General features: G+C 36.2%; 2 protein-coding genes and 1 non-coding gene across 3 annotated transcripts; 2 read left to right on the top strand and 1 right to left on the bottom strand.

Moving 5' to 3' along the window:
• The first annotated feature begins 17,663 nt into the window (after nucleotides 1-17,663).
• On the top strand, nucleotides 17,664-17,771 carry LOC148576809 (small nucleolar RNA R71). The gene has a single exon (XR_015903099.1). It is a non-coding gene; the product is annotated as a small nucleolar RNA R71 (small nucleolar RNA).
• A 9,585-nt stretch (nucleotides 17,772-27,356) lies between these two features.
• On the top strand, nucleotides 27,357-34,955 carry LOC107630725 (uncharacterized). Its single transcript, XM_016333945.3, has 4 exons — nucleotides 27,357-27,420; nucleotides 33,487-33,717; nucleotides 33,891-34,006; nucleotides 34,189-34,955. Exons 2-4 carry the CDS (start codon nucleotides 33,580-33,582, stop codon nucleotides 34,673-34,675), a joined length of 741 nt encoding a protein of 246 aa, XP_016189431.1. The 5' UTR covers nucleotides 27,357-27,420; nucleotides 33,487-33,579; the 3' UTR covers nucleotides 34,676-34,955.
• Nucleotides 34,956-35,468: 513 nt separating this feature from the next.
• Nucleotides 35,469-37,839, bottom strand: LOC107618157 (subtilisin-like protease 4). Its single transcript, XM_088501448.1, has one exon. The coding sequence runs from the start codon at nucleotides 37,746-37,748 to the stop codon at nucleotides 35,469-35,471; it is 2,280 nt and encodes a 759-aa protein (XP_088357574.1). The 5' UTR covers nucleotides 37,749-37,839.
• Nucleotides 37,840-72,089: the final 34,250 nt, after the last annotated feature.

Below are 72,089 nucleotides of genomic sequence, written 5' to 3'. Positions count from 1 at the left end.
TGAATTTTTAAAAGCTAATGTAAAATAAGTTCTTACACAGTGCTAGCTTGTTGAGTTTTAACTAAACTATGCACAACGAATAGCTGCAACTTTAATAAATGGGATATACCAAAATATTATGCAGTCCAAATTATGCAGCTCACAGTTCACAATTATGCAGTCCAAATTATGCAGTTCACAGTTCACAAACATTACCACTTTTCTTTCTTCTTCTTAAATCCAACAAAAATACCCAAGTCCCAACAGCTAATCAAGCCCTAACTAAGCTACAATAGAAACTATATATATGGCTATACTATTCTAACTAACTTTGTACAGCTCAACAAAACTAATGATAACAGACTTCAACAAATTGCCTAACTAAAGCTAGGGAGTACTAAGGGAGTACTACTTCTAACTTCCTATTAAATAATTAATCAGCAACCATTATAATCAAGTAACATATCATACATGTGTATAAGACAAATTTAGAATATTCCAAAGGGAATGGGAGATTGATAGTTTCGTTGAATTAACTTATTAACTTATTTGAATTATTATGAAAATCATCAAGTGCGATAAAAAAATAGGTCTGTTATTTGGGTACCCTTTTTTAAATGAGTGTTATCCCCATACCAGCATATGAATTTTTAAAAGCTAATGTAAAATAAGTGCTTACACAGTGCTAGCTTGTTGAGTTTTAACTAAACTATGCACAAGGAATAGCTGCAACTTTAATAAATGGGATATACCAGAACATTATGCAGTCCAAATTATGTAGTTCACAGTTCACAATTATGCAGTCCAAATTATGCAGTTCACAGTTCACAAACATTACCACTTTCCTTTCTTCCTCTTAAATCCAACAAAAGTACCCAAGTCCCAACAGCCAATCAAGCCCTAACTAAACTACAGCAAATCAGATAAGAAAAACACTTACCACAGATGACAACCCGTAACCACCAATGCAGTGAAGCAGCAGCAGCAAAGAAGAAGTGGCGAAGCACAACCCAGTGAAGCAGAAGCAGCGAAGCAGAACAGGGGAGAGGTAGCGAAGCAGAAGACGCAAGGACGCTACGAAGAACGGAAAAGCACTGAAGCCGCGGAGAGGAGAGACTCAGTGATGCCAGGAAGGAGGAGGTCGCGACGATTTGGGGAAGACACAGCGACGATGATGTGCGAGGATGGTGAGTTGCGATTTAGGGCTTCCTGCTCCTGCTGACTTGCGATTTCGAGCTTCCTGGTGAGCTGCGATTTGATCTCGGAATCTGAAGACGTGGGTTAGGGTTGATGGTAAGGTGGAGGGAGGAAGAGCGCTGCTCTTTGTGGTTTCGAAGAAAAGAATGAAAGCGCGTGTCTCTACTGATTCTATTGAAGGCCCTTCTTAGTTCCTAGTGACAAATTGTTTTAATATATTTATTTATTTATTTTAAAATTGTTTTAATTTTATTTTTTTATATTAATATTTGTTATATATTTATAATAAAAATAAATAATATTTATTATAAATTTATTATAACTTTATGTTTTCAAAATATAATATTTTTTATATATTTATAATAATAATATATAATATTTATTATAAATTTATTTTAATTTTATTTTTTAAAAATAATATTTGTTATTTGTTTATAACAATAGGTTTTGAGTATTTTATAAATTTAGTATTTATAGAAAAATAGTTTAAATTTATATAATTATCTGAAATTATTTTTATTGGTATTATTTAATTTGTTATAATTATTTAAATAATATTAGATAATGGTTGTTTCATAAACAACTGTTGTAATGGTTGTAAAACCGTTCTTTAAAATAGTCAAAGAGAACGGTTTTATTTTGTTACTATAGCGTAATGAAAAAATGAACTTCAACAGCAACACTGTAAAAACCGTTGTCTGAGACCATCTAATGAAACAGTTTTAAAGTGTAGCATTTCAACAACGGTTTTAATGCGTTTCTTTTGTACAATACTTTAAACAACGAAAAAGTTGGCTAAAAATAAATCATTCTAACGGTTATAAAATCGTTCTTTAAAATAGTCAAAGAGAACGGTTTTAATTTGTTGCTATAAAATAATGAAAAATTGAATTCAACAGTAACACTACAAAAAACCGTTGTCTAAAACTATCTAAGAGAACGGTTTTAAGGCATTGCAAAATTTGGCGTTGCTAAATGCCATATTTGTTGTAGTGGCGGTTTTGACCTTTTAGCTGTTTCCACACACCATTTTTTGGTAACCTTGATCTAAAAATATGTATCATTCTTTTCTTACTCCTTGGTAACCTTTTAGCAAATGGAATGCGGGTTGAGACCGGTAAACAAAAAGTGAGAAGATGCGAAAAGGAAGATACATACGTTAATATTGATGACATTGATGAAATACAAGCAAACAATGAGGTGCATTTGGAGAATTTTAATCCCTTTGATTATGAAAGTATGCCAGCAAGTCTAACCTCACAAGCTCCACCATCATCTATTCCATCGGTGTCTAATACCTCATCTGCTAAAGGTAAAAAAAGAAAAGTGGCAATAATAGACGAGTATTCCCGAGATATGAAAGACATGACTATGGCAATAAAAGATATTGCAAATGCTATCATAAGTTCGCATCCTGAAGTTTGGAAGACATCTGATATGAGGGAAGCTTTAACTAAATTAGGTTTGTAGGGCCGCTCATTTTGTGAAGCTCTTGAATGGCTTGTTACTCATTCTACTCTTGGAGTATTTTTCTGCTTACCGGAAGAGCTTTGATAAACCACTATTTTATGGTTTATATTGTGCTTAATTGTGCGGTTTTATCAAATCTTCACCCAAAATTCATATGATTAGCATGCATTTATAATTCCTTCCTAAAAATACATCATGGTTGAAAACTTGCTTCCTGGAGACTTTTAATTATGTATTTTAATTCTCCTTTATCCCATTCGATTCCGTGATCTGTGTGTCAAGTGTTTCAGGCTTTATAGGGCATGAATGACTTGGAGATTGGAAAGGAAGCTAGCAAAAATGGAAGGAACACAAGAAATTGAGGAGATGACCAGCGAGAAGTGACGCGGACGCATGGCTCACGCGACCGCGCGACATAGAGGAAATTGCAGTGACGCGGACGCATGGCTCACGCGACCGCACGGATTGGAAACTACACAAGTGACGCGAAGGCGTGGACGATGCGCACGCGTGGCAAGGCAAAACTCTGGATGACGCGAACGCCTGGATGACGCGATCGCGTGGCATGCGCGATCTGTAGAATCTGCAGAATTCGCTGGGGGCGATTTTGGGCCCTATTTTGACCCAGTTTTCGGCCCAGAAAAGCAGATTAGAGCCAGAAAACATGCAGAGACCGGAGGACAACATTCATTCCGCATAATTTTAGTTTTAGATCTGATTTTACCTCTCCTCTAGGTTTTCTCTCTACATATTGATAGTTCTTAGGAATTCGTTTTTATTGCTTTTTTGGATTGGGATATTGAGAAGAGTTATTACCTCCGCCAAGACTTCATTATTCTAGTTTGTTTTCCTTACTTGTCTCTTACTCTTCCATGTCCTCAATTTATTCAGAATTACTATTGGATTATTTTTAGAATTTATTAATACAAGAACTATTTTTATTTTTAATTGATCTTTTGATTATTATTTATCATGTCTTTCTTTATTTCCCTTTCTTATGTTGTGAAGTTTACATTCATAATGAGCGAGTAGTTCCATAACTTGATTGGGAGTTGATTGAAAGGAGAACCTTGAGTTGGAACACTCAAGAGAAAAATTGTAATTGGGTTTATTGTTGGATTGCCCTCTAGTCACTGACACCAATCCCTTTCAAGGGAGAGGATTGGAACTTGTGAATAGAAATAGCTTTCCAACTAGCTTGACATTCCTTTACATAGTAAAGGCTAACTAAGCAGACAACCTTCAATTATCAATTAATCTTGAGAGTGCTCCAACAAGAATAGGGCTTCCAACTAATCTACTCCCGATCAAGGTTTTTATTTAAATTACATAAATTCTCTGATTTAATTTCCTGTTTATCAACTCAAACCATTTTTAGAAAATATCTGATTAATAAAATAGCACATCTTTCTGCAACTCGTTGGGAGACGACCTGGGATTCATACTCCCAGTATTTTAATTCTAATTTTGTGACAATCCTTTTAAATTGATAAGCGGAATTTTGGTTGGTTGAGAACTATACTTGCAACGCATCTCTTATAATAATTTCTTAACTCGCCAATTTTCGCCACGTCAATTTTTGGCGCCGTTGCCGAGGAGTTGCAATAGAGTGCTAAGTTATTGATTGGAATTTATTTATTTGCATTTTATTTTATTTTTGTTACTATGAGCTGCATGTTTCTTTCGTTAAATGACGCGTTCACTTCCTGATCCAAGCTTGCCAGTATTTGATCCTGAGATTGAAAGAACTATTTCACGTATAAGGCAAGCTCGGCGTCGTTTAGTCCTCTCTGAGGGCGGATCTAAAACGTCACTTGAGGAAGAAACAAGCCCCCGTTCTACTGATTCAGTTGATTCACGTGCAGGTGACATGGTAGCACCTAGAAGAATTACTATCCAGGAGGCTGGAGCTCCTGATTTCACAATGCAACCATTTCAAGTGCATCACCCAACAGTAGCTACAGACTTTGAAATAAAGACTGCACTGCTCAATTTGATGCCTAAGTTTCATGGCTTACCTGCTCAAGAGCCTATCAAGCACCTGAGGGATTTCCAAGCAGCCTGTTCTATTGTCAGGCGCGATGGTGCAGATGAAACTTCTATTCTGTTGAAAGCTTTCCCGTTCTCTCTTGAGGGAAAGGCGAGAGAGTGGTACTACACTCAACCCGCAGCAACTATTTCTGACTGGGATACGCTTAGAAGAGAATTTTTAGAAAAATTCTTCCCAGCTGAAGTTACTGATAAACTGAGAAAAGACATTTCCATGATTGTTCAGGACAAATCCGAGACTCTTTACGAATACTGGGAGCACTTCAACAACCTTCTGGAAGCATGTCCCCACCATATGATTGATAAGATAGTGTTGCTCGGCTACGTCACACAGGGCATGAGGCCCCAAGATAAGACCACATTGGAAAGTGCTAGCAATGAGTCTATGAAAAAGTACAAGACCACTGATGAGGCATGGCAATTGATCAGCGACTTAGCTGAATCTACTCGGAATCATAGGAAGAAACAAGGCTGTTCAAAAGCTGTTGCAGAGGTATCTTCTAGCAAAGAGACTACTGCTCTGACTCAGAGTATATGTGAGATGACCAACTTACTGAAGCAGATGCAGTTGAGTCAATAACAAGCACAGCAAAGCCAACAGTTAGTCCCACAGAGAGTGTGTGGGATCTGTGCTGATTACAGCCATTATACTGATGAATGTCCGCAGCTTCAGCAGGAAGACAACACTATGGCAGCCACTCATAACTTCTATGACAGCCCCAACCAAGGGTACAATCAAGGTGGCAGTTACAACCATGGATGGCAGGACAGTTCTAACCAAGGTTGGAGAGATAACTCTAACCAGAATCGGAGGGACAACAATAACAGAGGAGGCAGAGACAATCAAGGATATCAGAGGTGGAATAATAACAACAACAGGTAGCAGAACCAGAACCAGCCTTACAGAGCACCTCACCTGAGGCAACCCCAAGGACCACAGCACAACCAACAACAAGTCCCGCAGATCACTCAATCAAATTCCTCTCCGAGTGACGAGGCTCTTCAATCCATTGCACAAGGACAAAGGAACATGGAAAGTTCACTTAATGGCCTAGCATCTGCTATACAAGCTCTCATCTCTCAGCTAGCACCACCCAATATTTCAAACACTCAACAGGCAAGCTCCAGTGGAATTCCTTCTCAACCCTTACCCAATCCAAAGGGTGGCATCAATGCCATCATCCTAAGGTCCGAAACCACACTGCAAGAGAGGAATCAGGAGGAGCCAATCCCATTAGAACACGCCTCAGCTAAAGAGGTGGTAGAAGTAGAGGATGCTGAAGAGGAAGAGGACATACAAGACATGGTTAAAGAAGTAGAAGATCAACCACAGAAGGAAGCACCTAAGGAGGCAGACCCTGCAGTAAACGCCCTCCCTATTCCATTTCCACAAATTACAAGGAAGCCCAGGAAGTAGATGGAACTTGATCCCAAAATGGTAGAGATATTCAAAAAGGTTGAGGTAACTGTTCCCCTTTTTGATGTTATTCAGCAGGTACCTAAATACGCAAAGTTTCTAAAAGATTTATGTATACATAAAGACAAAATTAATGAATTAGAAACTATTCCTTTAGGTAGTTCTATATCTGCTTTAAAGGGAGGTATACCTGAAAAGTGTAGTGATCCAGGTCCATGTATGGTTAATTGTACTATTGGTGGTGTGATATTTTCTGACTGCATGTGTGATCTAGGAGCATGTGTTAGTATAATGCCTTTGTCTATATATGATACTTTGAGGCTCCCTCCCTTAAAAAGGTCGGCAGCTCGTTTTGTGTTAGTAGATAAAAGCATTATTACAGTGGTTGGAGTTGCTGAAGATGTATTAATGAGCATAAAGGGACTCACATTTCCCATTGACTTCTACATTCTAGAAATGCCCCCTAATGACTCGGGAAGGCCATCATCAATCTTGCTTGGAAGACCATTCCTGAAGACTTCAAAGATCAAGCTGGACGCATTTTCCGGAACCTATTCCTTTGAAATAGATGGCAGAATCGTGAAATTCAGTTTAAATGGAGCTTTGAGGCACCCTCCAGATGACCTTTCTATCTCCCAATATGACATCATAGATGAAATCGTGGCTGAAGTTCATCAGGAGGAGTTAGAAGAGAAATACACAGGGCAAGGTCCAAGTGTGGGGACACTCTTGGAGGACAATGAGGGCACTTTGCCATTATCACCAGCCCCAAGTAATCCAGAGCCTGATCATGAGCAGAAATTGGCATTAAAGCCCCTCCCTCCACACCTCTAGTATGCTTACCTTGAGGACAAGCAGAAGTTTCCAGTTATCATTGCAAGGGAACTCACTGCCCAATAAGAAGAATAGTTACTCAATGTGCTGAGGAAACACAAGAAAGTAACTGGATAGAGCCTGGCGGATATAGTAGGCATCATCCCTCAAGTTTGTGAGCATAGAATATTCCTAGAAGAGGGAGAAAAGCCTGTCCGTCAACCTCAGAGAAGACTGAATCCCACCATCTTAGAAGTTGTCAAGAAAGAAGTGACCAGGCTACTTGAAGCAGATATTATTTACCCCATCTCAGATAGCGAATGGGTCAGCCCAGTACAAGTGGTGCCCAAAAAGTTTGGAATCACAACAATAAGAAATGAGCATGGAGAGCTTCTGACAACTAGAGTGCAGAATTCATGGATAGTTTGCATTGACTATAGGCGTCTTAACCAAGCCACTTGCAAGGATCATTACCCCTTGCCATTCATTGATCAGATGCTTGATCGCCTATCAGGTAAATCCCATTATTGTTTCTTAGATGGTTATACAGGCTATTTTCAAATCCATATAGCTCCTGAAGATCAAGAAAAGACTACTTTTACCTGTCTTTTTGGCACTTATGCTTATAAGAGAATGCCCTTTGGCTTGTGCAATGCACCAGCTACTTTCCAAAGGTGCATGATGAGTCTTTTCTCTGATCCCATTGAGGACTGTATGGAGGTTTTTATGGATGATTTTAGCGTTTATGGTGATTCTTTTAGCCTTTGCTTGGATAGTTTATCTAGAGTATTAGATAGATGTGTCCATACAAACCTTGTATTGAATTTTGAAAAATGTCACTTTATGGTTAGACAAGGGATTGTACTAGGACATGTTGTGTCTAATACTGGCATTTCTGTAGATCCAGCAAAAGTGGATGTTATTTCTAGTTTGCCTTACCCCTCCTCTGTGAGGAAAGTCCATTCGTTCCTTGGCCATGCAAGTTTTTACCGAAGATTCATTAAGGACTTTAGTAAGGTAGCACTTTCCTTATCCAGATTACTACAGAAAGATATTGAGTTCGAGTTCAGTGAGGATTGCAAACAAGCGTTTGATAAGCTGAAGACTGCCCTGACTCAAGCTCCAATTGTGAGAGGACCTGACTGGAGCCAGCAATTTAAAATCATGTGCGATGCTTCTAACCATGCAGTAGGAGCAACACTGGCTCAGCGTGAAGGTAAGGACCCCTTTGTAATTGCTTATGCGTCTAAGACTTTAGACGCCGCTCAGTCTAATTACACTACTACTGAGAAAGAGCTTCTTGCTATTGTTTTCGCTCTGTATAAATTCTGAGCCTATTTACTTGGTACGAAGGTAGTAGTGTACTCAGACCACGCAGCTCTAAAGTATTTATTAGCTAAAAAGGAATCCAAGCCAAGGCTTATACGTTGGATACTGCTTCTACAAGAATTTGATTTAGAAATTAAGGATAGGAGTGGTAACTAGAATTTAGTGGCGGACCACTTGAGTCGCCTTGAGCACATTAAAGATGACACCACTCCTATAGCTGATAATTTCCCATTTGATAACCTGCAAGCAGTATCTGAGGTAGTCCCTTGGTATGCACCTGTAGCTAATTATCTAGTTAGCCGCACTTTTCCTCCAAACTTTACTAAGCATCAAAGAGACAAGTTAAAAAGTGAGTCTAAATATTATATATGGGATGACCCGTATTTATGGAGATGTGGCGCTGACCAGGTAATTAGACGGTGTGTGCCTCAATCAGAATTCCAGTCCATTTTAGAGGCCTGTCACTCATCTGAGAGTGGAGGACATTTTGGCCTTCAAAGAACAGCTAGAAAAATCTTAGACTGTGGATTCTGGTGGCCCACTCTTTTTAGAGACGCTGCTGAATTTTGTAAATCTTGTTTCCCATGCCAAAAATTTGGTAATATATCTAAGAGGGATGAGATGCCTCAACAGATTATACTTTTCTGTAAAATTTTTTATGTTTGGGGCATTGACTTCATGGGTCCATTCCCAAATTATAATGGTTATTTTTTTATTTTGTTAGCCGTGGATTATGTTTCCAAATGGGTGGAAGCAATTTCTACCCGCACTGATGATGCTAACACTGTTGTTTCCTTTGTTAGAAACCATATTATTTGTCGCTTTGGATCACCACGAGCAATCGTGAGCGATCAAGGCACCCATTTCTGTAACAGGAGACTAACAGGATTACTGAAGAAGCATGGGATAATTCATAAAGTAGCAACAGCCTACCACCCTCAGACTAATGGGCAAGTCGAGGTATCAAACAGAGAGATAAAGCGTATATTGCAGAAGATAGTCAAACCTCATAGAAGAGACTGGAGCACCAGGCTACAAGATGCACTTTGGGCATACAGAACAGCATACAAGACACCCATTGGGATGAGTCCCTTCCGCTTAGTTTATAGAAAAGCCTGTCATCTCCCAGTTGAAGTAGAGCATAAAGCCTTTTGGGTAGTAAAGGAAAGCAACATGGGATTTGAGAAAGCCGGAGCTGAAAAGAAGTTGCAATTGCAAGAATTGGAAAGCCTTCGCCTAGAAGCTTATGAGAACTCAAGGCTGTACAAGGAAAAGATGAAGGTTGTACATGATAAGCACATCAAGAGGAGAGAGTTCCAACCTGGGGACTTAGTCCTCCTTTACAAATCTAGACTAAGGCTCATGCCAGGCAAATTGAGATCAAGGTGGGAAGGTCCATATAGAGTAGAGAAGGCTGAGCCGTACAAAGTTTTTCACTTAAGTCATCCTTCAAGCTCTGAATTCATCAAAGTTAATGGACATCGTTTAAAGCTATATCATGGCGAGAAGATGAAGAAAAACAAGGAGCTAGAGATCTTCCTCTTGGAAGATCCACCCACAGCAGAAGATTGAGCTAGTGGAGCGTCCAACTTAAGGACGTTAAAGCAAAGTGCTGGGTGGGAGACAACCCACCATGGTATGATCGTTCCTTTCTTTATTCTTAGTTTTCTTTTTCAATAACTCTTCTCATTATTAGTACATTTAGTTTGCATCTGCATTTGCATTTTTTTATTTAAAAAAAAGGAGAGCACGCGACATGGACGCGTCGGCGATGCGTCTGCGTCGCAGGAGGCTCAGAGAGAATAAGAAATCAAACAGAAAGTCACGCGAGAGTGTGGCTGGAGGCGTGCCTTTGGCACAAATCGCCCCACGTGACCGCGTTGCCGACGCGTCCGCGTCACCCACGCAGATGCGTGACCTGAAAATCGACGTCAAAAAGGGTGTATGGCCGAAAGTCGTGCTAGAGTGGTGCTGGACTGGCGCTGCACGCACAGTCCCTACCACGCGAACGCGTGCCCCACGCGTCCGCGTCATCTCCCAAAATTGGCCATCCAAGCGATCGCGTCCACCACGCGACCGCGTCACCCAAATACTTGGCAATAATAAGTTTTGAACAGAGAGTTGTGCGAGTATGAGGCTGCCCTCGCACCACTCGCACCGATCATGTCACGCGACCGCGTGACCGACGCGACCGCGTCGATTCGTTTAAGCGCAATTCGCGCGAACGCGTATCCCACGCGTCCGCGTCGCTTGCGCCGCACAGCTCACCCTAATCTGCCAAAGTATCTTATCTTTCTCTTCCCCAATTCCTATTTTTTCTTTTCCCTCCTTATTTCTTCCTTCCTCCTTCTTCCTCATTTCTCACTCTCTAATTTTTCTCTCTCTCACCACCATTAACAAGGTTTTTCTTTTCTTCTTTCCTCCTTACTTTTCTATTCTTGTTTTTATGTTATCTTTTTCTTCTCCTTTTACCTTCATTATTCATGTTTTCTTTTTCTTTCTTTCTCTTTTATTTGGTGTTGGAAATTTATTTGGATCACTATTCTTTCCTATGATTTTCTTGTGAATTATTCAGGAATTGTTTGACAATTATATATTACTTTTTAAAAGGGTTGCTTGCATGTTCAATTTAATACTTTCAATAGCTTATTTACCATGCATGCTATGTGTTTGTGAAAATGTCCGTATGCCATTATGCACTGTTTGCGATATCTTTTATCCTACTTGGTGTGCGAAATCGTGATCATTCCTTCCTTGGTAACGGCGCTAAAAACTCAATACGCACGTTCATGTTCTTAATTCTGTTTCACAACTTCGTACAACTAACTAGCAAGTGCACTGGGTCGTCCAAGTAATAAACCTTACGTGAGTAAGGGTAGATCCCACGGAGATTATCGGCTTGAAGCAAGCTATGGTCACCTTGTAAATCTCAGTCAGGCGGATTCAACTGATTTTATGAATTGATAAGTAAAAGAGAAATAAAATATAAATAAAATATAAACTAGGATAGAGATACTTATGTAATTCATTGGTGAGAATTTCAGATAAGCGTGTAGAGATGCTTTTGTCCCTCTGAACCTCTGCTTTCCTGCTGTCTTCATCCAATCCTTCCTACTCCTTTCCATGGCAAGCTGTATGTTAGGCATCACCATTGTCAATGGCCACCTGTCCTCTCAGTGAAAATGGTCCAATGCGCTGTCACTGCATGGCTAATCATCTGTCGGTTCTCGATCATATTGGAATAGGATTTACTATCCTTTTGCATCCGTCACTACGCCCAGCACTCGCGAGTTTGAAGCTCGTCACAGTCATTCAATTCCTGAATCCTACTCGGAATACCACAGATAAGGTTTAGACTTCCGGATTCTCAAGAATGGCCGTCCATGGGTTCTAACTTATACCACGAAGACACTAATAACTCGGACTCGGTCCCCTGTATTAGATATCCAAGAGATATCCATTCAATCTAAGGTAGAACGGAAGTGGTTGTCAGGCACGCGTTCATAAGTTGAGAATGATGATGACTGTCACGATCATTACATCCATCATATTGAAGTACGAATGAATATCTTAGAAGCGGAATAAGTTGAATTGAATAGAAAAACAGTAGTACTTTGCATTAATCTTTGAGGAACAGTAGAGCTCCACACCTTAAGCTATGGTGTGTAGAAACTCTACCGTTGAAAATACATAAGTGATAAATGTTCAAGTATGGCCGAATGGCCAGCCCTCACAAAAGTCTAAGATATCATAAAACTAATCAAAGATCCCCTGGCTGTAAATACAATAGTAAAACGTCCTATTTATACTAAACTAGTTACTAGGGTTTACAGAATTGAGTAAATAATGCAGAAATCCACTTCTGGGGCTCACTTGGTGTGTGCTTGGGCTGAGCATTGAGCTTTACACGTGTAGAGGCTTCTCTTGGAGTTGAACGCCAGTTTGTAACCTGTTTCTGGCGTTTAACTCCACTTTGCAACCTGTTTCTGGCGTTTGACTCCATAATGCAGCATGGAACTGGCGTTCAACACCAGTTTACGTCGTCTATCCTTAATCAAAGTATAGACTATTATATATTGCTGGAAAGCCCTGGATGTCTACTTTCCAACGCAATTGAGAGCGCGCCATTTGGAGCTCTGTAGATCTAGAAAATCTACTTTGAGTGTAGGGAGGTTAGAATCCAACAACATCTGCAGTCCTTCTTCAACCTCTGAATATAATTTTTGCTCAAGTCCCTCAATTTCATCCAGAAATTACCTGAAATCACAGAAAAATACAAAAACTCATAGTAAAGTCTAGAAATGTAAATTTTAATTAAAAATTAATAAAAATATACTAAAAACTAACTAAATCATACTGAAAACTATGTAAAAACAATGCCAAAAAGCGTATAAATTATCCGCTCATCACAACACCAAACTTAAATTGTTGCTTGTCCCCAAGCAACTGAAAATCAAATAGGATAAAAAGAAGAGAATATACTATAAATTCCAAAATATCAATGAAACTTAGCTCCAATCAGATGGGCGGGACTTGTAGCTTTTTGCCTCTTGAATAGTTTTGGCATCTCACTTTATCCATTGAAGTTCAGAATGATTGGCATCTATAGGAACTTAGAATTCAGATAGTGTTATTGATTCTCCTAGTTCAGTATGTTGATTCTTAAACACAGCTACTTTATGAGTCTTGGCCGTGGCCCTAAGCACTTTGTTTTCCAGTATTACCACCGGATACATAAATGCCACAGACACATAATTGGGTGAACCTTTTCAGATTGTGACTCAGCTTTGCTAAAGTCCTCAATTAGAGGTGTCTAGGGTTCTTAAGCACACTCTATTTTTGCTTTGGACCTCGACTTTAACCGCTCAGTCTCAAGTTTTCACTTGACACCTTCACGCCACAAGCACATGGTTAGGGACAGCTTGGTTTAGTCGCTTAGGCCAAGATTTTATTCCTTTAGGCCCTCCTATCCACTGATGCTCAAAGCCTTGGATCTTTTTTATTACCCTTGCCTTTTGGTTTTAAGGGCTATTGGCTTTTTGCTCTTGCCTTTTGGTTTAAAGAGCTTTTGGCTTTTTCTGCTTGCTTTTTCTTTTTCTTTCTTTTTTCGCTATTTTTTTTCTTTTCTCTCTTTTTTTTTCTGCAAGCTTTTGTATTCACTGCTTTTTCTTGCTTTAAGAATCATTTTTATGATTTTTCAAATTATCAAATAACATTTCTCCTTTTTCCTTATTCTTCAAGAGCCAACATATTTAACATTCATAAACATCAACTTCAAAAGACATATGCACTGTTCAAGCATTCATTCAGAAAATAAAAAGTATTGTCACCACATCAAAATAATTAAACTAGTTTCAAGGATGAATTCGAAACCATGTACTTCTTGTTCTTTTGTTTTTAGAACAGTTTTCATTTAAGAGAGGTGATGGATTCATATTCATAACTTTAAGGCATAGACACTTAGACACTAATGATCATGTAATAAGACACAAATATAAATAATCATAAAGCTTAAAAATAAAAAAAACAGGAAAATAAATAAACAAGGAGATTAAAGAATGAGTCCACCTTAGTGAGGGTGGCGTCTTCCTCTTCTTGAAGAACCAATAGTGCTCTTGAGCTCCTCTATGTCTCTTCCTTGTCTTTCTTGCTCCTCTCTCATAGCTCTTTGATCTTCTCTAATTTCATGGAGGATGATGGAGTGCTCTTGATGCTCCACCCTTAGTTGTCCCATGTTGGAACTTAATTCTCCTAGGAAAGTGTTGACTTGCTCCCAATAATTCTGTGGAGGAAAGTGCATCCCCTGAGGCATCTCAGGGATTTCATGGTGAGGAATCTCCTCATGCTCATGTTGAGGTCCATGATCTCTTGTTTGCTCCATCTTTTTCTTAGTAATGGGCTTATCCTCTTCAATGATGATGTCTCCCTCTATGTCAATTCCAGCCTAATTGCAGAGGTGGCAAATGAGGTGAGGAAAGGCTAACCTTGCCAAATTAGAGGACTTGTCAACCACCTTGTAGATTTCTTGAGGTATGATCTCATAAACTTTCACTTCCTCCCCAATCATGATACTATGGATCCTGATGGCCCGGTCTACAGTAACTTCAGACCGGTTGCTAGTAGGAATGATTGAGCGTTGAATGAACTCCAACCATCCTCTAGCTACTGGTTTGAGGTCAAGCCTTCTTAGTTGAACCGGCTTGCCTTTTGAGTCAATTTTCTATTGAGCTCCTTCCACACATATGTCCATGAGGACTTGGTCCAACCTTTGATCAAAGTTGACTCTTCTAGTGTAGGGGCGTGCGTTTTCTTCCATCATTGGCAAGTTGAACGCCAACCTTACATTTTCCAGACTGAAATCTAAGTAATTCCCCCGAACCATGGTGAGCCAATTCTTTGGATTTGGGTTCACACTTTGATCATGGTTCCTAGTGATCCATGCATTTGCATAGAACTCTTGAACCATTAAGATCCCGACTTGTTGAATGGGGTTAGTGAGAACTTCCCAACCTCTTCTTTGAATCTCAAGTCGGATCTCCGGATACTCATTCTTTTTGAGTTTGAAAGGAACCTCAGGGATCACTTTCTTCTTGGCCACAACTTCATAGAAGTGGTCTTGATGGACCTTAGAGATGAATCTCTCCATCTCCCATGACTCAGAGGTGGAGGCAATTGCCTTCCCTTTCCTCTTTCTAGAGGTTTCTCGGCCTTAGGTACCATGAGTGGTTATGAAAAAACAAAAAGCTATACTTTTACCACACCTAACTTAAAATGGTTGCTCGTCCCCGAGCAAAAGAAGAAAGAAAGAAGTAGAAGAAGAAGAAAAATGGAGAAGAGAGAGAGAGAGAGAGAGAGAGAGAGATGGTTTCGGCCAAGGGGAAGAAGAGAGGGTTTTGTTGTGTGAAAATGAAGAGGGAATGAGGGGTTTATATAGGAGTGGGGAGGGGTTTAGGGTTCGGCCATTTAGGGTTGGGTTTGGGAGGGAAATTATTTTGAATTTAAAGGTAGGTGGGGTTTTTGGGGAAGAGAGGATGGATGTGATTGGTGAAGAGGTGATGGGGAAGAGTGATTGAGTTGATTGGTGAGGGGTATTTGGGGAAGAGAGTTATGGGAAGGTGTGAAGAGGAGAGAAGAAGTAGGTGAAGATCCTGTGGGGTCCACAGATCTTGAAGTGTTTGAGAATTTCTCATCCCTGCACCTTTTAGACATGTAAAACGCCCTATATATGCAATCCTGGCGTTTAACACCAGATTGCAGCATGTTTCTGGTGTTAAACGCCACTTCCTTGCTTGTTTTGGGCATTCAACGCCAGTCTATAGCATGTTTCTGGCGTTGAACGCCAGTATGGTGCATGTTTCTGGCGTTAAACGCCAGTCTGATGCTTGTTTCTGGCGTTTAATGCCAGCTTTCCTCTGGGTGCAATCCTGGCGTTTAAACGCCAGACTGCTGCTTGTTTCTGGCGTTTAACGCCATTTTCATGCTCTGTTCTGGCGTTAAACGCCAGTAAGCCCTTCCTCCAGGGTGTGCTATTTTCAATGCTGTTTTTTATTTTGTTTTCGATTTTTCAGTAGTTTTTGTGACTCCACATGATCATCAACCTAATAAACATGAAATAACAAAGAGAAAATAAAATAAAAAATGATTAAATAACATTGGGTTGCCTCCCAACAAGCGCTTCTTTAATGTCAATAGCTTGACAGTGAGCTCTCATGGAGCCTCACAGATGTTCAGAGCAAGGTTGGAACCTCCCAACACCAAACTTAGAGTTTGGTTGTGGGGGTTCAACACCAAACTTAGAGTTTGGTTGTGGCCTCCCAACACAAAACTTAGAGTTTGACCGTGGGGGCTTTGGTTGACTCTGCAGTGAGAGAAGTTTTTCATGCTTCCTCTCCATGGTTACAGAAGGAGATCCTTGAGTTTTAAACACAAGGTAGTCCTCATTCAGTTGAAGGACCAACTCTCCTCTGTCCACAACAATCACAGCTCTTGCTGTGGCTAGGAAGGGTCTTTCAAGGATGATGGATTCATCCTCATCCTTCCCAGTGTCTAGGATTATGAAATCAGCAAGGATGTAAACGCCTTCAACCTTTACTAACACGTCCTCTACTTGTCCATAAGCCTGTTTTCTTGAGTTGTCTGCCATCTCTAATGAGATTCTGGCAGCTTGCACCTCAAAGATTCCCAGTTTCTTCGTTACAGAGAGTGGCATGAGGTTTATCCCTGACCTAAGGTCACATAGAGCCTTCTCAAAGGTCATGGTGCCTATGGTACAAGGTATTAAGAACTTTCCAGGATCCTATTTCTTCTGAGACAATGTCAGTTGATCCAGATCACTCAGTTCATTGATGAGCAAGGGAGGTTCATCTTCTCAAGTCTCATTACCAAATAATTTGGCATTCAGCTTCATGATTGCACCAAGGTACTTGGCAACTTGCTCTTCAATAACATCTTCATTCTCTTCAGAAGAAGAATATTCATCAGAGCTCATGAATGGCATAAGGAGGTTCAATGGAATCTCTATGGTCTCTAGATGAGCCTCAGATTCCTTCAGGTCCTCAGAGGGAAACTCCTTATTGATCTCTGGACGTCCCAGGAGGTCTTCCTCACTGAGGTTCATGTCCTCTCCCTCCCTTGTAGGTTCGGCCATGATGATCAATTCAATGGCCTTGCACTCTCCTTTTGGATTTTCTTCTGTATTGCTTGGGAGAGTACTAGGAGGGGTTTCAGTGATTCTTTTACTCAGCTGGCCCACTTGTGCTTCTAAATTTCTAATGGAGGACCTTATTTCATTCATGAAATTTAGAGTGGCCTTAGATAGATCAGAGACTATGTTTGCCAAGCTAGATGGGGTCTGCTCAGAACTCTCTGTCTTTTGCTGAGTGGATGATGGAAAAGGCTTGCTATTGCTAAACTTGTTTCTTCCACCATTATTAAAGCCTTGTTGAGGCTTTTGTTGATCCTTCTATGAGAGATTTGGGTGATTTCTCCATGAGAGATTATAGGTGTTTCTATAGGGTTCACCCATGTAATTCACCTCTGCTATTGCAGGGTTCTCAGGATCATAAGCTTCTTCTTCAGAAGATGCCTCTTGAGTACTGTTGGATGCAGCTTGCATTCCATTCAGACTCTGAGAAATCATATTGACTTGCTGAGTCAATATTTTGTTCTGAGCCAGTATGGCATTCAGAGTATCAATTTCAAGAACTCCCTTCTTCTGAGGCGTCCCATTACTTACAGGATTCCTCTCAGAAGTGTACATGAACTGGTTATTAGCAACCATGTCAATGGGTTCTTGAGCTTCTACAGATGTTTTCTTTAGGTGAATGGATCCACCTGCAGAATGGTCCAATGACATCTTTGATAGTTCAGATAGACCATCATAGAATATATCCAGAATGGTCCATTCTGAAAGCATGTCAGAAGGGCACTTTTTGGTCAGTTGCTTATATCTCTCCCAAGCTTCATAGAGGGATTCACCTTCTTTCTGTCTGAAGGTTTGAACATCCACTCTAAGCTTACTAAACTTTTGAGGAGGAAAGAACTTGGCTAAGAAAGCCGTGACCAGCTTATCCCAAGAGTTCAGGCTATCTTTAGGTTGAGAGTCCAACCATACTCTAGCTCTGTCTCTTACAGCAAACGGGAAAAGCATAAGCCTGTAGACCTCGGGATCAACCCCATTGGTCTTAACAGTATCACAGATCTACAAGAACTCAGTTAAGAACTGAAAATGATCTTCAGATGAAAGTCCATGAAACTTGTAGTTCTGTTGCATCAGAGAAACTAATTGAGGTTTAAGCTCAAAATTGTTTGCTCCAATGGCAGGGATTGAGATGCTTTTTCCATGTAAATTGGAATTAGGTGCAGTGAAGTCACCAAGCATCCTTCTTGCATTGTTATTATTTTCGGCCATATCTTCTTCTTTTTCGAAAATTTCTGTCAGATTTTCTCCAGAGAGTTGTGCTTTAGCTTCCCTTAGCTTCCTCTTCAGAGTCCTTTCAGGTTCAGGATTAGCTTCAACAAGAATGTTCTTATCCTTGTTCCTGCTCATATGAAAAAGAAGAAAAAGCAGAAAAGAAAATATGGAATCCTCTATGTCACAGTATAGAGATTCCTTTATATGAGTAGAAGAGAGTAAGAATAGAAGAAGGAAAAGATGAGAATCCAAACACAAGGGTGAGGATAGAAGTGTTAATGGATGAATAAATAAATAGAAGGAGATTAGAGATGAGAGAAGAATTTGAAAATTTTAACAAAATAAAATAAAAATATTTTAAATTTAAATTTAAAATTCGAAAATTAAAATTGAAATTAAATTAAATTAAAATAATTAGTTAATTAAAACGAAATTTTCAAAAGGAGGGAAGGAATTTTCGAAAATTAAAGGTAGAGAGTTAGTTGGGCAGTTTTGAAAAAGATATGATTGAAACAAAAAGATATGATTGATTAAAAGAGATTTGAAATTTGTTTTTGAAAAGGATATGATTGAAATTGAAAAAGATATGATTGAAACAAAAAGATAAGATTGATTGAAAGAGATTTGAAATTTGTTTTTGAAAAGGATATGATTGAATTTGAAAAAGATATGATTGAAACAAAAAGATAAGATTGATTGAAAGAGATTTGAAAATCAATTTTAAAAAGATATGATAAGGAATTGAAAAGATTTAATTTTGAAAACTAAAGTTGATTACTTGACTAACAAGAAACAAAAAGATATGATTTTAAAATTTAAAGATTGAACCTTTCTTAATAGGCAAGTAACAACTTAATATTTTTGAATCAATCATATTAAATGTTGGTATTAAATTCGAAAATATGAAATAAAAATAAGAAAAATATTTTGAAAATTAATTTGAAATTTTCGAAAATTGTGAAAGAAAAATGAAAAAGCTTTGATTTTTTTTTTGAAAAAGATTTGAAAAAGATAAGGTTTTTAAATTGAAAATTTGACTTGACTCATAAGAAACAACTAAATTTTAAAAAGTTTTCAAAAAGTCAACTCAAATTTTCGAAATTTATGAGTGAAATAAGATAAAGATATTTTTTTTATTTTTTAATGATGAAAGAGAAAAACACAAAATTGAAACAAATCATGAAAATTATGAATCAAAACAACTAATGTATGCAAGAACATTATGAATGTTAAGATGAACACCAAGAACACTTTGAAGATCAAGATGAACATCAAGACTTATTTTTGAAAATTTTCAAGAAAAGAAAAACATGCAAGACACCAAACTTAAAGATTTTTATTCTTTAGACATTAATAATTCAAGAATGCATATGAAAAACAAGAAAAGACACAAAACAAGAAAATATGAAGATCAAACAAGAAGACTGGCCAAGAACAACTTGAAGATCATGAAGAATGCAATGCATGAAATTTTCGAAAATAATTTTTAGAAAATTAAAAAGATGCAATTGACACCAAACTTAAAACTTGACTCTAGACTCAAACAAGAAACATCAAATTATTTTTTATTTTATGATTTTGTTAAATTTTTTTGATTTTTCGAAAATTAATTAGGAAAAACGAAAAAGATGAAAAAAAAAATTTTTTTGTATTTTTTTCGAAAATAAAAAATAAAAAGCTTAAAATTAAAATAAAATTACCTAATATGAGCAACAAGATAAACCGTCAGTTGTCCAAACTCGAACAATCCCCGGCAACGGCGCCAAAAACTTGGTGTGCGAAATCGTGATCATTCCTTCCTTGGTAACGGCGCTAAAAACTCAATACGCACGTTCATGTTCTTAATTCTGTTTCACAACTTCGTACAACTAACCAGCAAGTGCACTGGGTCATCCAAGTAATAAACCTTACGTGAGTAAGGGTCGATCCCACGGAGATTGTCGGCTTGAAGCAAGCTATGGTCACCTTGTAAATCTCAGTCAGGCGGATTCAACTGATTTTATGAATTGATAAGTAAAAGAGAAATAAAATATAAATAAAATATAAACTAGGATAAAGATACTTATGTAATTCATTGGTGAGAATTTTAGATAAGCGTATAGAGATGCTTTTGTCCCTTTGAACCTCTGCTTTCATGCTATCTTCATCCAATCCTTCCTACTCCTTTCCATGGCAAGCTGTATGTTAGGCATCAACGTTGTCAATGGCCACCTGTCCTCTCAGTGAAAATGGTCCAATGTGCTGTCACTGCATGGCTAATCATCTGTCGGTTCTCGATCATATTGGAATAGGATTTACTATCCTTTTGCGTCTGTCACTACGCCCAGCACTCGCGAGTTTGAAGCTCGTCACAGTCATTCAATCCCTGAATCCTACTCGGAATACCACAGACAAGGTTTAGACTTTTCGGATTCTCAAGAATGGCCGTCCATGGGTTCTAACTTATACCACGAAGACACTAATAACTCGGACTCGGTCCCCTGTATTAGATATCCAAGAGATATCCATTCAATCTAAGGTAGAACGGAAGTGGTTGTCAGGCACGCGTTCATAAGTTGAGAATGATGATGACTGTCACGATCATTACATCCATCATATTGAAGTGCGAATGAATATCTTAGAAGTGGAATAAGTTGAATTGAATAGAAAAACAGTAGTACTTTGCATTAATCTTTGAGGAACAGCAGAGCTCCACACCTTAAGCTATGGTGTGTAGAAACTCTACCGTTGAAAATACATAAGTGATAAATATTCAGGCATGGCCGAATGGCCAGCCCTCACAAAAGTCTAAGATAGCATAAAACTAATCAAAGATCCCCCGGCTGTAAATACAATAGTAAAAAGTCCTATTTATACTAAACTAGTTACTAGGGTTTACAGAATTGAGTAAATAATGCAGAAATCTACTTTTGGGGCCCACTTGGTGTGTGCTTGGGCTGAGCATTGAGCTTTACACGTGTAGAGGCTTCTCTTGGAGTTGAATGCCAGTTTGTAACCTGTTTCTGGCGTTTGACTCTAGAATGCAGCATGGAACTGGAGTTCAACGCCAGTTTACGTCATCTATCCTCAATCAAAGTATATACTATTATATATTTCTGGAAAGCCCTAAATGTCTACTTTCCAATGCAATTGAGAGCGCGCCATTTGGAGTTCTGTAGATCCATAAAATCCACTTTGAGTGTAGGGAGGTCAGAATCCAACAACATCTGCAGTCCTTCTTCAACCTCTGAATATGATTTTTGCTCAAGTCCCTCAATTTCAGCCAGAAATTACCTGAAATCACAGAAAAACACACAAACTCATAGTAAAGTCCAGAAATGTGAATTTTAATTAAAAACTAATAAAAATATACTAAAAACTAACTAAATCATACTGAAAACTATGTAAAAACAATGCCAAAAAGCGTATAAATTATCCGCTCATCACTACTACTCTAAAATGCTTGCTTTTCACAAAATCCTTTTTCATATCATATTAATTTAATATAATTGTCATTACAAACAGATTGTTAGTATGAAAGACTTGGTAATCTAACTTGGACATTGAATGCTTGTTCTATGCTACTTATGCCTTTGCCTGCATGCCAATAAACACCTTGCATTTAATTGTCATCATATGCACTTACTATATTCCCCATGATAATTTTTCACATGTAGTCATGACCATGTGTTAACTTCATTCATCTTTAATGTGCATTGATTACCTCCTATACCATCCTCTTCCTTGCTCTATCCCTTTGAATTCAAATTACTTTCCTTTTTCCCTTTTCAGGATGGCCACCAAGAAAGGTAAAGAGAAAGCTACTCCTAAACCACCAGCGAAGAGAGGAACAAAAAGAGCATTAGTGGCAGAGCCTTCTTCAACTGCCGTTAAACCCTCAACAAAAAGAATTAAGAGGATTATAAAGGTCGATGACAAAGAAAAATCCTTCCCAGCAAAGGACACTACGCGATTTCCTAATCGTTTCTGTGAGCAGATGTTCCCCATCCTGGCAGAAAGGAGTTACAACAATGAATACCTTCTTATCCTCCCGACCCGTATTGCTGAATTTGTTGAGCCGCAAATTGAACGAAGACAATGGGGTTTCCTTCAGAGACAGCCACGGTAGGTTAATCTTTCTTGGGTAGTCGAGTTCTACTCTAATTTCCACCTGCCAACCCTGCAGTCTGTCTATGTCCGTCAGAGGCAAGTCCCTATTACAGAAGAGGCCATTCAACGAGCTTTGGATCTTCCCCCTACTCCAGAAGGACTGGACGCATTTCAAGAAGCCGCACTCAAGCGCCAGATGTACCAATTTGACTGGGACGCCATTCTCAGAGTTATCGCACTACCTGGCAGCAGATGGATTTATGGATACCATCGTTCCCGTCCTAAGGGAATATTGGCTTCCGCACTTACCTTGGAGGCTCGCGTATGGGCACAGATTATGTCCCATTACGTCTTTCTGAGCACTCACGAGCCCTCCTTCACTGCAGACATGGCCGTTCTACTATGGTGCATCCTTACAGATCAACCTTTGAACCTACCAAGACACATCCGGAATGCTATGGGACACGTACAAATTGCGGGCAACTTACCTTTTCCCGCCTTGGTCTCAGCTCTTGTCTTAGCAGCCGGAGTCTCCTACAGAGCTGGGGACACCAAAGCCATGCTTCCACGGGATGATCAGTATGTCCCTAACGGGAAATATATCAGACCTCCAACCGCCACTACAAACCAGCCTACTGAACAGGCTGAAGACATTCCTCCTTCAACACCACAAGCACCTACAACCAATCAACTGCTCCATCAGATACTTGAAAGGTTGGATCGGCAGGAACACAAAGCAAAGCTAAGAGAGCGCCGTAACAAGCGCCGATTCACACACCTCAAGGAGCTTCTTAAGGGAAAATACAGAGACTCCGACACCCCAGACTCCACTTCCTTTACCAGCACAGGGAGCCATGACGGTCCCGACTGTGGAGATACTGCTACCAGCCCACCCTTGTTCCTGACAATGGCACCGAGGACGGTGCAAAGCCTTAAGTGTGGGGAGGTCGGTCAGTACCTGACTTCCGGAGGTAAATTCTCTTCCCTAACACCAATAAAATAGGATATTTAGTTAGTTTTTCTTTTGTAGAATAGGATAGATTGCATAGAAATAGATTAGTTGCATGCATGTTCTACTTGATTGAAAAGACAATAAGTTTCTTTTAAGACCCTATTTTTAGAACAAAATTTCACTAATTTTAATCAAAATTTTTGTGTTAAATTTGCTTGAAGTTATATTTGGAACATGGTTTTTGAGCTAAAGAACACACAACCTGTGAGATTTGAGCCTTTATACATGGTTACATTATTTAACCATAATTATTTTATTCTTGTGTGTTTACTTCTCTATGATTATAATTTATATTTTGTTTCATCCTATATGTCCAATGTTTAATATATTTATATGCTTGCATATGATTGAGGCCATTATTTGTTTAGCTCACTTATCCCAAATAAGCCTACCCTTTCAATTACCTTTGTTAGCCACTTTGAGCCTTTAAATCCCGTTTGTTCTTTATTTTACCACATTACTAGCCTTAAGCGGAAAAACAATTATATATCCCAATTAAATCTTTGGTTAGCTTAAGATGGAATTATGTGTTAATTAAGTATGGGAAAATTGTGGGAATAAAAGATAATAGGGGAATGTGTCATGATGATATAATGGGAATTTGGGTACCTACTCATGTAAAACTATAAAAAAAATTAAAAATCTATATGCATTGATAAGCTATGTTTATTCTTATGTTTTAATTGAAAAAAAATCCAAAAATAATTCAATAAATAAATAAGGGGACAAAATTACCCCAATGTTAAGTTAAGAATTCAAAGATTAATGCATGTATGATAAAATTAAAATAAAAGTTGATACATGAGTGAGGAATGTGAAAGGAAAATTTTGGGTAGCTAGGTGTGAAATTTAAGCTATAAAGAATATATATGTGTGATTAGGTGAAAGCTTGGGTTAATTAAAGATTCAATTTATAAGCTTACTTAGCCATATATGTACCCTTACCCATACCTTGGCCCCATTACAACCTTGAAAAGACCTCATGATGTTTGCATTGGTATATTAAATGTTGTTGATTGGTTAGGAGAAGAACAAAAATTAGAAAGCATGATTAGAGAAGGATGGAGTGATTACCCTATACACTAGAGAGATTAGAGCATACATACATCATCAGTGAGGGTTCAATGCTTAAGTTCTATGTTCCCTGCTTTTATGAGCTACCTTTTTGCATTTTTATCTGTTCTTACTGTATAAGAATTGAATTAGTGGAATTTGATTTGTGATTGTCTTGAAGAGCTTATTCACTTCTGACCAAGTGGACAAGAATCATATAGTTGCATTCACATATATAGGTTGCATTGCATTGCATGAGTTTTACATGTTCCCACTCATTTATTTTATCTCTTTCAACTAAGCATAAGGACATGCTAATGACTAAGTGTGGGACGGTTGATAAACCACTATTTTATGGTTTATATTGTGCTTAATTGTGCGGTTTTATCAAATCTTCACCCACTTATTCATATGATTAGCATGCATTTATAATTTCTTCCTAAAAATACTTCATGGTTGAAAACTTGCTTCCTGGAGATTTTTAATTATGTATTTTAATTCTCCTTTATCCCATTCGATGCCGTGATCTGTGTGTCAAGTGTTTCAGGCTTTATAGGGCATGAATAACTTGGAGATTGGAAAGGAAGCTTGCAAAAATGGAAGGAACACAAGAAATTGAGGAGATGACCAGCGAGAAGTGACGCGGATGCATGGCTCACGCAACCGCGCGACATAGAGGAAATTGTAGTGACGCGGACGCATGGCTCACGCGACCGCGCGGATTGAAAACTGCACAAGTGATGCGAAGGCGTGGACGACGCGCACGCGTGGCAAGGCAAAACGCTGGATGACGCGATCGCGTGGCGTGCGCGATCTGCAGAATCTGCAGAATTCGCTGGGGACGATTTTGGGCCCTATTTTGACCCAGTTTTCGGCCCAGAAAAGCAGATTAGAGCCAGGAAACATGCAGAGACCGGAGGACAACATTCATTCCGCATAATTTTAGTTTTAGATCTGATTTTACCTCTCCTCTAGGTTTTCTCTCTACACATTGATAGTTCTTAGGAATTCGTTTTTATTGCTTTTTTGGATTGGGATATTGAGAAGAGTTATTACCTCCGCCAAGACTTCATTATTCTAGTTTGTTTTCCTTACTTGTCTCTTACTCTTCCATGTCCTCAATTTATTCAGAATTACTATTGGATTATTTTTAGAATTTATTAATACAAGAACTATTTTTATTTTTAATTGATCTTTTGATTATTATTTATCATGTCTTTCTTTATTTCCCTTTCTTATGTTGTGAAGTTTACATTCATAATGAGCGAGTAGTTCCATAACTTGATTGGGAGTTGATTGAAAGGAGAACCTTGAGTTGGAACACTCAAGAGAAAAATTGTAATTGGGTTTATTGTTGGATTGCCCTCTAGTCACTAACACCAATCCCTTCAAAGGGAGAGGATTGGAACTTGTAAATAGAAATAGCTTTCCAACTAGCTTGACATTCTTTTACATAGTAAAGGCTAACTAAGCAGACAACCCTCAATTATCAATTAATCTTGAGAGTGCTCCAACAAGAATAGGGCTTCCAACTAATCTACTCCCGGTCAAGGTTTTTATTTAAATTACATAAATTCTCTAATTTAATTTCCTGTTTATCAACTCAAACCATTTTTAGAAAATATCTGATTAATAAAATAGCACATCTTTCTGCAATTCATTGGGAGACGACCTGGGATTCATACTCCCAGTATTTTAATTCTAATTTTGTGACAATCCTTTTAAATTGATAAGCGAAATTTTGGTTGGTTGAGAACTATACTTGCAACGCATCTCTTATAATAATTTCTTAACTCGCCAATTTTCGCCACGTCAAGCTTCGTCTGGGAAAAATGGATTTTGAGTTTTAGAAATTTGTGGCAATGTTTTTAGATTTAAACTAATGTTCCTTTTTTATGTTATACTTAGTATGATGAAATCTCTACTATTTAGACTTTTATGTTATGTTTAGCGTGATGGAAACTCAAAACTTCTATGAGGGTCATGTGAGGTTGATTTATTGATATGGATTATGAGTATTTTGTTTTAAATTAAACTTTGTTATGTTTATGGCTTATGGGGTTATCTCATTTTTAATTTTATTATTTTTTAACAAAAACATGATCATATCAAATGAGTGTCATAATCACACACAAATAAGATTATAGAAAAAAAATGAAAAAATTATGAGATGTTGATTTTTTTTTAAAATAATTTAAATTTCTCGTTTTTAAAAAAATTCTACCTATCATGATTTCATGGGTGAGATTTGTCTAATTGGTGAGGTTGTGTTAGACCAATTTTACTTATAAGTGATTTATATAATTATATTATCTAATTTAATTGATAAATAAAATTATACTTAATATTTATTGAGGGGTAAAAATATCTTAGAGAAATAATGTAATTCATCAACAAGTCATTCCAAATAATGGAATTCAATTCTATCTCATTAAATGAGTTAGTTGTTCCAAACTATGGAATTAAATTCTAATTTCATCATTTAAAGGTGTCCAAACAGGCTGATAAAAAATAAAATAAAATAAAAATAAAATGAAACCTTAAAAGATTAGGTCGCAGAGGCAGAGGTGGAGGGAGAAGGACAGAGATCAGAGTCGCTGATGAAGAAGAGGAACAGAGAGGCAATAGAAAGCAATAAAGTGGTGGACCCAAGTGTAGTGGGCGGCAACGGAAGCGTGTTGCGGTGAGGAATAGAGAACAAACACGGTGCAAGAGAGAACCAGCAACTGTGCAGATAAAGAAGAATATAGAACAAGTAATGTGAGTGAAAGAGACAAAAATCTAATAGAGTCAAGAATTTTTTCTTTGAATCTGGAATTAAAAAAAAGAGAAATGTCTAAAAAAATAATTAGAAGGATCAATATCTAATTACTGATTTTTTCAAAGATAAAAAATAAGATTTATTTTATAAATATTTTAGTAGTGGTTAATCATACTCGTACATAAAAATGGGAATAAAAAATTCATAGTTTAATTTAAAAAATTTCTATTTTCGTAATGTTATTCCTTATTATGGGTAAAAAACTAAAAATACTAGTTTGCTCACTAAATTATTGTCACAGTTTTTTTTAAATGAATATAAGAATGCTAAACACGGGTGTATGTGTTGCGATAAGAATAATGTGGATGACCATAGGTGGCTCATCTTTTTTCATATTGAAATGCTAAGTTTCCAAAGTTATTACATTTAATGATAGTGGAAAATGAAGCCTCATTTCATGTATAAATAGAGGTTGAATCTCAGTGTATAACACACATCAATAACAATAATCTTCTCTCTATTATCTATATACGAAACTTTTCTCTCTCTCTTTCTTTCATACGCTACTACTATATATATATATGCAGCACGGACACTTCGCTGAGTTGCCGTGTCCGCGTGTCGGACACATTTTGGACACGACACTCACTGACACTCGTCCGACATGCGTGTCTGCTGTGTCCAAACCGTGTCTTAATAAAAAATAAAAAATTCTTCACCGGACACGCTTGGACACACCTAAATACCATCACGTGTCAGCGTTTCCAATCTTATTCTTAACATATATTTTTGAGATAAATTTAGATATAGTATATATTATTATTTATTAAAACAAAAAATATTTTAAATAATTGATATAATTAAAATAAGATATTAAAAATAATTAAAAAATTAATTTATATTTTAGTATCAATAAAATATCAAAATACCATTATGATTTATCTAAAAAAATACTTCATATTTTATATGTATGCGTGTCCCCGTGTCTTATAAGATTTTAAAATTCGCGTGTCGGCGTGTCCCGTGTCGTGTCGTGTCCCGTGTCGGTGTCAGTGTCTGTGCATCATATATATATATATATATATATATATATATATATATATATCATCTCCTTTATAATAGTAATTGTAGTGAATATTACTACTAGAGTTATCTAATTATATTTCATATTTTATATTTGTTACATCTTTCTTATTTATTTATTTAGTTATTTTATAAAACGTTATCAGCACGAGACTCTAATCAAATTTTAGGAAGACTCCAGGTAACAAATTTTTATTATGTCGAAACTCTTTCATCTTGAATATAATGCTCTTGATATATTTGGAAATAATTATTTATCATGGATATAGATGTTGAAATCCATCTTGATTCAATGGATCTTGAAGATACCGTTGAGGCTGAAAATAATACATCCCATAAGGATAAAAGTCAAGGCCATAATTTTCCTTCATCGTCATCTTGACGAATGATTGAAAAATGAATATCCCACATTAAAAGATCTTGCAGATTTGTGGAAAGACTTTGAAGAAAGGTACAATCATGTGATACTTCCTCAAACCCGATATGTTAGGGGAAACTTTCTTGACCTTCCATGTCTCGAATGTGCTCCTGCAGCAGCAGTATCGAGAAAAAGAATTTAAAAATATTTTGAGTTAATTTCTTGCTTTCTTGTTGCTGAACGCAACAATGAGTTACTTTTAAGGAATCATGAAGCGCGCCTAGTTGGCGCCGCCCCATTTCCTGAAGTAAATGCGGCAATTAACCCCAGAAGAGGTAAATGGCAAGATTTTGATAACAAGAAAAATTATGGAAGGAAAAGAAATTATGTTCACAAGAAAGATCTCACCAGAAGTGGGATAAAGAAAGAAATAATGGGCAAAGTATATCAATTGAGGATAAATGCTTCCGTTGTGGTGGAAAGGGCCATTGGTCACGTACCTGTTGTACCCCAAGGCACCTAGTTGATCTTTATCAAGCATTCTTGAAAAGGGATGACAAAGAAAAGGAAACAAATTTTGTTTCAAATGATGAAAATTCCACCACTCATTATGATGTATCTAATTTCTTTAAGGATTCTGAAGATAATATTGGCTATTTGATCAATGATGGCATAGTTTGATATGTGTATGTGTTTGTTAAGTATTCATGTGAATAATTTGACTGTGCGTGTACTTCTACTCATTTTATAATTATCATTTGTTTTTGAAGAAAAATGGCAAGGACATATTCTGAAGATATTTGCCTTGCGGATAGTGCAAGTTCGCACACTATTCTTAAAAGTGATATATATTTTACCCATCTTGTGCCAAAAGAATAATATGTTAATACTATTATTGGCTCGGGCAATGTGATAGAAGGCTTCGGAAGAGTTATAATTTTGTTCCCTAGAGGAACAAAATTCATAATAAATAATGCACTATTGTCTACTAAGTCTCGAAGAAACTTGTTGAGCTTTAAAGATATTCGCCAAAATGGATATCATACTGAGACTATGAATGAGAAAAATCATGAGTACTTATGTATCACAACTCATGATTCAAATAAGAAAGTTATATTAGAAAAGTTGCCCTCACTTTCATCTGGGTTATATTATACCAAGATTAGTGCAATTGAATCACATGCCATTGTAAACCAGAAGTTTACTAGCCCAAATGAATTCATAACTTGGCATGATAGATTGGGTCATTCGGGAACAACCATGATGAGGAGAATTATTGAAAACTCTCATGGACATTCACTAAAAAACCAGAAGATTCTTAAAACTAGTGAATTTTGTTGTGCTGCATGTTCTCAGGGAAAGTTAATTTTAAGGCCATCACTAGTAAAGATTGGATTTGAGTCCCCTGAATTCCTAGAAAGGATTCAAGGTGATATATGTGGACCTATTCATCCACCATGTGGATCTTTCAGATATTTTATGGTCCTAATAGATGCATCTTCGAGATGGTCACATGTGTGCTTATTGTCTTCTCGCAACCTGACGTTTGCGAGATTACTGGCTCAAATTATTCGATTAAAAGCACAATTTCTAAAAATCCAATCAAAGCAATTCACCTTGATAATACTGGTGAATTTACTTCCCAAGCTTTTGATGCTTATTGTATGGCTGATGGAATAAGTGTTGAACATCCAGTAGCTTATGTTCACACACAAAATGGGTTAGCAGAATCACTTATTAAACGCCTCCAATTGATTGCTAGACCCTTACTTATGAGAACAAATCTCCCAACCTCGGTTTGGGGGCATGCTATTTTACATGCCACAGCACTTATTCGTTTGAGGCCAACGAGTTACCATCAGTTCTCTCCTATGCAATTAGCTTTTGGCCAGCAGCCAAATGTCTCCCATTTAAGAATATTTGGGTGCGCGATATATGTTCCCATTGCACCACCTAATCGCACCAAAATAGGACCCCAAAGAAAATTGGAGATATATGTTGCATATGATTCTCCTTCTATAGTGAGGTATCTTGAGATACAAACGGGAGATGTATTTAAAGCCCAGTTTGTGGATTGTCATTTTGATGAATCAAAATTTCCAACATTAGGGGGAGAGAATAAGCTTCCTGAAAAGGAACTTAATTGGAATGCATCATCGTTGATGCATTTAGATCCTCGATCAGGGCAATGTGAACTAGAAGTTCAAAAGATTATACATTTGTAAAGAATAGCAAATAAATTGCCTGATGTCCCAGTAGGACAAATAGCCACAGAAGCAAATACACACCAGAAGCGTGGCAGACTTGTCGGTTCCAAAGATAAAAATCCTCGAAAGAGAAAAGAGAAAAATACTATTCCTGTTGAAAAAGACATAGTAAAGACACCTGCAGTTGTCCAAAATTCTTATATAATTTTAACACCAGAAGATATTCAGGTACCTGAAAATTATGAAAATGATGAGATCTCGATAAATTATGTCTTTACAGGAGAGAAATGGGACCAAAATAAGACAATTGTCAATAAAATATTTGCATATAATGTGGCATTAAATATCATGCATGAAAGTAAGGATCTTGAGCCAAGATCAGTCGGAGAATGTCGACAAAGGAATGATTGACCAAAATGGAAAGAAGCCATGAAGGATGAATTAGACTCACTTGCAAAACGTGAAGTCTTTGGACCCGTAGTCCGTACACCTGAAGATGTAAAACCTGTTGGATACTGATGGGTATTTGTAAGAAAACGAAATGAGAAAAATGAAGTTGTGCGCTACAAAGCCCGACTTGTGGCACAAGTTTTTTCACAAAGGCCTGGTATAGAATATGAAGAAACGTATTTCCCAGTAGTGGATGCGATAACATTGCGTTATTTGGTCAGTTTATCTGCATATCATAAACTACATATGCATTTTATGGATGTGGTAACAGCCTATTTATATGGCTCATTATATCGGGATATCTATATGAAAGTTCCTGAAGGACTAAAGATGTCTAAACCATCCAATGAATTTTTGCAGGGGTTATACTCAGTTAAATTGCAAAGATCTTTATACGGTCTAAAGCAATCTAGACGAATGTGGTATAATCGTCTTACTGAGTATTTGGTCAAAAACAGATTCAAGAATGATGATATCTGCCCATGTGTTTTCATAAAGAAAACTGCATCTGAATTCATTATAATTGCTGTGTACGTTGATGATTTAAATATCATTGGGACTCCTGAAGAGATTCCAACAATTATAAAAACTCTAAAAGAAGAGTTTAAGATGAAAGAACTTGGAAGAACTAAATTTTGTCTCGGCCTGCAAATCGAGCATACAAAAAATGGGATCTTTATTCATCAAACAACATACACAGAAAAATCTTGAAAAGATTTTATATGGATAAGTCACATCTTTTGAGTGCCCTAATGATCGTAAGATCTTTCGATGTGGAAAAGGATCAATTCCGTCCTAAAGAAGAGAACAAAGATATCCTTAGTCCTGAAGTACCATATCTTAGTGCCATTGGAGCGCTGATGTATCTTGCCAATAATACGCGACCTGACATATCATTCGCGGTGAATTTACTAGCAAGATATAGTTCCTCTCCAACCAGAAGACATTAGAGTGGAATCAAACAGATCTTTCGATATCTTCATGGAACGGTTGATATGGGATTGTTTTATCCCTATGAATCCAAGTCACAATTAGTTGGCTATGCAGATGCTGGATATTTGTCTGATCCACATAAAGGGAGATCTCAAACAGGATACCTATTCACATATGGTGGTACAGCTATATCATGGAGGTCCACAAAACAGACAATAGCAGCAACCTCCTCTAATCATGCTGAAATACTAGCAATTCATGAAGCTAGTCGCGAGTGTTTTTGGCTGAGGAGCCTGATTCAATATATTCTGTCATCATTTGGATTGATTGATCATAAGATAGCTCCAACTGTCCTATTTGAAGATAATACAGCATGCATTACTCAACTTAAAGGCGGATACATCAAAGGTGATAGAACAAAGCATATTTCTCCCAAATTCTTCTTCACTCATGATCTTCAAAATCAAGGAACAATTGATATCCAACAGATCTGCTCAAGTGATAATCTGGTAGATTTATTTACAAAGTCACTCCCAAAATCCTCCTTTGAAAGATTGGTACATGAGATTGGGATGCGCCGATTTCAAGACATTAAATGATGTCGGTAAGAGTGGGAGACTGTACTGATTTGATGTCGGCAAGAGGGGGAGACTGTACTCTTTCTTCCTTGGTCAGATTTTTTTCCATTGGGTTTTTCTTGATAAGGTTTTTAATGAGGCAGTCCCTATCACTAAAGGATATTGTACTCTTTTTCCTTCACTAAGATTTTTTTTTCCACTGGGTTTTTCTTTAGTAAGGTTTTAACGAGGCAATAATTCTAAATGGTCATCCAAGGGGGAGTGTTGCGATAAGAATAATGTGGATGACCATAGGTGGCTCATCTTTTCCCATATTGAAATGCTAAGTTTCCAAAGTTATTACATTTAATGATGAGGAATGCTAGGGGGCAGTAACTTTTGTGATTTGTAGCCATCAAATAGCCATCAATGATGGTTTTAATGGTGTGAGATTGGTGTGAACTTTCATCTAATGGCTCACTTTTCTTTGCTGGTTACATATTGGCCATAATTTAACAAAGTTGCTGGCCCCCTAGACTTTTTTTTTAATGATAGTAAAAAATGAAGCCTCATTTCATGTATAAATAGTTGAACCTCAGTGTATAACACACATCAATAACAATAATCTTCTCTCTCTATTATCTATATATGAAAATTTTTTCTCTCTCTTTCTTTCATACGCTACTACTACTATATATGAATCATCTTCTTTATAATATTAATTGTAATGAATATTACTACTAAAATTATCTAATTATATTTTATATTTTATATTTGTTACCTCTATCTTATTTATTTATTTAGTTATTTTATAAGAGTATGGGTAATTTCTTAATTAATTATTCAATTTGAACTTCACACGGTGAGGTAAGAAGACTTAGGAGGGAGCGAGTTAGGGTCGTCAATGTGATGGGCGGCAGTGGCGGTAGTGGCGGTGGTGGTGGTGGAGGAGTAGCTGTTGGCAAAGAAGATGTAATAGCGAAACTCAAGGACGACGGCGACTTTGACAGGCTCCGTTTGAAGATCATTCGTAAGCTCAAGGACAATGTACGCTTTCCCCCTTCCCTTCTCTTTCTCTCTTTCCCACCCTCACTCCCACTTTTCCCTTTCCTTATTTTAGGGTTTCAAATTCCTAATTTGATTTATGTTCTTCTAATTATCAGCAATATAAGATTATCTTGTGTATCAGTAACAGTGAACCTCGCAATTTATTGTTACAGGAAGAGCTGCGACAACATATTGCCTCAATTGTGAAGCAATCAGCGGCTCTTAATGGTGCCGGAGCTGAGAATAAGAAACCTAGACAACTTTCTGATGCCATATATCTTGAAGTTGGGTAAGTAAATCCCCATCCTCAGGTATTCAGTTATTCTGTTCAAATTGCATCTTGTTCATAGTTGTTAGCTCTTTTACTTGAGTTTTCTGATTGAATTGCATTTTAATTGTGTATTCTACTTATAGTTGAGTGAGTTTATGTGTATGGAATTTTTATTTGCTCTATCGTTTGTTTGTTCCCAGTGACAAAGTAATGAGTCAGATATCTGATAGCTTGTGGCAAATAATTAGATCAAATGATGGTATGAAAACTGAAATTGCGGAGACAGTGCAATCTGTGTATGACAAGCTGGTGAATCCAAAGGGGGAAGAGGAGGTTACGGTTTCAAATTCCAAGGCAGTGCCAACTCAGAGACAACAAGGTGAAACAGGTTCAGTTACCGAGAAGATTGATGATATGTTGCACGAGAATGAGCCTGAAGAGCCACCAGGATTCACCTTACATAATAATGTGAATAACAATAAGCAAGACCATGATCAAGGGAAGCCACAATCTCATGGGCAAGGATCTTCTGCAGAGCAGCCCGAAGTTTCCCATGTATCACTGGATCCACCCGGTGAAAGCGATGATAATAACAATGCGCCTCCTGGTTTTTTGAGTTCTGACGAGCAAAATCATCTGTCTGATTGTAGTGATGAAGATCCTGATGTGCCTCCTGGTTTTGGTTGATGAATTGCAATTTGTTTCAATTTCTTCCTTTCCAGGCACTACCCTTTTATGGTTGGATACCACAGATGCCAATTCTTCTGCAATTGTTTATGTAGAGCCAACTAAAAATATGTGCCATTCTGAAAATGTCTCTTTACATCCGAATCTTATTTTGGGTCCCTTATTCTTTTAAATTAGCATGAGGTTAGATATTATCTGCCATGTTTTGTTGGAAATCATCCTGAAAAGTTGTCCAAAATGGATGCTAGATCTTTACAAGGAACATTTTTGAAATCTTTACGAGTGTTCTGTTTATTTGTCATTATTATACCCTGAACGTAGACTGGTTAGGCTAAGTTTTTAGAGCTTTTGTTTTACTATTTGTTGAGTTGCTTTATACAAAGAAATGATGTATTCCTTGGAGAGGTTATATTGTTAGGCATATTTCCCATATTTAATAGCTGCATAATTTTTTAAAATTCTAGTATCTGTCTTTGCAAAGATCTTCAGCGTATACTGTTCCATGACATTGTGAACAATAATACTTTCACTTCCTTAACTTGCTTGGCAGTGCCAAACCCAAAATATTTGCTCATACTTGAAAGTAAGGCTTCAAAATCTTATGGTGATATAGTTGAATTTTGTTTATGCATCACATTAATGGAGTGAAAATAGAAACAAAGATAGTGAAATTGTAGGATTTCAGCTTTTCTTTGCACTTATTACATGTAGTAGCTAGTTTCTGACAATGGAACTGATTGTCTGGACTTTGGTAGTACAAGTTGTTACTATTACTAATTCACCTGATTCTATGTTATACAAACTTTACCAAGATAGGGCTTCTTACAATGTGTTTGGCAGAGACCCATGCTAGTGACCCTTGAGCATAATCTGCTGTCTTATCAGCTGAATCTGTACGGCTGAATGCCACTGAATATGTCTCTTTTTGGTTTATTTCCGAAAAGTTAAGTTTATTTGGCTGGATTGTCACAGAAACCCCTTCTGGTGCTGTAACCATGACATCATAAGATGAGTAGGCCTCACCAACATTTGTCACAGTCCTTGTGAATGTCTGCGAGGAACCAAGTGCAATAGAAAATGAGGGATAATTGAGTTGTGCTTCAGGAATGCTTGATGTTTCAGAGCACTTAATTGTTCTCTGTGCAAGGTACCCAATTTCCCTATTACTGTAGCCTAAACCACAAAGATAAGGTATATAATCATCAGGTTCAATATCATAAACTAGTCCTGGATCATTTGCTCTCGATGGATTCACATGGCCGGAACCTGTGGCAAAGAGATCTGCAGGTTGATTTCTCTCATCAACGATGGGTGTGTGTTCTAAATTTAGCGTGTCTGCAGAAGTCATTATGGCAGATTTAATGGCTGCTGGTGACCAGTCAGGATGAGAGCTTTTTAGCAAAGCAGCAATTCCGCTGAGATGTGGGCATGCCATTGATGTGCCGGACATAATGTTGAAGGTGGATTTAGAATCAGTGCTGTTGTCGAGGGGGAATGGCCAGGCAGCTAATATGCTACTGCCTGGCCCTATGATATCTGGCTTCAAAATACCAGGACTCGGCAAATTCGGACCTCTTGATGAGAAGGATGTAACAGCAGGAGCCAGGGAGTTTCCGATGATAGTTCCCTTAAATAAAATGGTGGCTGTAGGTGTCGCGGTGGAATTTATATAGCCTTTTATCTTCAATCCAGCAGCATAGCTTACATGTGTCGCAGGTAACGCATGTGCATCAGCTGATAGACTGAAGCCACTGATTTCATCATTCATGAGAATCATGGCAGCCCCACCAGCTCTTTTCACTTCATCCCCTTTTGCAATTCTTGCTATTCCTCCTCCTCTTTCGCACAAAACAACTTTTCCTCTGAAGTCAGTGTCACTCAAGGATCTGTTAGCGCATACTGCAGATTGTTGGTTGCCATTCTTGCCAGCATATGCCAAGGGCAGCAATGTTGAAGGAAAACTAGAAGGCTGGAAAACAGATTCACCATCAAATTCTTCCCCGTTTCCAAGCTTTGCTGTTGCTACAATGGTTCTGTCAATAGTGCTTGCTCCAACAGTGAGAATCCATGGGGCTCCATTAACTATAGTGCTATTAGAGGGGCCAAGATTTCCTCCTGCACAACTTACAAATATTCCTTTCTGAATTGCTGCAAATGCACCTATTGCAGTGCTATCATTGTAAAATGGAGGTGGCTCGCTTAGGCCAAGGGATATTGATATTATATCGACCCCATCCTCCACGGCTGCATCTAATGCAGCCAGTATATCAGCCTCGGGGCAGGGATCTCCGAAGCATACTCTATACATTGCCACGTGAGACAAAGGAGCCATCCCTGTAGCTGTGCCTTTGGCATTTCCCAATACTTCTGCATAATCCACAAAGGCACCAGCTGCAGTGCTGCTTGTGTGAGTCCCATGTCCATCTTCATCAATAGGTGGCACATTTTGAGTTCCATTCATTGCTGTTGCTGCAACGTTGAAAGTCCTTGCACCAATTAGTTTGTTGTTACAAGCTGTTCCATTTAGTTCGCATCTCCCTTTCCATTTCGAAGGTGGGGGCGGCATTCCTGCGTCATTGAACGAAGGATGATTAGGTGTGATGCCGGAGTCCACCACCCCAATAATAACCCCCTTGCCGAGATTTGATTGTTTCCACAGTCCCATTTGTTGCTGCAGCCCCAAGAATTCTGGGGTATGCGTCGTTTGACGATGGAGTATCCTTTGTGGATGAGCTGAGATAAAACCATCCTTCTTTTCCACCCCTCTCAGCTCCTCTTCAGTGAGTCTTGCAGCAAAACCACTCAGCACATTCCGGTATGAATAAAGCATTCTTCGTGGTTGTTCCATAGTGCTCGTCGTAGTGGCAGGTGGCGGCATGAATGAGTTGTGCCAGTTCATCAAATCTTCTGACTGCGTGAATATCTTACTCTCTGGCTTTCTCACATGGATAATGTATGTTTGAAAACTGTTTGTCTCAGTTTTCTCAATGGTGGGGTTCAGTACACTTCCTTGAGTAAAATGAATATGGAAGCTCAACATGAAAATAAGAGCAACAAAATAGAAAACATCCATGTTAGGTAGAAGGAAACTTTGATTTCTGCTTTATGGACAATTATGGAAGAGGAAGGCTTTTCTGTTAGTTTGATGTGTTTTGAATATGGATATATCTCAATATATATATATACACACACAAATGATAACTGGAGCATGCACAATTCAGCAATTAACTGAAGCCGGCATTTACAAGTGGTCGTGGACTAGTCTTTATCTTGGTGTAAAGAAGTAATAATAAAGTAACTTGTCACCAGTGTCATGAAATGATTTTGATCAACATGGTTATGTTTGTCGGGAATCATGATCCTCATTTTAACTTCGGCAGATTGCATTTCTTTAGACAATTCTTGTCCCGCGTTGTTGAACATTACCTTCCTATGTCTATACTTTCTGCAATTTATGTCCTTTTGTCTTTGCCAAGTTGAACATTTTTACTTCAAAAAGTATAGGGAATCAATTTTATATGTAGCCAACTTTTTAAAAATTTGTTATTTTAAAATTTGAAAAATTAGTTACTCTAAAAAAATTTATGTCCTCTCACCTCTCTTCACCTCTTTTTCAGCGTCTCTTTTTTGTCTCTGCGTCTCTCCCTTCGTGCCGCCTCTCCCTCCCCACTGTCTCTCCTTCCACGCTTCTTCTTTTTCCGGATCACATTTGAAATTTTTGTACAATAATTTTAAATATTTTTTTGTTAGGCCTCTCCCTCCACGTTTCTTCTTTTTCCGGATCACATTTGAAATTTTTGTACAATAATTTTAAATATTTTTTTGTTAGGCTTTAAATCTTCTTTTTTACAATGATTTTAGATGGTTCTTTTCATTTAATTTTAGACGTTTCTTTTATTATATTTTGGATGTTTCTTTTTTAAAATAAAAAAAAAAATCTAAAAAATCAAAACATAACAATAATCAACAACGGATGTTTCTTTTATTTTTGGATGTTTTTTTTTTTTCGGTTTTGGATGTTTCGAACATGGCGGAGAGGTTAACCACGTCGGAGAGATGCACACGGAAGTGGGGCAATGGCCCAACAAAGGGAAGCAAGGGCGTGATGGAGGGAAACGAACACATAGCGGAGAGAAGTAAGGGCGTGGTGGAGAGAAGCACACATTTGGCAGAAGTAAGCGCATGTACGACGGAGGAAAGCACTGTGAAAGGAGGCTTTTGTTCGTGAGAAAGAAAAATATGGGAGAGAGAAATAAAATGATTAAGATTTCAGATGATTTTTGTTTTTTGTTATAGTAATAAAATTAATTTTTGGAGTGAATTACAGGTTGTTCTTTATGTTTTTTGAATTTTTTTTGCGACCTAACTAATATTTGGTTAGTACCTTAATTGTTACCTAACAGAATTGTTTCTACTTATTGAGAAAGAGTTAAACCCCAAAGTGGTCCCTGAGATTCACGGTTTGCACCAATTTAGTCCCTGACTTACCAATTGCACCATTTATGTACCCGACTTTGTTAAAATTGCACCAAGGTCGTCCCTAGCCACATCTCCGGGCAAATTAACTGCCGCCGGCAGTGACCTGGCACTGAGAAGGCACGCTGGCGTAGATAAAGGCAAGTTGAGGTGACAATTGAAACTGTTTGACCCAATGTGGTCCCTATACCTAGTTTTAATCCCAATTTCTAGCATGGCATCGTCACCCCTCTTCATCTTCTTCTCTCTGCCCAGCAACGTTCTTCATTGTCTTTATTGTTCCTACTCGTTGAACTGCAACGAAAACCATGATTGGGTGTGCGAGCCAGGGTCAAGGAAGCTCTACACGATCGACGACGAGAACGCGGAGTCGGACCAGACCGTTGCGGGTACCAGAGCGGTGTGGGTGCGGCTGCCGGCCGGTGCTTCGTTGGTTCGGAACAACTACCAACCCAGAGAAGCCCTTCTTCGGTTGTCCAAATTACAATGTGATTTTTTGGTAAGAAAAATTGATTAGTTGTTTTCTGTTCTTTCCTTCTTATGATATCTCATATTCAGACTAGGGGCAAAACATGGTGTGGATTTTTTCTCTGGGCTGATGATATAGAAGAAGAAGAGGAACATGAAGGAAGAGTAGATGCAACTGCAGTTGATAATGAGCAAGTGAGAGTGAATTTAGCCTGGAGGATTGAAAAATTGGAAGCTGAAGTGAGGACCCAAAAATCTATGATACAATTCTTAGGCATAGTGATGTTTTTCACTGTAGTTGCTGTATTGATTATGACTTTGAAGTTCTGACAATGTTGTATGTAATGTGTTCATAGATGAATGAAAGTAAGAGGTGGTTTTTTATCTTGAGATATATGCCTCGTTTCTGATTGACTGGTTATCATAAAGAGAAATAATTACAGATCATCTGACATCATAATAGTATAATGCATAATGCATAATTACAAAAGAAGCAAAGATAAACATATTTGAGTAGCAAACATTAACCTATTTGAGTTGCAAACATTAAAGGAACAAAAGAAGTGCCACAGCATAGTTATCAAGGCTGGCAATACAAAAGTTATGACAATTGTCCTAAACAAGCAACTATCTACTAACTGCCTTTAACAAAACAACAAAGTATTGTCCTAAACATCCTGATGTCAAATTCATGAATTGTTATTTTTCCTTGGTACTTTGAAACCGGAAGTTGGAACAAACTTCATAAAGTTGTGCAATCTAGAAGATGTAGCCACACTGGCTCCTTGCGTTGGATCCACACCAATGGATTGAGGTGGTGGTGAGCTCGTCCTTTTGGTGGGCAACTTTTGTGGCCTTGGTGGTGCAGGTGCAGCAGGTCCTGCTATGTCCTACAGCAGATAAACAGTTCAACACATGAGCCCAAATAACAAAAAAATTATACTTGTGTGCTGTTGTAACGTGGAGAAGTGTATTATTTGTGATCCTTCGTAGTTTGGTTGTGATATGTCAATCTCCACAGCAGGAGGGTTATCACCTGGTGTAGCATCAGTTTGAGGGGGAGGGCCAGCCTCAGAAGCAGAAGCAGCAGTATCAGTTTGAGGGGGAGGGCCAGCCTCAGAAGCAGAAGCAGTAATATTTGATTTGGCTTTATCTGCAGTAGCTTTTGCAGCTGCAACAGCAGCAGCTACTTCATCCAGTCTCTTCTTTGAGCACCCTCTCTTAGTATGCCCTTTTACCCCCCACAATACCTACATGTGGATGGCTTCAAATACCTTTTCAAACCTCCACTTGGTTTGGTTTTCTTATTACCATTGTTGCCCTCATCAGCATCTTTTCTCCTTTTCTTTGTCAAAGCTCCAGGCCTCCTCCTAATGTTAAGGGCCTGTGGTTGAGTGTACAAGGATTTCTCCCACAATGATTGGCCAGAAAGAGGGTTAATGTGATGGGCATAAGTCTTGTTGTATGCCTCCATAGTACACAGTTGGTGACAAAAGTCTTTCGGCCTCTTGTTTACCCTTGCAAGGGCAGCACAGGCATGAACACATGGAATACCTACAGTTAGTAACACAAATGCATAGTAAGACAATCACAGTTTTCAAAGTACATAAATGTTAATGATTAAGTTAGAGAGTTTGATAAAGCTCACTGGTCAGTATCCAGAATTGGCAAGTGCATAATCTTTTTCCAAGATTCACCACCATGTTTGTTGGATGGCCATGAACCTCAAATTTCTCATAGTCTTCATCACCGGTCTAGATAGGCATCCAGTTCTTTGATTCTTTTCTGATTTTATCTAGGCGACTTTGAATTATAGGGGGAGTATACCAACATGATTTGTCAGTTTTACCTTATTCTTCGCAATAGTTCTCATCACAAACATTCTCACCTTCTCAAGTAATGTGATGATGGGTTTGCTTCTAGCCTCTTTGATTCTTGCGTTGAAAACTTCACAGGCGTTGTTGCAAATGTTGTCCAGTTTTGGCCTATGGCTGAACTGGGACTTTGTCCATGACTCTCTAGGCCATTTGTTGAGATATGCCCAAGCCTCCTCGTTCACCCTCTTAATCTTGTTCATATTATCGATGAAATCCTGGAATGTTGTAGATCTAGCACATTCCCAAAGCAGTCCCCTCAACTCAAGGTCCTTCCATTGTTTGTTGAAGTTCCTCCAGAGGTGCCAAACGCAAAAACGGTGGTGAACTCTTGGCATCACCTTCTGGATAGCTTGAAGTAAACCCTGCAGGACATTGTTACACTATGTTTCAAAAACAATTGGCTGTGGAGCATGCCTTGGTAGTCTCTCTCAGCTTGGTTTTCAGGCTTGGGTTGGGCTTCTGATTGGGTTTTTTAGTCAATTTGGGCCTGAAGATGGATGTTGGGTTTGACTTTGACTTATGCTTAGGCTTTGGATTAGAATTGGGCTTCAGATTGGGTTTCTTATGAGCCTTAGCAGGCATTGGATTTGGGGTTGTGTTATCATCAATGGGTTTTGAAATAGTAACAGGGTTGGTTTCAGGGGGATTGGAATAGGATTGTTTATGGGGCTTGGGTTTGCATTTGGGATAGGATTCGGTTCTGTAGTTGGGTTCGAGGTGTTACCATCAGCTTCGGGACCCTCACTTGTGTTCTTCTTGCTCACCAAGTCTCCCTCACAAGTATCATCAACCCATACTACAACCTCCTTCCCTGCAATCACCTCTGGTGTGGACACCCCATTCTCAAAGTACACATCAACAACTCCATCATTATTCTATGCAGCAAAACACATCTCTCTTAATTCACCATCAGATGTAAGAGCCCTCAGTCCACCATCTAAGCTCCTCCCAGGAGGCAGCCACCAACACTGAAGTATGTTGTCATACCCAAGCTCTTTGTAATAGTTCCTTACAAAGAACACATCGAACGTGTCCTCATCTAAATCTCCTAAGCAAGTTCTATTATCTAGTGAGTACACTAGTATTCCATCATCATTTTTTTAAATGTTCCCCCATGATGGAACATGATATCCATCAAAGTCTCCATCTGCATTATGCAAAAAACCAAATTGAGGAACCAAACAATCAGATTCACACATGCAAAAACAAACATTGACATTCAACCACTTATAAAACACCAGAAACACCCATCAACCAACCCAACTAAGATTGCATTCAAAACAGAGCATGAAAAAAATTTCACCACTACACACAAAAACCCTAATAGATAATCAAAAACTTTCAACTTTCATCAACCAAAATCAAATTTTCAACAAACACAGACATTGATGCTATTCTTTTTGTTGAAAAGCAATATTTTTTTCGAGTTCAAATGTACCTTCGTGTGATCACGATGAACTGCTTCTCCTTCCTTCACCAACAACGACCGCACAACACTATCACAGTGGCAGCGAACTCCACGGAGCCAAACGTTTTCAACCTTCAAATCCTATACAATGGCCAGCATTCAGGATTTCATGGTGCATTGTTTTGGTTTTCAGAAGATGAAGAGGAAGATGAAGTGATCATAGAACTTGGGTTATTTGGATTTTGTTTCTAAACATACATGAAACGACGCCGTTCCATCCATCCACATTTTTAGCGCCAAGATTGCACTCCAGCGTGGCACCCAACGTGGCTTCTCAGTGCCAGGTCACTACCGGCGGTAGTTAATTTGCCCGGAGATGTGGCTAGGGACGACCTTGTGCAATTTTAACAAATTCGGGGACATAAATGGTGCAATTGGTAAGTCAAGGACTAAATTGGTGCAAACCGTGAATTTCAGAGATCACTTTGGGGTTTAACTCTATTGAGAAATGGTTTTGGTAAATGTTTTCCGTGACACAATTGATATACTCTTATCTACGATTTAATGAAGTATAAGATTTATGTTAATTAGATTTCACATTCCCTCTAATGGTTTAGCTACAGTAAAAAAAAAAATAAAGTACGTACATATAACAACTTATTACTGTTGTTCTAGAAATTTTTGCAGTTTCTTAGACAAAAACAAACCAAATATCTTTTATCTAAATAAATATTAATTTTCAAAATGTCTGACTAATAAAAGTGTTCTGTATTCTAATGCATACACATGAGATACCCACAAAAATAGATTTTAGGTTCATTTGACTGGCTATATTATATGGAATAAAATATTTGAACGGCAAAAGATGAGCATAAATATAAGTTAAATATAATAGAAATGTAAATATTGAGATAGATGAATAGCCACATATATATGAACAAAATAAAGAACAAGAACAAAGCAATGTTAAATTTTGGAGACGGGACAAAAATTAATTTTGTAATAAAAAAAGTAAAATAAAACTTTTAAGAAGGGCTAAACTAAAATTCATATACAATTTATAAAAAAAATTGAAATTTGGGGACTAGTTGCATGAGGCTCCGCTCCTGGATATATGAGAAAAAGTTAGAGCAACGCATATTATAGAGAAGATAGTAAATCTCACCTCAAGATAGTTTGGACATGTAGGGAGAAGATCTGCTGAGCATCAATTAAAAAAGTGGATGAGATAAAAGGTAGACATGGACAAATGACAGAAGAAGACTCAAGAAAGACATACAGAAAGTCGTCAAAAGAGATTTATGAGTATATAGTCTCACTACAAACATGATACATGATATGGTACAAATAATGTTGTTTGATCTATATAGTCAATCTTATTTAGTAGGATAAGACTTTGTTGTTCACTTTTAGTGATACTGGTGCACGAAATTGTGATCATCAACAATGGCGCCAAAGACTTGGTGCTCTCAAACGTGAATCACACTTTGTCACAATTCCGCACAACTAACCAGCAAGTGCACTGGGTCGCCCAAGTAATAAACCTTACGTGAGTAAGGATCGATCCCACGGAGATTGTCGGCTTGAAGCAAGCTATGGTCATCTTGTAAATCTCTGTCAGGCAGATTCAGATGGTGATGAAGAATTGATAATTAAAAGATAAATAAAACATAAAATAAAGATAGAGATACTTATGTAATTCATTGGTGGATTTCAGATAAGCGTATGAAGATGCTTTGTTCCCCTTGAACCTCTGCTTTCCTATTGCCTTCTTCCAATCATTCATACTCCTTTCCATGGCAAGCTTTATGTTGGGCATCACCGTTGTCAATGGCTACATCCTGTCCTCTTAGTGAAAATGGTCCTGATGCTCTGTCACAACATCGGCTAATCAGCTGTCGGTTCTCGATCATGTCGGAATAGGATCCATTGATCCTTTTGCGTCTGTCACACGCCCCACAATCACGAGTTTGAAGCTCGTCACAGTCATCCCTTCCCAGATCCTACTCGGAATACCACAGACAAGGTTTAGACTTTCCGGATCTCATGAATGGCCGCCAATAATTCTAGCCTATACCACGAAGGTTCCAATCTTAGATTAGAAACCCAAGAGATACACACTCAATCGAAGGTAGAACGGAGGTGGTTGTCAGGCACACGTTCATAGGTGAGAATGATGATGAGTGTCACGGATCATCACATTCATCAAGTTGAAGAACAAGTGATATCTTAGAGAAGAAGTAGGCGTGAATTGAATAGAAAAACAGTAGTACTTGTATTAATTCATGAAGAACAGCAGAGCTCCACACCTTAATCTATGGTGTGTAGAAACTCCACCGTTGAGAATACATAAGAACAAGGTCTAGGCATGGCCGTGAGGCCAGCCTCCATGATCTAAGAACTACACGTCCAAAGATGAACAAAAGATAATTCAAAGATGAAAATACAATAGCAAAAGGTCCTATTTATAGAAAACTAGTAGCCTAGGATTACAGAAATCAGTAATTAATGCAGAAATCTTCTTCCGGGCCCACTTGGTGTGTGCTTGGGCTGAGCATTGAAGCTTCCATGTGTAGAGACTTTTCTTGGAGTTATACGCCAGCTTTTGTGCCAGTTTGGGCGTTTAACTCCAGCTTTTGTGCCAGTTTTGGAGTTAAACGCCAGAATTCTTGAGCTGACTTGGAACGCCTGTTTGGGACATTAAATATCGGGAAAAGTATGGACTATTATATATTGCTGGAAAGCCCAGAATGTCTACTTTCCAACGCAATTAAGAGCGCGCCAATTGAGCTTCTGTAGCTCCAGAAAATCTACTTTGAGTGCAGGGAGGTCAGAATCCAACAGCATCTGCAGTCCTTTTTCAGCCTCTGAATCAGATTTTTGCTCAGGTCCCTCAATTTCAGCCAGAAAATACCTGAAATCACAGAAAAATACACAAACTCATAGTAAAGTCCAGAAGAGTAATTTTTATTTAAAAACTAATAAAAATATAATAAAAACTAATTAAAATATACTAAAAACATACTAAAAACAATGCCAAAAAGCGTATAAATTATCCGCTCATCAGACACGAAATAAAAATTTGCCTATTTCATGGGCGTAAAATGGGTTTGCGAGTATATTTCATGTGAAACGGTAGAAGCATACTCTTAAAAGAATTATCTTAATGCATTATGTCTCCTAGTTTGCCATAGTCTCTAGTGAATTATGTTGACTTTTTTTTCTCCTACTCTATTTTAGACTGTTATGAACTATACTCGAATGTGTAACTTGTGGAACTAGGGGTGTTCACGGATATCGGATATCCAATTACTCGTCTGAATTCGAATCGAACCAATTAAATTGATTCTAAAACCAATGGGTAATCGAATACAACCCGAACCAAATCGATGACACTATCTATTAATTGGTTTAGGTAATAGTTCTGGGGTGTGGAACCCGATGCAATTCGTAGACCCAAACCCTTTATTAATTAAATTAAAAAATATATAAATTTAAAATATATATAACTTTTACTAATTATTTACGACAATAACTTAAGTATTTAGCTATAATTGTGGATTATTATGGGTATTTTATTATTGTTAGCATATTATTGACTTGTTTATTGATTTTACATGTTTATTAATTATTATGTTAATTGGATTTTTAAAATAATTTTTTATTGTTTTATGAATTTTTGTTTTATTGGGTACTCAATTACTCGAACCGAATCAATTTATTCTTAATTGATTTGATTTAATTTGGGTAAACATACAAAGAAAAAAAACATAAATTCAAACTAATTTAAACCAATTATAATTCAACTGGTTCCGTTTAATCTATTCTATTATATAAAAATCGGGTTTTTGCACTTAATAATAAAACAGACGTGGCATGCTTGTGAGAGTGTTTCCTGATTTATTTCTTTTAACTCATTAAATACAATTCATTACGATGGCTTAATTATATCAACTAATTGATTTGATTAAACATCAGGTATCACACAATTTAATATTATGTATATCAATTAATTGAATATAATTGTTAGAGTATAATTAAGATCAATTAGCATTATTCAACTTATCTGAATATTTATTATAGGATATTATGTATTTATTATTTTGATTCTCTTATCACCTATAAATACCCTTCTATCTTGTATCATTCTACACAATTTAAATACTCACAAACCTTTTTTCTATTGCTCTCTATCCCCTTTCTAACATGGTATCCTACTTGAGGAGGATAAGTTGATTTTCTTTTGGTGAAATTATTGTACTTTTCATACTTTTTTCCGTGTCATTTTCTTTTCCCTTCTCTTTTGTCAATGCTTTGATGTTTTTTTGACCTCATTGATTAGCTCATCCACTACTTACTTATTTTTATAGAGAAACTATATGCTTTTTGTCACCTTTTGATAGTTTGTCATCTCTTCGCACTTTGTCACTTTTCAGTAGTTTTCCGGCAGTTTGCTATCTTTTTAGCAGTTTTTTGGCAGTTGACCACTCTTGCGGCAGTTCGGTCTGCGCTCTCCTTCGACAGTTTCGTCCGCGCTTCCTTCCGATAGTTCCTTATGCGTTTCTTTGTAGCAGTTCCGTTTGTGCTTTCTTGTGGCAGTTCCGTCTGCACTTTCTTCAGGCAGTTTCGCATGCACCCGCCGTTCTATCAGTTTATGCTTTTTTTATTTAGTTGTTTCAAATAAGTTTCAAAATCAAGTGTAACTTGATTTTGATGGGGGATCTTAGAGTATAATTAGGATCAATTAGATCAATTAGCATTATTTAACATATCTGAATATTTATTATAGGATATTAAGTCTTTATTATTTTGATTCTCTTAGCACCTATAGATATCCTTCTATATTGTATCATTCTACACAACTTGAATACACACAAGTCTTTTCTCTACTGCTCTCTCTTACCATTTCTAATAATAATAAATACAATTTAATGTAGTTAGAAGTTCATTGTTTTAGAGTCTTCTATATATATAAACATGACAGAATAAAATTGTAAAAATAATTTTTTTTATCACTTTGGATATTTTCACTCTTTTTTTGTTTTTTTTTTCTCTTTACGTGTAATTTTATTTTGCGTTAACTTCGTTTATTTAATGATGAAATATACTTACGTTAATTCTATCATATAATAATTTGTTTTTCTCCCGTGTATTTTAATTTGTATAGTTACTATTGATCTTGCTGTTTTTGTTTTCTTGAATTGTTCTTTATTTTTTTATGACTTGATAATTTAAATAAAAAAGTAATAAAAAAAATTATGAACAAAAACGGAGACTAAAAGCTTAAAGCAGTAACATCATTCCTTATTATTATTATTATTATTATTACTATTATTATTACTATTATTATTATTATTATTATTATTATTATTATTATTATTGTTGTTATTATTATTATTATTATTATTATTATTATTATTATTATTATTGTTATTTTTATTGTTATTGTTATTGTTATTAAGTTTATTATTTCTTTTATAACATTCTTTAATATGAGTTTTATTTCTTTTTTTTTATTATTATTAATGCTTTTATTATTTTCTTCTCTAATTATAAATCTCCTTATAATAATTCTTTGATAGAATATTTTTTTGGTCTAATAAATTTTTTTCTATTTTTTGTCAAAAATAATTTATATTAGGAGAAAAAAAGATGCAAATTAAATTTTAAAATTTAAATTTAAATAAGATGTACAAAGGGTAACTATTGAATTCATTTGGTAGATTTTAAACTCTTTGTATTATTGTCATTGAAAATTTTAAATACTATTATAAAATTTTAGATATTTTTTATCTTATTGTTCTTAAATTATATATTATACCGTGTATTTGAAGAGTTTCATCCTTTTTAAAATAAGTGTGACATTATATATTTTTTTGGAAACAAAAGGATAATGAAGTTGAAGTGAGTAACAAAATTAATTATATAATAAGATACAAATTTTTAGAATTTTTAGCACAATTAACAAATTTTTAGTTTCAAAATAAATTTTTACTCTATTTTTTATCTTTTATTTGTTTTTTTTTATCATTTTTCTTGATTTTCTTAATTAATTATTATTGTAATAATTCATCACAAATTTGTGTTTTGTAGAGAAAATTTATCAATAATAAAATACATAAGACTTAACCAAAAAATTTAAAAAATGTTGATTAATCACAAAAAAAAAAATTATAAATTGTGCTTTAATTACGTTGTAAAATATAAATTGAGGCTATTTAAATTTAATTTTTTCCCATTAATGTTAACTCGAATTATAATAAGGTAAAAAGTAAAAATTTTATATAATAATTTAATTTAATTATTTATACTCCCAAAATTATTCTTTATTAGATGCCATTTATTTTATTCATTGGTAATATTTAATTGTCTATTTTAAATAAAAATTTAAATTGATTGAATATATTTTTCTTTAATTAGTAATATAATTATTGTGATATTTGCTTTACTCAATAATATTTTTTAATTTATTTAATATGATTAATCATTTCTTTCTTATTTTATAATAATTTAACTAATTAAAGTTAATAAATTTCAGTTATTTTAATTCTTGCAACTTTTTAATCTAATAATGTATTTCAATTGATGCATTAATATAATTTTAATATTTATATTTCAGTTGATGCATTTACTATTTTTTTTTATAGGATTAGATTAGACATATTTATATTCAATTTATTTGATTATTTAATTAGAATTAATTATATTAAAAAATTAAGATTACGATGGATTATTATTATTTTATTATTTTTTATTTTTGATATTAATTCAAATATTTAATTTTTTTATTATTATTTTTTATTCTTTTATTCTATGTGTTTATTCCCATAAATTTTGTTAAATTAAATAAGATATTGTTTATCTTCTTTTTATTCCTTTTTTATATACACATAAATTATTAAATAATTTTTTTTCGTCTAATAATTTTGTTTATCTTCTATTTATATTTTTTTTCTTTAATATTTTATTGCAGGTTCTGATTTTTTTAAATTTTACTTTAATTTATGTATTTGTTCTTATTATACGTAACATTTTTTATTCATCTGTAACATACATTCTTATATATGTTATAAAAATATTATTTGATTTCATTAACTTGCCAAATTTTTTTTGAAAAATCTAAACCTAAAGTACAAAAATATATTTAAAGATATTTTACTTTTTTAACTAAAAAATGTAATATTTTTTACCATATTTGTTGAAATCCTAAGTTAAATATGAATATTGATTTTTGAAATAGAATAAATATATTTTAAATGTTTTGCATCTAAAAACAATCTTCTATCAATGTTAGAGTTTTTTAGATGGGTAAGTAATAGTGAATATAGAGTTATTTAGGATGGATAGAACTAAGTATATCTTTTTATTGAAAATACAAATTTAAAAATAATATATTCAATTCTCAATAGTCAATTTCTTATTGAACCATTGTATGGTCAAAATTTTTTTGAAGAAATGAGATAATTTTAGGTATATAATTTTTTGTTAAAATTTAATTAATTCAAGATATTTGTTGTCGTTGATTAAAAAAGTAAATTAAAATGACAATTTAATATTTTTATACTCTTAAAATATTATTTATTTATTTTTCTAGCATTTTTTATCATCCAATGATCACATTAATATAATTTAATTCAACAAAATTATTTATCATCATTTGATTGAATAAAAATTTTATTTTATCTAAAAATTTTAGGATTTCTCAACCTCAAGATCATCCATGTTAAATCATTAAGAAATATAATTGAGAGCGCGAAAGCATCCTTTCATTCGAGAGCATGATTGAGATCAGAAAGTTTGGCTTTTGTAGTTCTTTGATGTTCGTCAACCAAAATCTTCTGTATCTCTGATAGGGCTGAATCACAACTCCACTGTAGAAAAAGAGCTACGGTGGCAAATTTGATGTGTTGGAAACCAAAATTCTGAAGTCATTATTTATATTTGAGTGTGACACTCATTAAACCCTAAAATAAAATAGTATCTATGGTTTTAATCTCATTTATCCAAATCAAAAATAATATTTAATTCAACATTTATAAGAGATCACTGTTATATAAGTCATTTAATGTGAAATTACTTAATTTGCAATTATAATTAATATATGTATTGCCCATAAATATATTAAGAAATAATAATTTTCTAATAATCTTCCACTTGGGCTATACATATATATTTTTGTGAGATAATCACATCTTATAAATTTTATGCGCACATCTGAATATTATTTCCCTGATTACTTTAATATTCTGGTCTGTCTCATATATTAGTTATGAAATTATAGCAGCTTTTATCACATTAGTGTCACAACGAAACCACGATGATCGTCGTACTAAAATACTCAACCACAGATCAAATTTGGATGAGAAAATTCAGAAATTACAGGTAAAAATAATCTCATGCATGTTTATTTCTAACTGGTCCAACTTGAATAAAAATTCTATTTTATTCAGTGATAGACTCAGCTGAAACTGCAACGACAATTTCCGGGCTCATAGCAACGACGACTAAGTGATGAGTCTGTGAAAGAAGAAGAGAAGAACTTAACAGACTCACAATGTGAGGGAGGGAGGGATAGGCAACGATGGCAACATGAGATGTGAAGGAAGATGAGAGCTGTGAAGGGGTAGGCGGTGATGGACTTAACAACGACGATGACGGAAGTTCTGGGATTTTTTTTGTGAAGAAGCCAAGAAAAAGAAGACTCTGAATGAGAATGACTGGGTTTCTGCATGGCTATAGAGTATGGACTGAAGTTGTGAATCACTGAATCTGTGATGTGAGGCAAATCTGAATTCCTAAAAGGTGTTTATATGTATATATCCGGGGCGGATACATCCTAAACCCGACCATGCCTTGTCCTGAGCAAAATTTGTTCCGACTCGAGTCAAGTTATTACCCTCTTCACCTGGGTATGGATGGGTCGGGTACCCATGTATTCGGGCACTCCTGCCAAATCTAACCACATATTGATGCTCCATTTATTAAGGGTTTATCGCTAGTCAATGGATTACGACACACACAATACAAGATTCTAACTCGTAATAGTTGTTTAAGCGGACGAGTAAGATAATCACTCAACAAACTTAAATTGATTAAGATAAATACTAATTATTTTTAATATTTTAATATTAAAAATTCTAAAAATTTAATTTTAATTATAAGTTTATAAAATATTTATAATAATAATTATTATATATATTTTATTTAATTTTTTAATAAAATTTTTTATATAATTTTATATATTATCCCGTACAGATACGAAACATACTATAGTTTTACCTAAAATCTAAACTAACCTGACCGGTGAATATCCTTACGTGGAACTAGCGAATTACCTTAAAGTGGAATATCTCCTTAGTTCGTTGCAGCTTCCAGCAATTATGTTAACTTTTTCTTTCCTCCTAATCCATTTTAAACTATAATGAACTATGTTCGAATGCATAATTCGTAGGAAACTTTAATAAATTACATAAAAATGAATCTATACCAAAATGTAACCATTTGCAATCAAGATAATTGAATAATATCTATCTCAAAACAATTTATTTAAATAAATTGTCCATTACTGAGAATAAATTTTAGGATATCAATAAAACCATTGTCATTGGACTTGTCAAAGAGATGATATGAAATCAAACGGAAATCTATCAAAATGATTAATTATAATATTAATTTTTTATATTAAAAAATTCAAATTAGTCACCGTAATTAAAAGGTTCAAATAATAGTTGACCCAAATTTCTAAACATGTATGAAATTAAAATAATAATTGAATTTGAGGAATTTGAGAAAATAATATATATATATTACAAAAATCATAATATTTCAACTTAAAACTTAAATTATACACTATTCTATATTAATTTCTATTTTAAATGCTATACTAATTAACTTTAATTATTATACTGATCGACATATATTAATATAAATAAATCAAATAATAAACCAAAATTAAAAGAGAGAAAGAAAATGAATGATGCATATATTTTCGAAAATTAATCCGATGAAATGTAAGTGAGGCTATATATTACTAATATTATTATAAGTTAGCATATGTTATTATGTAAATTTAGTCAGTATTTTACTTTGTGAATTAGGTATTTTTTAATTACTTCACAAGTACTCTAATTTGTATAGCTTGTTAGAGTAAGTTTATTAGAGTTTAATTATTTGGTACTTTATGTAGTGAATAAAGGTGTATATATAAATGATGGTAATAATAAAAACGTGATTTCATTTCTCAATTATTTCTCTTTTTTTCTTTCAGAATTTTTCTCTCATATAGTACTTGTTCCACTTTTTTACTATTTAACTCTGTAGATTTAAACAGAATTTTATCATGGTGCGGTGAATGTGGAGCTTGCAACGAAGTATTAATCTATCACCATATATGAGAACTTATAGAATGAGTAGTTGTGAGAGATAGATCTAACCGATTTGTTTATCAATGACAATGAATCACGAAAAAAAAAGTGATGAATCCAACAAAGTTTTACTGCAGCAAATTTTCAGATCTTTGCAAGGATAATAACTTAGTTTCAAGCTTTTCAAGCCACTTCCAGATCTAATACCAATCTTCTTCAAGATCTTTCAAGTTGATACTACCTCCACTCAAGTGAAACACCTCGGATCACCCTTACAACTACTCCATTGACCACACTGAACTACCACACCTGGTCAGGATCTATGTGGATCTGTCTGAAATCGAAGAATAAAATTAGATTCATTGATGGCACATTGCTCAAACTAGCTTCAACAGATGATTCACATGATGCTTGGGACTGTTGCAATACTTTTGTGCTGTCATGGCTACATGGATCATTGAGCCTAGAAATTCTGTAGAGTGTAGAAGGACCTCAAACATCAATTCTATACGAGTGATCTATTTCGGATTGCTGAAATTAAGAAGGATCTGTTTAGCACAATGTAAAGTGAGTTATCCATCACTTCTTACTATACAAAATTGAAAGGGATCTCGGAAGAACTAGATGAATTCAAACCTATATCAATTTGTGCTTGCTTGAGTAATTGTAGCTGTGGATTAGATGTAATGAGACAATATAGGTTGCAATTCTATATGATTCATTTTCTTAGAGATCTAAATGACCAATATGCAAGTGTGCACTCTTAGATTATGTTGCTTAAGTCCGTTCTAGATGTGAATACTGCTTTCTCTCATCTTCTTCAACAAGAAAGACAAATGATGCATCTCACTAAACCAGATTCTATAATGCTAGTGAATGCTGTTCACACTAAATTTGTAGCTGTCAATGCCTTTAAGACATACTAGAGTGGCCAAGACAGTACCAAATTCGTTAATACTGGAGGTGAAAAAGGTCGATCTGGGGCCAACAATGTTAAAGAAAGAGGAAGGAGATGTAGAGGTAAAGGTGACAGAGGTACTGGAAAAGGAGCTTCCAAGTTTTGCTCTCATTGTGGAAAGTAAGGTCATTTGGTGGATATATATTATCAGAAGCATGACTTCCTACCACATTTGCAACCAAATCACTGGAGTACCATATTCAGCTAATACAGTGAACTCAGTGGTAGCTGCGAGTAATGCAGAATGCAACCCTACACCTGTTATCAAAAGTGAAGGCAATATCAGTTTGGATAGGATAAAAAGAAAGAATCACTTATTGCACTTATTGGACTATTCCAGCAGCATAAAAAACCTCTTCATGATGAAAATTTGGTAATCATTCATGCTCTTTTAATCAGTATATTTCACCTCATTTCTCTTTCCATATTTAAATTGAATTTGCAAGATTGGATTTTAGATATTAGAGCAACTGCTCACGTTTACTTTAGTCTTAAACATTTTTATTTTATTAAACATATTAATCCAGTTAAAATTATCATGACAAATAGTTCACAGGCTATTACAACTTTATATAGAACAATTTTTTTTCTCAATTGAATTTTATTTGACCGAGGTACTATACGTGCCAAGTTTTAAATGCAATCTTATTTCTATTTCAAAAGTTATCAATGCCTTATCTTGTTGTTTTATATTCAATGCTCATAATTGTGAGATTTAGGAGTGGCCTACCTTAAGGATGATTGGACTTGCGCTATGCTGCTGATAAAAAATGAAGACTATACGCAATGAATACTCAAGCAAAGATGGCTATTAACTTTAGTAAATTAGAAGAAAAGATTTTGCATGTTATGGCAGAAGAGCAAGACATACATACTTCACACACTTCACAAAGTGTTCTTTGGTATTATAGGTTGTGTTATATTTTTTTTAGTAGATTACAATAATTAGAAAAAATATATTCATTCATCTCATGTCCAAACAATGATATACCATGTGATCTATGTCATTTTGCAAAATAAAAGATGTTACCTTTCTCTAATAATTTGAGTAAATTTAAATTTCTGTTTGATTTGATTCATGCTGATATTTAGGGGCCTATTACAACAAAATTTATTTTTGGCCATAAGGGGTTATTGCAACACCATCTATTTCTGGCCAAAGATACTTTCTAACTATTGTTGAGGATAAGAGTAGGTTTAAAATTTTGTTGAAATAATCTACACAGACGAATCATGGTAAAAGCCGTTAGAACTGATAATGGCCAAGAATTCTTGATGGCTTATTGAAAGAAATCAAAATATTCTAAATGTGGTCAGTATTTGCTTCCAACCTTTCAAATTGTTTCTGCCACTATGCGGTGGCTCATACTATTCATATAATTAATAGAGTACCTCAAGTTGCATCGAAACACATCCCATATCAGATTCTTAATGACACCATTCCAAATTTAAGTCATCTAAAAATTTTTTGTTGTTTATCCTTTGCTTCCACTTTATATGCTCATTGAAAGAAATTGGATCATAGAGCACGAAAGTGTGTCTTTTTTGGATATAAATCAGGGATAAAAGGTTATATTTTGCTTGATATTAAAATCAAAGAAGTTGTTATTTCTTGAAATATTTTCTATGAATTTTATTTTCTCTTTAAGGAGATTTTGTCTTCACATGATCAATCTTTATGCATTAAAAATTCGTACTCTCAAAATTCTAATTCTTCTCATTTTGGAATCAATTTTCTTTCTAATTTTTTTTGCAATAGTGAAACATCAAATAAATTTTTTAACTTGGACACTCTTTCTAATTCTCAAAACAATCCAACAAGATCAAGAAACTTGCATTCTAATGAAAAATTTTTTCCATCCAAACCTCATGCACCTGCATCTAATTCTCATGCATCATTCTCTCTTAATTCTCACTCACTTGAATTTGCATCTCATGATTTTTCTCCAGTACAACCTTCTATTTTTGAAACAAATAATTTGAATCCTGCTGCATCATTAAATAGTCCAAATAGCACATGTTAGGTTAGTAAACTTAGAAGATCATGCAAGTAAAGAAAACAGTCATCCTATTTGTAAGAATACAATTGCATGCAAGTCAATATTTCAGCTCAACTATCTCCAACTTTTCTTGAAGTGAAGTATCCTATCTCTAACTATGTATCTTACAACACACTATCAATAAGGCATAAAGTTTTTCAATTGATATATCCGCTATAGAACTAAAAAATTATGAAGAGGCCATCCTTTATAATTGTTGGCATAAGACAATAAGTGCTTAATTAAAGGATCTTGAGGAGAATAAAATATGGAAGCTGACTTCTTTTTTTGGAAAGAAGGCAATCAGTTGCAAATGAGTTTTTAAGATTAAGTTCAAATCTAATGGTAAAGTAGAACGCCATAAGGTAAGGCTCGTTGCTAGAGGATTCACTCAAACTTAGCCTAAACGACCTTAGGATAAGAATGAATGCTAGAGTTTGTAAATTGTTTAGTGCTTAAATGATATATCTTGAACAAAGTTGAGTTTTTATTTGTTGATCGATATTGGTGTGAAATTCTAAATGATGAATTGATTATGTTTAAGGTAGGAGGATGAATATGAATATTGTGGTGGTTTGTTGATGAATCTTGTTGATTAAGTAATGAATGTTTGGTATGAGATTATGTATATGTTGAGGTTTAATTGATTGACATAGGTTATGGAGGTTTTGGCATTTAAAATGGTATATTGCTGTGTTGAATATGTGTAAAGGAAGTATGAGTTGAGTTTGGTTTTAGTGAAAAGTGAGGTTTGAGATTTTTGTGTAAATATGTGTTTTTGGCCAAAATTTGGTAAGTCGTAACTTAGCTTCCGGACCCTCAAATGGGTTCAAACTTGTTTCATATGAAAATTGGGTCCGTGAATTTTACGCCATTCAAAGAACGAATGAAAAATGATTTAAAACGAAAAAGTTATGCACGTCGGAAGTTTAGGGTTAAAAACTAAAATTCTGCAGACTTTCAGACTTAGCCAAATTTTTTATAAAACACCCTTGCATGCGTATGCATACCCTTCATACGCGAAGGGTCATTTCTGTTAGGTATGTATGCGTACGCAGACATGTGTATGCATATGCATACTGCCCGAAAAAAAGGGCTTATGCGTACGCGAGCATGGGGCATATGTGAGCATGCGATTCTGTCCAGTGTACATGCGTACGCGGACAAGTGTATGCGTACGCATCTTGGGCCAAAAGGGGACCTATGCGTACGCATACCATGATATGTGTACGCATAGCCCTGTTTTTCAGCAAATGAATATTTTGTATTTTAAACCCAATTTTTAACCTCCAAACCTCTATTTTCATTCTTTTAACCTTAGGTCTTATTAGTAAGCCTAGTAACAAGAGGGAATTAGGAAATGGTGGTAACTTGGGAGTGAAGCAAGGTTGGAAAATTGATGAATTATATAAGAAAATGTGAATACTTAGAGTGTATGTGGTTCCATGGCTTTAATGATATGATTGTGCAATGATTTCAAATGATTATGAATGTTTAATTGGCTTATACACTCTATTATCTGAGATACGAGTTTTCCTGGGTAAAGTACCGTGGCTTGCCACTACGTGTTCCAGGTTGAGACTCGATACTCTGTTGACCCTACGTCGTAAGAGGTGACCGGGCACTTATAAATTCCCGGGAAGGTTGACCCCTATTGAGTAAAGTTATATATATATATATATATATATATATATATATATATATATATATATATATATATATATATATATATATATATATATATATATATATATATATATATATATATATATGCATGTATGAATTATGAATGATAAGAGAAAAAGCTATGCATAGACTCATGGGGATGCGCGACGGGGGATAGTCCAGGGTTTAGCAGCTGGACTTGTCGGTTTGGCTTGATAACTGATAGATGAGACTCATCAGTCATAGGACCGGCATACATCATGTGCATATTATTTGCTGTGCTTGCTTGTGCATTAATTGAGAATGCCTAAGTGAATTATTATGTTAATTATTATATTTGCTAAATGCAGTACTTGTATACTAGCTGTGTTTGCCCTTGTTTGCCTGTTTGTCTGTACGGTATCACTAGTGTTGGAGGATTTGAGGAAAGGCGGGGAAGTTAGGGAGTTTAACCTAGTTTAAGGTTTGGTTAAGATAAATTTTAGAAGGCCACTGATGAGCGGATAATTTATACGCTTTTTGACATTGTTTTTAGTATGTTTTTAGTAGAATCTAGTTACTTTTAGGGATGTTTTTAATAGATTTTGTGTTAAATTCACATTTCTAGACTTTACTATGAGTTTGTGTGTTTTTCTGTGATTTCAGGTATTTTCTGGCTGAAATTGAGGGACTTGAGCAGAAATCAGATTCAGAGGTTGAAAAAGGACTGCTGATGCTGTTGGATTCTGACCTCCCTGAACTCAAAGTGGATTTTCTGGAGCTACAGAACTCGAAATGGCGCGCTTCCAATTGCGTTGGAAAGTAGACATCCAGGGCTTTCCAGAAATATATAATAGTCCATACTTTGGCCAAGAATTGATGACGTAAACTGGCATTCAACGCCAGCCTTCTGCCCAAATCTGGCGTCCAGCGCCAGAAAAGGATCCAAAACCAGAGTTGAACGCCCAAACTGGCACAGAAACTGGCGTTCAACTCCACAAATGGCCTCTGCACGTGTAACACTCAAGCCCAAGCCCAAGCACGCACCAAGTGGGTCCCGGAAGTGGATTTGTACATCAATTACTTACTCATGTAAACCCTAGTAGCTAGTTTATTATAAATAGGACCTCTTACTATTGTATTTGACATCTTTGGACGTCTGGTTCTTAGATCAGAGGGGCTGGCCACACGGCCATGCCTAGACCTTTCACTTATGTATTTTTAACGGTAGAGTTTCTACACTCCATAGATTAAGGTGTGGAGCTCTGCTGTTCCTCAAAGATTAATGAAAGTACTACTGTTTTCTATTCAATTCTTCTTATTTCTCTTCTAAGATATCCATTCGCACCCAAGAACGTGATGAAGGTGATGATTATGTGTGACGCTCATCATCCTTCTCCCTTATGAACGCGTGCCTGACAAACACTTCCGTTCTACATGAATTAAGCTAGAATGAGTATCTCTTAGATTTCTTAACCGGAATCTTCGTGGCGTACGCTAGAATGATGGCGGCATTCAAGAGAATCCGGATGGTCTAAACCTTGTCTGTGGTATTCTGAGTAGGATTCAATGATTGAATGACTGTGACGAGCTTCAAACTCGCGAGTGCTGGGCGTTAGTGACAGACGCAAAAGGAGGGTGAATCCTATTCCAGCATGATCGAGAACCGACAGATGAATAGCCGTGCCGTGACAGGGTGCGTGAGCATAATGATTCACTGAGAGGAGGGGATGTAGCCACTGACAACGGTGATGCCCTTGCATAAAGCCAGCCATGGAAAGGAGTAAGACTGATTGGATGAAGATAGCAGGAAGGCAGAGGTTCAGAGGAACGAAAAGCATCTCCATTCGCTTATCTGAAATTCCTACCAATGATTTACATAAGTATCCCTATCCCTATTCTATCAATTATTATTCAAAAACTCCATTATCACTTTATATCCGCCTGACTGAGATTTACAAGGTGACCATAGCTTGCTTCATACCAACAATCTCCGTGGGATTCGACCCTTACTCACGTAAGGTATTACTTGGACGACCCAGTGCACTTGCTGGTTAGTTGTACGGAGTTGTGTCCACACATAGTAAAGAGCCATAATAATGATTCCATACAATAACAAGGAGTACTACTTTTACATGGAACACAATTTCGTGCACCAGCCATCCGTTATGGTTTCTGTTTTAGTATTTTAAGCTTTATAATCTGAGTGCCGGCGTTCTAGGAATGCCTCTGGCATTTCCAGGACTTTATATCTTATGTGCGTGGCACCTTTACCATGCTGAGAACCCCCGGTTCTCATTCTATACAATGTTGTTATTTTTCAGATGTAGGTCGAAAGGCACCTTGCTAGGCGTCTGGGGTTCTGCAGTGAAGTGGTTCCTGGGATTTTATTTTGGTATATATTTTTAGTTAATCTTATGTACTTAACTCTCTGAAGAACTTGCTTTATTTTGTACCTCTTAGAGGATTAAGGAGAACTAGGATTTATATATGTATTTTAGACTTCAGGTTATGTATATATATGTGTGTATATATTCTCCGGCCAGCCTTAGCTTCGTAGGCTGAGTTAGGAGCTTGTTATTTCGTACTTTTGACCCTCTATTCCTACTTTCTGTTTAGTTATGCTCATAAACCTTAATTTTTTTCGCACACAAGTAATCTTGTCTCCGGAGCGTTGCACTTTTTATTTCGCATCTTTGCTTTATCCATTTCTCAAGGCTCCTCATATACTGCATCCTCTTCAATATTACTATGTATATATTTTATTTTAGAGGTCGTAATACCACACCACCTCTGTTTTATGGCTTAAGCGTAAAGCTCTGTGTGGTAGGGTGTTACAAGGGTGCATGAGGAACAATGAATCTTCAAGGTTTTTAAACCCATACATCACTCAGGTTAAAAGGGCAACCGCATGCAGACTGAGCTTATTGTTCCAAATCTCCAAGAACCTCCTAATAATGCACAACAAGATTTACAGCTCAAGCCTCCTCTGGTGAAAATCAATATAATTCTGCCTGATATGAAACCTAAGTTTGGTGTTGGGAATGCATCATCCACCAAGGAGGAGTTTTTCAAGAACAAAATGTCTAGAGAATGGAGAAATAAAAAGATTCCCACTGAAGGTTTCTCCCCAGGGATGAAGGTGGTGTTGACTAGTAGCCTAGTGTTACCTCATACAGTGAAAATGATCCTCTCTCTTGAGCATATTGAGTTAATCATGAAAACACAGGGAGGTAATTCACAGTGAGAGGGGAAGAGTTGAAGCACTATGATCAACCTCCACCTTAGCAACAACCAACCATCAAGCTAGTGACGTTAAAGAAGCGCTTGTTGGGAGGCAACCCAATAATCCGTGTCCTTATCTTTGATTTTTGCTTTGAATTTATTTAGTTTTATTTGAATTTCTGCAGTTTTCCCTTTGTTTTATATGTATTTTGATCATGCAGAGTGATTAGAATAGGAACAGGTTCAATCAGAAGGAAATTTCGACACCCTGGAGGTATTTAACTCGGATTGGGTGGTGCCAAACTTAGGGAGCTCAAGTTTGGCACCACATATGAAGCAATTTGGGGGTGAATTCTCCCTGGAGGGGTGGCGCCAAACTTAGGATTTCCAAGTTTTGCGCCAGGTGATGCATACAGAATAAAGAATTGGTGCTGGAGGGGTGGCGCCAAACTTGCCCCCCTGGCGTTTGGCGCCGCCAATGGTAAAAAAAAATTTAATTTTAATCTTTCTTGCCCTTTTATCATTCTCTTCTTCTTTTTCAATATTTTTATTTTTACTCCTCCATTAACTTTTTATTTCTCTCTTCGTTTTCAGCTTTTCTTTGCTTGAGAACAAGCAAATCTTTAAGTTTGGTGTTGTAGAACGCGCTCTCTATTTCTCTTATCATCAATGACACCAAAGGGAGGTGAATCATCTTCACGGAGGAGCACAGTTTGGAGAATGAGATGACCATCAGGATAACTGAGGTGGTTGAGTTTCTTTCATTCTATTTTTCCTTCCGCTCTTATTTCGTTGTCTCCTATTTTCTGTTGTTTGTCTTTATCAGTTGCATGATCTGCAGTACTTTCAGTTCTTAGGTTTTAGTTTGATTTAGTTTTTTGTTCTTAATTTGAAAAGATGTCTCATGTACTGCACCACTCACTGAGCTTGAATCTAAAAAAAATAAAAAGAAAAGAAGTGATGTATTGCATGGGAAATTGAGTTTATATTTAAGATAGTCTTATTCACTTAGATGTGGAGGTGTTATCTGTGGCTTTGAATGCATGTTATGAACATTGCATATTTGAATTTGGATCAAAGAATGTTGATGCCTGAGGAACAGGAATTTAGAGAGCTATTATGAATTCTTTAAATTAAATAAGAAATTAATCCTTGAAGCAAAAGAAATAGCAATAAGAAAAAGAAAATAAAAGGCAGGGTCTAAGGCTCTAAGTATCAATAGCTAGGAAGGTCAAGTATGATTAAAAGCTCAAAGAGTTGTTTTCCTAGCCATATGCTTGTGGTGTGAATGTGTCAAGTAAACTCTTGAGACATAGCACTTAGAGTCAAAGCCAAGTGCAATAAAGAGTATGCCAAAGGCTCTGAGCACCACTGAGTCAAAAAGTTTAATAGAAAATATCCGAAATCAAAGAGTTTTCCAGTTAAGTGCTTGTAGTATTTTTATGTCGAACAAAGCTTGAGACAAAATATTAAGGGTCATGGCTAGGCTCAAGGTACAAAACACCAAAGAAAAGAAAATATTGTGTTCAAGGATTAATCCAATGTTAAAAAGCAAGAGAATTCATAATATTATCCGAATTCTAAGTCTGAATGAAATTAACATTCCTGAAATTCAAAGGATAGTGAGATGCCGAAACTATTCATGGTCACAGTGTTGTTAACCCCATTCAAAAAATAGACAGGAGCTTAATTGAACACTCATCTCTCAAGCAAATTCATATCTAAAGTATATATTGTTTTCAGTTATTTGAGAACAAGTAACAATTCAAGTTTGGTGTTGTGATGCGTGAGCGTCTTCCTTATCTATTCTTAGTGAATTTGCATATAAAATTATTGAATTAAATTAAGATTTAGGTATTTTAAGCTACCATGAATGCTTCTTTGAGTTGTTTTACAATTTTATTTATTACAGGTGGCATTCGAATGAGTTTGACAGAGTTCATGTAAAAGAAAAGGAAGAAAGTGGATGATGCTGTCAACTCTGACCTCCTCACACTCCAACGACTTGAGTTATAGAGGTTCAATTAACACAGTTCTAGTGGCATTGGAAAGCTAGCTTCCAGAGTTTTCCAACGATATATAATAGTCTATACTTTTTTTTAGAATAATGGCACCAAAGCCACCAAGGTGGCACCAAACTTCATCCAACCCAAGTTTGGCGCCATGACTCATAATATGCCACATTTGATGTGGCCTTGCTGGCGCCAAACTTGATCCAGCTCAAGTTTGGTGCCAGAGGCTCATAAAACTCTTATTGGATGTGGTCATAGTGGCACCAAACTTGGAATTCTCAAGTTTGGTGTCAGACTCTTGATAAAGAATAACCTCCGCGTGATCTTTGTTGATTCCGTTTAATTTAATTAGGTTTAGGATTTCATTTTTAAATTAAGAAAAGATATTTTAAGTTTTTGAAAATATATTTTACATTAATTAGAATTAGATATAAAAGGATAAGAGATCTTGGCCTATCCTCCTCTTCTCCTCTTCCGCACTTTACACGTTTTCTCTGCTAGGGTTTATTTTCTCCATAAGCAACTAAACCTCTATTGTTAAGGTTAGGAGCTCTATTTATTCTATAGATTAATACTCTTACTCTTCTATTTTAATTAATGTATTGATTTCAATTTCAAGGATTTATTTTCGTTCTTCATCTTAAGGATTTGGATAGATCAGAATAATAACCCTTATTCTAATTGTGTTCTTGTTAAATCTTAGAAAAGTAATTTACTTGAACAAGAGCTTGAAAATAATTTTTTTCTAAATCACTAATTATCTAGACTTAACGGAATAGGTGACATATAATCCTCTTATATTTGGGTAATTAAGATTTTTGTGGTACATAAACTAGAATTGGACTTAAACCTCTAATTGAAATTAAGTGACCAAGGAATTGGTAGTTAACTAGGTTAGAGGAGACTAAATTACTAAGGAATTAGGGTTAGTCAAATATAGTTTGCCATGAATTGAATCTTGCATGATTAAAATAGTTGGTAAGAAATAGAAATCCGGAAGATAAACAACTCCGAAACCTTAACTATTTTCTCTCATATTTTTCACATCAATTTACTCTTTGCTTTCTTATTCTCTGATTTTACTGTTTAATGCAATTAAACTTTCAAAATACCATTTTTTGCTTGTCAAACTAAGTGAATCACTCAACCATTATTTCTTGGTCTATCAATCCTCGTGGGATCGACCCTCACTCACCTGAGGTATTACTTGGTACGACCCGGTGTACATGCCGGTTAGTTTGTTGATTTTGAATTCCAAACCAAGTTTTTGGCGTCATTACCGGGATTGATTGTGATTGACAACTACTAGTTGTTTGATTGCTTAGATTAAATGTTTTCTTTGGTGTCCCCATAGTTTTTTTTATTTTTAATTTACCTGTTTATTTTTTTTTTCATTATTTTCAAAAATTTCAAATTATTTTTCCTAGTAGTTTTCAAATTCTTTCTTCCGGAAAGAACTGATTACATCCAGAAGGAGATTTCTGCCATTATGCAAAGGGAGCAAGAATCACTTCATGAGTATTGGACTCGTTTCAAGAGATTGTTAGAGTCTTGTCCCCATCATAGGATAGATGATCCTTTGCTTATTAGTTACTTTTGTGGAAGCCTTTGCGCATAAGACAAGAGGCTCCGTGATGCATCTAGCGGTGGCTCTCTTGTGAAATACAAGATGGCGGATAAAGTATGGAGATTGATTAATGATGTTGCCGAAGCCACTCAACATACTAGAGTAAGAAACATTCCTCCAAAGAGTGTGGTGGAAGTATCTTCTTTCGATTCGGCATTGACCAAGGTACTTGGAGAGATGACTACTTTTCTTAAGAAAATTCATCAAAGGAAAAAATTAGCTTTATCTACTCAAGCTATTCAAGCTCCACCCCAAATCCTACAAATTGAGGGACCTCCTAGGGTGTGTGCTGTGTATTCTTGCACTTCACACTACACCAATCAATGTCCTCAATTTCAAAGAGACTATACTTTTGCGGTAGCTAATTCCTACAATAAACATTGTTCCTACCATCCTCAAAATCAAGGTTCATACTCTCATGGTAACAATTACAACCAAGGATGGCGGGATAACTCTCATGGGAATAACTACAACCAAAGGTGGAACCAAGGCCCACCCAACCCTCTTTCTCAATCCAACTACCAAAGTTACCAACCTTCTTCTCAACCACCATTCAACAACCACTCTTACCAAGGCAGCCAAACTCACCAAAATCAACCATTCCAACATCAACAACAACACCAATCCAGCAACCAAAGATACCAACTACCCCATCAAAGACAACAAGCTCCAACCAACCAACCGCCCTCTTCTTCTATAACCTAACCATCTAATGAGGACCCTTTCCGTTGACTGCTGTAACCCCCCTCTCTTGAAACTCTCCTCTCGGCAACTCCACCACCGCCATTCGCATCACCCAGGCCGCCATTGTTGGCCGCAGTTCTCCATTCCTAGTTCACAGCCCAACCCCCTTCCTTCATTCCATTTTCCATTCCATCACCCTTGCCCTATTTCAAGTTCAGAATTTACTTCATTTGGTTTTGTTAATTTCACTTAGTTTCATTAATTTACCTTTTTTAGTTAGTTTTTTTTTGTTTAGTTGATCCTAAGTTGTTAGGATAGGTCTAGTTAGTAGAATTGCTGAGATTGTTTGGCTTAATAGTTGCTGCTCTAGTGCTGTTTGTTAGGGAAATGACTTGCTAATCCTGGTGCCGTTGGTTGTTGTTTAGCTGTTATTGGATCAATATAATATGCTCTAAGTGCCCATTGTTAGTATGCTGCCATTTTGGTGTTAATCTGCTGATAACCAATTTGACTCATCATCGTGCTAAGTGCTACTGTTTGGTTGCTTACTTTTGTAAAATGTTGCTTACTTTTGGTCATGGACTGATTTGGTATGTTAAGGCTGTTGGTATTGCTCATTAGCAAGATTGATACATTGTAGCTAAATTGATGCCTACCTTCATTTACCACCCATTGTGTATAACTCTGTTTTTGCTGCTGAATAGTATTTCAATTGCTTAATTGTATGATTGCTTGTATCCCTTCTTTTGTTTATTCTGAATTTCTTCGACTGCCTTATAAATCAATGTGAATTACATGATTGGCCACCATGGAACTTCAATTCTTTACCCAAGTTGTGAGAAATACAGATTCTTACAATGTACATTGGTAAACCGCGATTTTATAGTTTATCTTGTATTGAATTTGGTGGATTTTATCAATTTTTCCTATATTTATTCAATGAAATAGCATGGTTTTGTAAATTCTTCCTAATTTGTGCTTAAGAGTGAAAACATGATTTTTAGGCCCTTAATTTGATAAATTTAATTCACTTTAGTTCCATTTGATGTCTTGATATTTTTGTTGAGTTTTCAGGTTCATAAGGCAAATATTTAATTAAAGGAATGAAGAAAAAGCATGTAAAAGTGGAGAATTCATGAAGAAATGAAGTTTTGGAAATCTGCCATGCGAGGCGTACGCGTGACCTGGAAATCTCAATATGATGCGTACGCGTGACCTAGGTGTACGCCTGACAAGCAGCACGTGACCTCATTAATGAAACACGCTGGGGGCAATTTCTGGGGCTGTAGAAGCCTAATCCAACTCATTTCTGAAGCTATTTGATGCAGAATTCAAAAGGGAACAAGGGGAGAGCAATTAGGACTAGAGTAGTATCATACTTTAGGTCATATTCTAGAGAGAGAAGCTCTCTCTTCTCTCTAGAATTAGGGTAGATTTAGGGTAGATCTCTCTTAGGTTTAGCTTTTAATTGTTGCTTTGATTTAGTTTTCTTACAATTTCTTGTTATTACATCTTTGTTCTTTTAGCTTTACTTGCTATTTCCTTTATTTTGCTTCCTTTATGATCATGACTCTTGTTGATTTTAATTTTCTTTACTGCAATTTACGTTTTCTATGTTTATTATTGCTTTCTTTAATTGTTAGTTATTGATTCTTGCATTTGGTAGCTTTAGAATTTATTTTTCTTGCTATTTTACCAAGCTTTCCTTTTAGTTCCTTCCAATTGTTTGATAAAATGCTTAGTTAGATTTTAGTGTAGATTTTTGTGTTCCTGGCTTGGGTTGGTAACTTGGGTAACCTTGAGTTACTAATGTCCAAGTGATTGATAATTTGTTTTCATTGACTCTAGTTGTCACTAAATTAAGTAGTCAGTGGCTAGGACTTATGGACTAGGATCAATTAAGCTCACTTGACTTTCCTCTAATTTTGGGGATGACAAAGTGGGAATGATCCTTGTAATTATCATGTTGTGGTTAGTGACAAGGATAGAGATCCTTAACCATTAACCCTTGCCAAGACCTTTTTACCATTTGAGTTTCCTTTACTTTCTTGCAATTTATGTTTCTTGTTCATCAAACCCAAAAGCCCAAAAAGAGACCCCATAACCAATAATATGCACACTTCCCTGCAATTCCTTGAGAGACAACCCGAGGTTTAAATACTCTCGGTTTTTATTAGGTTTGCACTTGTGACAAACAAATTAAACTTTGATTGAGGGTTAATTGTTGGTTTGGATCTATACTATCAACGGAATTATTTTGTAAAAATTCCTAATCGACATTTATTCTTCGTCAAGTTTTTTGCGCCGTTGTCGGGGAGTTGCATATGTGTGCCATGTTATTGGTTATTGTACATATATTAATATTGTGAATAGCTTGATTTTTGTTTTGTTTGCTAATTTTGCTAGTTGTAGGAGTTTGTTTCTTTATTTGTTATTATTATTTGTTTTTTATTTTCTCTTGCTATTATGAATTCTCATCACTTTGGCTATGAGTTTGGTTCTAACTATGTTGTAGGAAATGGGAATTATAATGAAAACATGCATCAAGGATGGAATAATCAAAGGTGGGAGGAGCCTCAAGCATATGATCGATCTTCATGGCAACAACCTCCATCAATGTACTATGAGCAAGAGTCATTCCAAGATGCATGCCAATCCAATGGTTATAGTGGACCTCCTTGTGATTATCAATCACAACCACTATATGCCTATGAACCCATGATAAACCACTATTTTATGGTTTATCTTGTGCTCAATTGAGTGGCTTTTATCAACTCTTTACCCACTTATTCATACTATTTGGCATGGTTTTACATTTGTCTTCCTAATTATGTGCTTTGATTGAAAACATGCTTCTTTGGCCTTAAGTTTCCTATGTTTAATCCTCTCTTATTACCATTAGATGCCTCGATATATGTGTTAAGTGATTTCAGAGATTACAGGGCAGGAATGGCTTAGAGGATGGAAAGGAAGCATGCAAAAGTGGAAGGAATACAAGAAACTGAAGGAACTGCTAAAGCTGTCCAGCCTGACCTCTCTGCACTCAAACGATCATAACTTGAGCTACAGAAGTCCAAATGATGCGATTCCAATTGCGTTGGAAAGCTAACGTCCGGGGCTTCGATTCGATATATAATTTGCCATAGCTTCTTCGAATTTAGGCGACGCAAATGCGTGAATAACACGCCCGCATCGCATCTGCGAACTTCAATCCGCGCGGACGCGTGGACGACGCCTCCGCGTCACTTGCCCGCGATCTGAACGTAACAGAAATCGCAGAGGATGATTTCTGGGCTGCTTTTGACTCAGTTTTCAGCCCAGAACACACAGATTAGAGGCTATAAAGTGGGAGAATGCATCCATTCATAATCATGCTTTCATATTCATAATTTTAGGAGTAGATGTAGTTCTTAGAGAGAGAGGTTCTCTCCTCTCTCTTAGGATTTAGGATTAGGATCTAGATTTAGGATTTTATTCGCTTTCAGGTTTATCTCTTTTTATCAGGTTCAACATTCCTTTTTAATTATTTGTTTTTCCAATTTAATTTATGAATTCTTTTATGTTATAGATTACTCTTTGAATTAATGTTATTTGAGGTATTTCAGTTTATGATTGCTTTCTTTTATTTATATTACTGTTGCTTCCAATCTGAAGATATTTTTATTCCAGTAGATTTACTTTTTCTCTTTTGGTCTTGGTTAAGAAATCAATAACTCAGGAGTTATCAAACTCAACATGATTGATAATTGTTATCTTTGCTAATTGAATTGAACTTCAATAATCCCAATATTTCCTTAGGGATTAACTAGGATTTGAAGATCAAACTAATTAGTCACTTGACCTTCCTTTGCTTTAAGTAAAGGTTAACTAAGTGAAATTAAGATTCAATCTTCATCATCATTGATAAGGATAACTAGGATAGGACTTCTAATTTCTCATACCTTGCCAAAAGTTTATTTCAAAGTTATTTATTTATTTTACAGTCTTTTACTTATTTTAATTGCAATTCAAATCACTTGTTCCCCATCTTCAAAACCCCCAATTTACAAGACTCATAACCAATAATAAGAATATACTTCCCTGCAATTCCTTGAGAAGACGACCCGAGGTTTAAATACTCGGTTATCAATTTTAAAGGGGTTTGTTACTTGTGACAACCAAAACTTTTGTAAGAAAGGTTGATTGCTTGGTTTAGTAACTATACTTGCAACGAGAGTTTACTATAACCTCTAAACCATCAATCTTCAGTTCTTTCAAAATGGCGTCGTTGCTGGGGAATTGCAAACGTGTGCCTCATTATTGGTTATTGTAAATATTTTGCTTTTAAATTGATTTATTTTCGAAAAAAAAAATTCAGATTTTTATTTTAAATTTTTTTTATCTTATCTTAGTTTTAAATTTCAAAAAATTCAAATTTTTTCAAAAAAAAAAATCATATCTTTTTCAAAATTCTTATCTTATCTTATTTCAAATTCAAATCTTTCAAAATTTAAAATTCAAATTTCAAAATTTTCAAATTTTAAATTTCAAAATTCAAATTTCAATTTTTAAAATTCAAAATTTAAATTTTAAAACCTTTTTAATTTTAATATTTTATTTTATTTTATTTTTCTTGTTTATTTGTTTTTATTTTTGTTTTTGTTTTTAATTTTTAATAGCTACTATGAGTTCTCACCCCTCTCGCTTTGAGTTTGGTTCTAATAATGTTGAAAAGAATGGAAGCTATAACAGAAACATGCATCAAGGTTAGAACAATCAGAGATGGACGGAGCCACGAGGATCTGATCAACCCTTTGACAACAACATCCTCCAAGATACCATGGACCACAACCATTCCAAAATGCATGCCTAGGCACTAGATATGGTGGACCCCCTTGTAGTTACCAACAAGGCCCACCATATGATTATGAACCACCTTCTCAACACAACTCTGGACCACCATACTCACAAGCCCCCTACTACCAGACATCATCACATGATTCTAACCTGTATCCACCACACTAACCACCTTATGAGCCATATGAACCATATATAGAACCACCACAATTCCAACTCAATTATTCCCAAGAACCACCACCTCAATATTTGCCATCTCCATATCCATCAATCCAAGAGCACTATGATCCTACTTATGATAGCCGAGCGCAACAAGAATCAAGGGATCGTCTCATGGAAACATGTGCAAAACTTCAAGCAACCCTTCGCCAACTGGATCAAGCGATAAATCGATTACCTTCCCGACGTTCGGACACTCAAGGAACCCTCATGGCTTCATGTGGGTAATCTAATGAAGAACGTAGCATGAAGGAGACATTAGAAACTTCGGTGGACAGTGAGCAGCATGATTTTATATTAAAACAATTGGAAGAAGCTACGCCCGCCATTGAGGAGGAAGAAGTGATTGAAGACTTAGGAGATGCTGAACCTCCATGGGAAAGTCAAGACATAAAGCCTCCTTCCAAGACGATTGCATTTGATGTTGAGGAGGGTGTACAACCTCCTAGGCATATCATAGTTGAAGACTTGGAAGAGGTTGGTCAAGAGATGGAGATTAAAGAAGAAGAAGCACAGCCTCCCATGCCCTTGGTGAGCAATGAAGAAGAGATTGAACTGGAAGAAAACAACCAAGAGGAAGATGTTGAAATTAAAGAAGTTTGCAAAGAGGTGGAAGTTGTCAGAGAAGAGCACAAGGGAGTGGAGCTTGCAAATCCGTTAAAAATACCTCCCCCTAAGTTGCCATCATCCTTCACAACATTCAAGTGGGTAAAATTCATATCCCTCAGCTTTCTAATTCCACTTGAATATGGGTTACTGGAGACGGATGGTCAACTTAGAGCTCTTTGTGGCATAAAGAGTAAGAGGAAGATGGCCAGTGGTAAGAATTGTCTTGCAAGGTTCATTATGGTTGGAAGCTTTAAGTTTAAACGCAAAGGTTGGTATAAAGCTCAACTGAATGGGTATAGGAAGCTGTTTGGATGTCTCAGTAGAATTATGACTGTTCACCACCCAAGTGAAAAAATGATGATCAACACAAAGATGGGTGTAAAAGCAAAGTTTGGGATCCTGGACTCTGTTCTGACATTCAGCATACTGGAAGCCTGAGAACCTATCTAAAACTGCTCAAGGGCTTTACGTGCCTAGTTTGGGACCCCGGAGGCCATTGGAATCACAAACATTGGTGGAGATTCCTGGATGAGTTCAAGCACAAGCCACCATAACAAATGACTCTCCAAATGTCCAACTTAAGGACAATAACTAAAAGTGCTAGGTGGGAGACAACCCACCATGGTATGATTGTTTCTTTTTCAATTTTATTTCATGTTGTTTGTTTTTATTTTATTTTAATTTCATTGAACCTGGAATTATTCATAGCATCTACATTAGCATTGCATACTGCATAATTGCATAAAAAAAAAACATGCATGCAACGCGGCAGCGTCGCTGACGCGTCCGCGTCACTAGTGCGTTAGGAAGAAAAGAATTGAACAGAGAGTCATGCGAGAGCGTGGCTGGAGGCGCGCCTTTAGCATAATTTTACCCACGCGACCGCGTCACCGACGCGACCGCGTCAATTGAAAAATAGCTTCCCCACGCGTCCGCGTCACCCACCCGACCGCGTGGCCCTGTAAATC

The sequence above is a fragment of the Arachis ipaensis genome, chromosome B1 (assembly GCF_059453495.1).
Source record: "Arachis ipaensis isolate K30076 ecotype BB chromosome B1, ASM5945349v1, whole genome shotgun sequence".
NCBI classification, from domain to species: Eukaryota; Viridiplantae; Streptophyta; class Magnoliopsida; order Fabales; family Fabaceae; genus Arachis; species Arachis ipaensis.
The sequence above is the reverse complement of the archived record's forward strand: the minus strand, read 5'-3'. Positions and strand labels throughout refer to the sequence as shown.

Excerpts from the sequence above, each read along its gene's own strand:
- LOC107630725 (XM_016333945.3), top strand. The coding sequence starts at position 33,580 with ATGGGCGGCAGTGGCGGTAGTGGCGGTGGTGGTGGTGGAGGAGTAGCT. Across the intron at positions 33,718-33,890 it reads TTCGTAAGCTCAAGGACAAT|GAAGAGCTGCGACAACATAT; the intron begins GTACGCTTTCCC and ends TTATTGTTACAG. Across the intron at positions 34,007-34,188 it reads GCCATATATCTTGAAGTTGG|TGACAAAGTAATGAGTCAGA; the intron begins GTAAGTAAATCC and ends GTTTGTTCCCAG.
- LOC107618157 (XM_088501448.1), bottom strand. The coding sequence starts at position 37,748 with ATGGATGTTTTCTATTTTGTTGCTCTTATTTTCATGTTGAGCTTCCAT.